The 72,089-nt window shown below is 40.3% G+C and overlaps 2 protein-coding genes, 1 non-coding gene and 1 pseudogene across 3 annotated transcripts; 3 read left to right on the top strand and 1 right to left on the bottom strand.

The window, feature by feature from the left end:
* The first annotated feature begins 22,131 nt into the window (after positions 1 to 22,131).
* On the top strand, positions 22,132 to 28,233 carry LOC134306518 (uncharacterized; annotated as a pseudogene).
* Positions 28,234 to 48,744: 20,511 nt separating this feature from the next.
* LOC134306517 (maternal embryonic leucine zipper kinase-like) lies at positions 48,745 to 53,117 on the top strand. Its single transcript, XM_062990351.1, has 15 exons — positions 48,745 to 48,895; positions 49,761 to 49,808; positions 49,890 to 50,038; positions 50,092 to 50,244; positions 50,352 to 50,469; positions 50,571 to 50,656; positions 50,774 to 50,890; positions 50,980 to 51,123; positions 51,210 to 51,278; positions 51,532 to 51,624; positions 51,831 to 51,929; positions 52,105 to 52,173; positions 52,266 to 52,364; positions 52,485 to 52,694; positions 52,810 to 53,117. The coding sequence occupies exons 1-14, from the start codon at positions 48,745 to 48,747 to the stop codon at positions 52,617 to 52,619; spliced, it is 1,530 nt and encodes a 509-aa protein (XP_062846421.1). The 3' UTR covers positions 52,620 to 52,694; positions 52,810 to 53,117.
* A 4,551-nt stretch (positions 53,118 to 57,668) lies between these two features.
* On the top strand, positions 57,669 to 57,740 carry trnaq-uug (transfer RNA glutamine (anticodon UUG)). Its single transcript has one exon. It is a non-coding gene; the product is annotated as a tRNA-Gln (tRNA).
* Positions 57,741 to 69,942: 12,202 nt separating this feature from the next.
* On the bottom strand, positions 69,943 to 72,028 carry LOC134306516 (maternal embryonic leucine zipper kinase-like; the record flags this gene model as incomplete). Its single annotated transcript, XM_062990350.1, has 8 exons — positions 69,943 to 70,235; positions 70,502 to 70,588; positions 70,709 to 70,807; positions 70,900 to 70,968; positions 71,144 to 71,242; positions 71,436 to 71,528; positions 71,777 to 71,845; positions 71,932 to 72,028. Coding segments are annotated over 8 exons (631 nt in total), but the record flags the coding sequence as incomplete, so codon positions are not given.
* Between the last annotated feature and the right edge of the window lie 61 nt (positions 72,029 to 72,089).

Genomic DNA, 72,089 nt, shown 5'->3' with positions numbered 1-72,089 from the left:
AGAGTAGGAAGTAAAATCTTGGCAGAAAACTCGTATTTGAGCTTTCCCCACGTCCCACCACTGCATTAGATTATCAAAATCTCCTTTTTTTCCTACCCACTCAGCCCAAAACAGCTTAAAATCTTCACAGAACCTTCTGTCTTGTAAAAGTGACTTATTAAAATACCACAGACAGGGTCTAGGTGTATGAAAATTAAAAGAAAAATCCACAGTACATAAGTGGTGATCAGAAAAAGAAGTGGGCTGTATACTAGATCGAGAAATTGTATCACGTGCACAGTCTGAAACATAAAACCTGTCCAGACGTGCTGCAAACACTCCCCTAGCCTCCACTTTAACCCAAGAATACTGCCTAACAGAGGGGTGTTTCTCTCGCCACACATCTATCAGTTCAAAATCAGAAACAATATTAGTAAGAACACGAGCAGACTGGGGGTGTGGCTCCTCTCCATTTCTGTCTTTAACAAAATCAAGGGTACAATTCCAATCACCTCCTAAGACAACAACATCTTCAGACGAGAAAGATTGTAAAAACTGCCTTAGCTTAGTAAACAGCTCACTTCTCTCTGATCCTCTATTAGGGGCATACACATTAATAAAAATAAAAACATGATCATAAACCTTGGCTCTAATCACAAGTAAACGCCCTGCTACAACTTCATTCACCGATAATACAGTTACTAAAGAGAATTGAGAGAAAAGAATGGCAACCCCTGCACTAACATTCGTCCCATGACTAAGATAAGCCTGCCCCTTCCACCATAAACCCCATTCAGAGACTGAATTATCATCACTGTGTGTCTCTTGTAAAAAACAAACATTTAATTTCTTAAAATTAAAAAGTTCAGAAAAAAGGGCCTGTTTACTCCTATCTCTAAAACCATTTACATTTAAAGTACCCACCCTCAAAACCCCCATTAAAACAGAAAAAAGAGAGAGGGAACAATAAAGCAGAAAACAGGTAAAGAGGACAGGATAAAACTTCTCCCCATGTGCTCTGTATTTATACAGCCTCACGATCAGAGACAAACCGTAAACCACTCCTCACATTTTTAGCTTTTCGGATGGCAGTGATGTGTTTTTTCAAACGGAACCGTTTCTGTTTGGAAAGAATTTCATACCCAACATCTCTTTGCGCCTTCAACACTGAAGCCACAAACGTATCTAAATCCGGGAAAAAATCAGTCACATCCACAGTTTTTCCCTTCGTCATATCCAAAAAAGAGTTGATCTGATCTACAGAGTACAGCATCTCACTTCCAAGTTGACTACCTCCAAAATCAGACACCACAGACATTCTGTCCTCCTCCATGTCCTCTTCTTGGGACACAACTGGACCTGACTGAGCGTCACATATACTCGCAGACATCTGCACTGAAGCATTGGCACCAACAGTGCTCAGGCCTTCCTGAGCACCCCCCTCACCACTTATATGAGCACCCTCCTCACCATTCACCTGAGCATCCCCCTCACCACTTACATGAACACCCTCCTCACCACTCACCTGAGCACCCCCCTCACCACTCTCCTGAGCACTCTCTTTATCACTCACCTTAGCACCCCCTTGCACACTCACCGCACCGCTCACCTGAGCACCCTCCTCACCGCTCACCTGGGTCTCCCCCTCACCACTCACCTTGGCACCTACCACACTTTCACCCTGGCTAGCTTGCTGCTGACCAGCCTCACTGTCTGAAACACTAGTTTTTAAACGCTCACTCACCTCAACTCCACAATGCGCCTCCGGAGCTGGAGCTGTGGACGATCCCTCACCTGAATCCTCAGGAGCGGTATCCGCAGCGTCCCTCTCCGGGGCGCCACCATTCTCAGCTGCGGTAGAATCCCGGTTCTCCTGCACAGTCCTCCGTTCATTCAATGGGCACTCAAAGCGCTTATGCCCTACATTGCCACACTGAAAACACCTCAAACTATCCGTACTGGCGAAGACCAGGTACGAGCCTTCACCATCCGAAACACGGAACGAGGCCTCGAGGGTTTTGTCCGCGCTGTTTAGAATCATGAGCACCTGGCGCCTGAAAGACAGGACGTGCTTTAGTCCTGATTTCTTGCATCCTAGTGGTATGTCCCTGATCTCACCCACAAATTTGCCAAAACGACTCAGCTCCTTTATTATTGGTTCATGGGACATGTACGGGGGAACATTAGAGATGGTGACCTTCGTCACGGGTGTAGAAAGGGGGGACACCGGCACAAAAGTCTCCTGCACCCAAATCCCACTCACTATCAGCTCATTGACCAGCTGTTTATCCTTCAAAAAGACAACCACAGCTTTATTCATGCGGGACGCGGAGTGGATCTGCTCACAGCCCACTTTCTCACCCACCGCGATCAGTACGTCTTCCACTGAGGCGGCAACAGGTGGAACACACCTGAAACCGTTTGATCGGGAAGAGAGAGACGGCGTCCCCGCCACGCGACGAGACGCCATTACTCCCCCCCGACTAGGCTCAGCTAGTTACCGATTACAGTGCACAGTAAATGAAATATAAAGAAAAAAGAATATAAACTCCCAAATAAGACTGTGAGAATTTAAAGAAAAAAAAAGAAAAGTAGTGTAGATTACTCACTCACTTCCACACACACCACCGCTCTCGCAAACTCACACTCGCCCCGCCCACTCCCAGCATGCAGAGAGAGAGAGAGAGAGAGAGAGAGAGAGAGAGAGAGAGAGAGAGAGAGAGAACCATCAACTTCTGGAACCATCTAAATGAGAGCGACCCCCAAACTTATCATTATAAAGCCCTGAAACACCAAGAGCTGAGCAAACATACCAGTCCCCTCATCCAACTGGTCCTGAGTCACTGCACCCATACACCACTAACACACACAGATACACCACTAACACACACAGATACACCACTAACACACACCGATACACTAATAACACACACAGACACTCCAACACACACAGATACACCACTAACACACACAGACACTCAAATAACACACACAAACACATTGCTAACACACACTGGCACACTAATAACACACACTAACACAATAAAGACTCAGGAACAAGAGAAATCTGTAAACCCAATTAGAATAAACCAAATTACACAAAAACTCCGAACTAAATATCTGAATTATTGGGAAACTGAAACTAAAACTCAAAGTAAAATGCAGTGTTATTTGGCCCTAAACAGACACTACAGTGCAGCAGATTATCTCAGCACAGTATCCGACCCTAAATTAAGAAACACCCTGACGAGGTACAGACTGAGCGCACACGACCTGGCCGTGGAGACGGGGCGACACACCCGGTCCTGGCTGCCCCGGGAGGAGAGGTTGTGTCAGCACTGCACTCTCAGTACAGTAGAGACGGAGCTGCACTTCCTCACCCGGTGTACCAAGTACCACCACGTCCGCTCCCAATTCTTCCCTAAATTTAACAACATCATCCCCAACTTTACCTCCCTCCCAGACCCCGACAAACTGCCCCACCTACTGGGGGAGCACAGAGAGAGCTGCACACTAGCAGCACTCTATACTTACACCTGCCACCAGGTGAGGGACAGTGGGTGACCATGTCTCATACACACATACACACACACATGCACAAACTGATTGTTTTACTACCTCATTATTGTAAATATTATACTTTTTATTGTTATTATTTTGCACTGTTTTTATTAATATTTTATTCTATTCTATATTTTTTGCACATGTAACTGTTCTGTATATTTTTGTTCTTTCTTATTTTTATTGTTTATATTTCCCTGTAACTTGCTTTGGCAATACGAATGTCCTTATTTGTCATGCCAATAAAGCTTCTTTTGAGTTTGAGTTTGAGTTTGAGTTGAGAGAGAGAGAGAGAGAGAGAGAGAGAGAGAGGTTTTCACACAACTTTATTTAAACATTCAGGACATCATATCCATAATAATTTTACATTACCTAAGTAAGCAAAGTGGAAGAAAATAAATAAATAAATAAAAATAAAACAAATAGATAGATAAATAAATAAACATTAGTACTTAAAAATTGTAATTATGGTTCAAAACCTTAATATTCAACATCACATAAAATCTTTCCTATACACCACATCGTACGGAATTCTGCAAGATTGTTAACCAGTTTGAAATATGTATATTCAATTCTGATCCGGGCGGCTAACATTCCTCTTAAAATCCCCTCAGCACTAACAGCTCCAGCTCCCCTTATTCTGTTTTTACGGCTTTTCCACACCGCTAACTTAGCGAGGCCTAAGACACAGTTAAGGAGACAGATTTTCTTTCAGTATTTGAAATTGTATTTGACACTACTAATAAATGCTTGATGTGAGAAGCGCTCATCAAATTCTCCAAACCACCTGGATAGTATTTGAAACAGACGACTTAGTCTGGGACAGAGAATAAAAAGATGTTCAACTGTTTCAACAGCTCCACAAAAGGGACAGTTTGACCTCACCTCTGAATTGAAATGGGCTACATGTTTGTTAGTGGCTATGGCCTTGTGGATCAGTCTCCACTGGAGATCTCCAACCTGCTTCTCAATGGGGGGCTTATAAAGAGAATGCCAGTGTCCCTTCATCAAAAGGCCATGCCCAAACACTCCTGACCACTTCCATGCCTGCACCTGTTATAGGACACTCTGATGGCGCACTTAACAGGGGTGTATCAAAGGACAAGATACTGTTCACATCTTCATTCTCTCCTACTCTCAGTGCTGAAACACTGATGGGAGGAAAGCACATGTTCCTTGTATGGATCTGCAGGTGCTGTTGTTCTATCACCTCTCTGCAGATTCCTGGGACTATCGCTATCACTTCATCCAGTATCTGTTTTAACAGACGCATGGAACGTATCCCTGTTGCGATTTGAAGCGATTCTGGCGATTTCCAACCAACCTGTTCCCTAAGATGCCCCAATAATGTGCATCCTGCCCTCACAAAAGCCTCTTTCAAACACCTTGAAGCCAGCAGTCTAAGAGGGAGAAATGGGTTATGAAACAATGGTTCTGTCATAATCCATTCTCCTGGTTCTATTGTTTTTCTATTGATTGAGAGGGTTGTTCGCCAAACTTTCAGCACAGATTGATAAAACGGTGACAAGTTTGTAATTTCTAAGTCTGTCAAATTTAAAAGGAATAACTGGTGATCATAGTTCATGTTTGTTGCTTTTCTGAGTAGAGCGCAAGCAATTCCTGCCCATCCTAAATGTTCTGTGAATAGCAACTTCTGAATGGTCTGTAAACGAAAGGAATCAACACGACTTCTCAGATCGATCAGCCCCTGTCCTCCTTCCTGTTTAGGAAGGTATAATACTGGGGCACGCACCCAGTGTTGCCCAGACCAAAAGAAATCTACCAGTTTGCCCTGGATTCTGTGTATTAACTGCTCTGGAGGTTCTAAAACAATAAACTTGTGCCACAGCATGGAGGCAGCCAGATTGTTTGTAACTAAAACTCTCCCTCTATAGGAAAGTTCTGGCATTAACCATTTCCAGCCAGCCAGCTTTGTTGAAACCTTATCCATCACGCCTTCCCAGTTTTTCAATTGATAATCAGTGGTTCCAAGAAACACCCCCAATACTTTTAGACCATCCCTCGCCCACTGTATATTCCCAGGGAGTTGTAAGTGCTCTATTTGATCCCATTGTCCTAAAAGAAGTCCTTCACTTTTACTCCAGTTAACCCTTGCTGATGAAGCCTTTTCAAAAATAGACAGACATTTACATAGATCTAAAATATCTTCTTTTTCTCTAAAAAACACACTGACATCATCCGCATATGCTGATACTGAAAGGTTTACAGAGTGCTCAGCGAAAGAAAAACCTCTGATGTTTTTCCTTATTCTGTTCAGGAGTGGCTCAATAACAAGGGTGTAAAGCTGTCCTGATAGCGGACAGCCTTGTCTTATTCCTCTCCTGACTGGCAAAGGGTAGCTGAGCCCACTCCCCACCTTCAGCATTACAGCAGCATTATTATAAAGGAGTTTGATCATGGATATAAAATTATTACCAAACCTAAAAGCTTTTAAAACGTTAAAAAGGTACCAACTCTATCAAATGCTTTTTCTTGGTCGATAGATAAAATCCCAACATTTAGATTGTCTCTTATTGATATGTCAATGATATCACGAATTAAAAAAAGATTATCAAAAATAGTTCGACTTGGCACACAATAAGTCTGTTCTATACCAATTATCTTACATAAAACGTTCTTTAGTCTATTTGCCAAACATTTTGAAAAAATTTTGTAGTCCACACACATGAGTGAAACCGGCCTCCAGTTTTTCAGTAACCCCAAGTCTCCTTTCTTTGGTAAAAGTGAAAGCACAGCCCTCTGACTGCTGGACGGTAGCAAACCAGTTTTAATGCATTCTAGAAGTACTTCATGCAAGTCTGTCCCAAGTTCCTTCCAAAAATGTTTATAGAACTCCGCTGGCAGTCCATCCACGCCAGGCGACTTGCCCGTTGACAGTTGCTGGACTGCTTCAGTAAGCTCCTCAAATACCAAGTCCATATCCAGTTCACTGCTGTCCTCTAGCCGCAATGCAGGGAGCTCCTGGAACAGCATCTGCATACAGCCATGATCGCAGCTGTCAGTCCCATAGAGTTCTGTGTAGAACGCTGTAGCCATCCGTCTCATCTCCACTGGGTCGGAGATGATGGAGCCATCTTCTCGCCAAAGATATATCATCTGCTTTTGTTTTACAGCTTTTCGTTCAAGATTAAAAAAGTAGGAAGTGGGGGCATCTACGTACATCTTTAATTGATGCTATTCTTGTTCTTATCAATGCCCCCTTAGCTCTTTCATTTAAAAGACTACTTAATTCTAGTTTCTTTTCTTTTAAAATGTTGATAGTATTCAGGGGGTTTAAGGTGTTATCTATTTCAAACGTTTTAATGTCTTCTTCTAATTTTTTAATTTTATTTTTTAAAACAGCTGTCATATTATAAGTAAAATTTTGGCAAAACACCCTTATTTGTGTTTTCCCAACCTCCCACCATTGTGCTAAACTTTCAAAGTCCCTCTTCTTGACCCTCCATGTGTCCCAGAAACTACAGAAAGAAACACAGAATAATTTGTCCTGAAGTAATTTCATATTAAAATGCCAATAATAGTTAAAACGTTGCAGTTTTTTAAGACATAAATCAACAGAAATCATGTGATGATCAGAAAGGCCATTTGGACTAATAAAAACATTGAATACTCTATTATTAAGAAGTTTGCTAATATAAAATCGATCTAATCTAGCACCAATTATCTGTGAGTTTAAGAACTTCACCCATGTGCACTGCTGGACTGATTCATTCCTCACTCTCCATATATAAATTAACTTAGAATCTTTTGTGATGTTTAGCAGTTCTAAGCTAGACTGTATATGGGGTTCTTCTCCATTTCTGTCCAGTGTGAAGTCTACAGTACAGTTCCAATCTCCTTCTATTATTATATTATCATTTGTATACCTGGTTAAAATTTCCTTTAGTTTGTTAAAAAGCTGTATACGTTCTGTGCCTTTATTTGGTGCATAGATGTTAATAAATACAAACTCTAAACCCATTATTTCTGCTCTTACTAAAAGCAATCTACCTTTAGCAATATCACATTTGTATATTTACATTTAATTCTTTAGAAAAAAGAGTAGCCACACCAGCCCTATTGTTTTCACCATGACTCAGAAAGCAGCTTCCTGTCCACCCCTTATGCCACTCTAATTCATTATCTACATTTGTATGGGTTTCCTGCAAGAAGATAATTTTAACTTTTTTTATTTTAAGAAACTCTAAAATGGCTACCCTTTTATTTTGATCTCTTCCTCCATTCATGTTAAGAAAACCCACTCTTAAAGTCTCCATTAAGAAAAAGTAGAGAGTAATATCACCCATGACAGAAAGATTAAGTGCTGAAGTTAACAGTGACCTTATTTAGATTTTGATTTTTGGAGGGGTATTTTTCCCCTCCTTACACCAGAAGCCAATTTTCTCAAGCGGTACCTTTTTTGCATACTTAGTTTATCCACCTTAGTATTTTTTTGCCAATACACCACAGAAGCAATAAATTTTTGTTTGTCTGTAAAGAATTCTCTGACATTCACTTTTTTCCTAAATGTATCATCCAGAAAAGTATTAATATCCTGAAGTGAATACAGATCATCCTCTGTTGAGTGGGCTATATATTCTGCAATGTCAGAAGTTATTGACATTGTGTCATCATCCTTACCAGTTTCCAGACTTTCATTGTTTATCTCGGGTTCTGAAAGTTCAACGTCTTCACTTATAGAACCTTTTTCTGTACAATCTATATTTAGGGTTTGTGACTTGTTAACAGTAGCTTTCACACTGCTTTCAATTACGACCCTTTCCTCACTGATCTCTTCCACCTTTCCCTCATCAACTTGCACAACACTTCTTTCTTTAACTTTTACCTCACTGCTGTCGTTCTCAACTGGCCTCTTCTTAGCCACCTGTACGCCAGCCTCAGCATCCTTAATTTTATCATTTGCTGTTTCAATTGTGTTTATTACACTTCCAGTATTAATCGTTACATCACCAGACTCTGCTTGCTGCACTATAGTGCCCTGACTCTTCACACCAGCATCACTACTGTGAGCAGCAGGTTCAGCTTCGGTCTCTGTCTGCTTCTCAGACCTTACCGGACAAACCTCCTTAATGTGCCCCACTGAGCCACACTCAAAACAACGCATATCCCCGGTGTTAGCATACAACATGTAGGATTTACCGTCATGTGTGCACCGTAAAGAAACGTTCAGCGTCGGCTCATTTAAAAACATGTAAACTTGTCGGCGAAACGAGAGTACATGTTTTAACGCCTGGTTCTTACAGCCGAGAGGAATCATTTTAATCGGACCCGCAAACTTACCGAACAGAGAGAGTTCACGCTCTATATCCGCATTCGGGATGAAGGGTGGACAGTTTGCTATGGTTACCCGTGTAGCTATTGAAAATAGTGGGGAAACAGAAACAAACATTTCGCCTACCTTTAAACCGGATTCCACCAGTTTGTTTACAAGCTGTTCGTGCTGCAGAAACACGACCACGGCTTTGTTCATTCGGGAGGCCGAGACTATATGCTCGTATCCAACCCGTTCACCTACATCTTCCAACACCTGCTCCACCGATACTCCCACCTCTGGTACACACCGAATCCCATGCCGGAGCGAGAGAGAGGAAGCTCGGCTATGCCGGGCAGCCGTCATCGCGCTACCCGAATGGTTTGTTTCACAAAACCACTCGGTGTGTGTACGGAATTATTAACTATATGTTTAATATGTTTGTGAAACTTGAAACACCCGTGTAAAGTATTTGAAAAATAAAAACAATTGAAAAACGCTCCACAACTTCTCCACTGTGACCCTACACTCACCCAACTCCCAGCATACACCACGAGAGAGAGAGAGAGAGAGAGAGAGAGAGAGAGATGGGACGACAGCTTAAGGTTTTTTATTTTTAGCACCTGGTCAGGGTCACGATGGGTCCTTCTTTACTTGTTAACACTGAATGTAAATCAGGAACACATGCTGCACAATTATTTGAAGGTAACCAATTATCATTCAGTTTAGTTTTAAATAATACACAAACATCTACTTTTTATGTCTCATCCTGCAACTGTTTCACATGTCTTTTCATTAAAGAAATATTTTATAGGAGAGATGCTACACTTACCCGTCCCGCTCGTACTACAGGTAATTATAATGTAAATATTACAATAAACAAATAATAATAAATTTGTTTAACTGCTTTGGACATTCCAACGTCTCCTTGAATTGCATTTATTATTTGCTGAACTTAAAAAGACCCAAATTAAAATATTTAACATTGAACTGACCTTTAAAGTGAAGTTCATCATTATGTACAGACATTGTTCCCATCTAGTGGTGCCAGAAATAAATTACATCCTGTTGCCCGGGTACAGATGTGACTTTTATTTTTTACTGTTACTATTATTATTATTATTATTATTAAATATTATTACTACTACTACTATTTTTTTTATTATTAATAGTGTTATTATTTCTATTATTAGATTAATTTATTTATTTTACTGTTGTTGTATTGTTTGTTTATGTTAACAATAAATGCAATACAAGGGGACATTGGAATGTCCAAGGCAGTTAAACAAAGTTACTTGTTAACATTTTCTGTATTTTTACAGTATAATTTCCTGATTTTTGTCTGGTTGTATTACTTTACCTGAAACACCTGTAGCCAACTCACCCGTCTTTAAATACTCTATAAGCGAGTAAGCGTCATATTCACTAATTACCCAATCCTCATTCACACCTTCACATGTAAACAAACGCTTCCGGTTACTATTGCAGTACCTTCAGAGCTAAAGTTTAAATGTTACTGCCCTTAAAACGTATTTAAAACATACTATCATTAAAATCACAACTTTAAACTTTTAAACTGCACAAAGACTTTTTTCCTGCCTTTTTCTCTCAGTTACAGTTAGATGTATTGAACTGTACTTCTGATGCTCACTGAGATGAAAACCTAAATTAACATCTTTGATACTTTTGTGTATGTTTGTATCTAATAAAGTTAAAAAAATAATGTTATTAAAATTATAAAAAAAAGACATTTAAACTGCACTTCCTGAACCTTTACACACAGGCATTTACACAATAAAGGTAAAAATCAGAATCGGAGTCTAAAAAAGATGTAGATATAAGGGGAAACACCAAGAGCAAACAGAGCTACAATCTAGTGTTTTTATTTCTGAAATAAACATGAAAACATGGTGGCACAGCAGTAAATTACACTAGCCCACCACTGCTGAGATCCAGGGTTTGAATCCTCAGAGGTCCTCTGGGGAGAAAGGGGGCTTTGGATGGATTGGCATCCTGCATGGGGTGGACCCATCATGGCCCTGACCAATTAAAGCTGTGGTAAAACATGATAGTGAATGAATTTGCTTGGGGTTGGATCATTTTAGGTAGATAGGAGTTACCATTAGCTAATGGAAACAGCCAGACCAGAGCTTTGGACAGGCAAATTAACTCAACACCACCTGCAGCTTCCAGCTAAATTTCCCTAACAAATATTAACATATGCAGCAAAACTCCAGTAAAAGAATGAAATCTGAATTTTAACATCAACAAATATGCTGTATTCTCCACCTCAGTAGTGCATTTTTATCTGATTTAAAAAGCAACTATTTATAAAAACACATTGATCTAATTTATTAATCTTAGAAGTTTACTAAATACACTTTTACTTCCTTCAATTCTTAGTTACTTTCAAAAACCTGTACAGCAATAATCCATTTTAATAGATCAGTCATCAGGATCAGTTTCTAACACAAAATATCAGTGTTCATTTAGTAAAAGAAAAAAGTAGATCATCTAATCATCAGTCTTTCTGTTGCTTTAAAATGATTAATATAGAATAGAATTACTCCTACTGCTCATTGTGCTGCTATTCTTCATAATCCCAGTCCTCACAAAACTAAACTAACAATAAACAGAAAAAACATCATCCACAAAAAGCATCCAGAGAAACATAGTTCAGAATGAGGCAGATCAAGCTGAAGAGGGACATGCAAATACTGAAAATGCAAACTACTGGACACACAACCTTCTATCAGCTCATTGTTTGAAATGCAGAAACCAAAACTGAAAGCTTTCTTCTCTGTGCAGTGCTTTACATCAATATTCATCCCTTAAACTTTCCACATTTTGTATTGGTACAACCTAAACTGAAATGAACGGCATAAGTCAGCTGCTAGAATTCCTACAATCCCACAATCAAACATTTACACTGACTTCCTGTTCCTGTCTGAATTTAATATAAAATACTTCTTCTGTTTAAGGTTCTACATGTCTTGGCCCCACAGACATTTCCAGTCTCCTCCAACCCTTTTTACCCACTCACACTATTCGATCCTATGACAGTCATTTGCTGTCTGTTCCTTATTCAAGGCTACATACTTTTGGAGATATGGCTTTTAGCGTGGTTGCCCCAAAATAATGTAATACACCTTTCTGTATGCCTGTGTGTACTTTTTCCCCACACTTCAAAAAGATTTGAAAAATGAAGTAAAATCTGATACAATAACAAATTAAAAATAGTTGAAAAACAGTTTTTTTGACTGAATACCCTGGTGAAAAAAAGTATACTTAAGTATACTAATCTTCAATATGCTAAAGTGCACTAAAGTGTATTATTGTCAAACTAATGATCAATACGCTTAAAGAGTGCTAAAATGGAACAACTATTTTTGTACTTAATATACTTTAGTTGTACATAAATAATACAAAAGCTCAACTTTAAGTGTACTAAACTGTACTAAATTGAGACAATTTTAAGTATATTTAATTCAATTTAAGTATACTACTGCATGTGTATTTAATTCCGTTTCACATACACTTAAAATTAAATTGAAGCACATTTAATCAGTATTTCAAGTGCACTTAGAGTACATTAAAATAGCCTTTAAATATATTTATTTTAGAGCCAAAACATTCCTACACTTCTTTGTAGTTCAGAGCAAAGCTTCACAGCCAAGCACTGATCTCTGAACTACGAACAGCAACCAGTAGGGGTCGCTATTTTTTTATATTTTGAGGTGTTGTTCAGACTTTTAGCAGAAGCGGGGTTCAAACCCTTGACTTTCACATGCCAGTTCTTATGTGTTAGTGTGTTTTACCGCTGCGCCACCGGAGCACTATAAACACAGGTACACCTACCTCATGGATTCCTTATGACTAGATATGTAAAGATGTTTGTTGTTAACGCTTTATTGTTCTAGTCACTTTAAAATACACTTGGAATATTTTTGAAAATTTTAATTTTTAAAACAATTTAATTTTAATGTTTTGGAAATGTTAACTTGTTCATTCAAGTACACAATACATTTTTATGTAGTGAATTCTTTGCAAGTATAATCACAGCATCATGTGAAATCCATTAATTACATGCAAAGTAAAAACACATAACATAGTATTAAAAAGTACCTGAATATGTTATTTAATATGATTAATTTATTTTCCATATTAAAATGAAAGAAAAATGAAATATTTTTAAAATAACAAATACACTATTAACGTTTTACCAAAAAGTAACAATGTTAAAAAATACAAATTGTTTAACATTCTTTGCAAACATCTATTATGAAAACAAGTATATGAGATGTATATTAAATTTAATGAAAGTTAATTTTAACTACAAGTATACTTCATGGTAATGTATTTATTAAAAGTATAATTATAAGTATACCTATATATAAGGTTGGTATTGCTACATATGTCATTACAGTGCTCATAAATACATATATTTTAAAGACAAAAAGTGGAAGTATATTTTTACTCTAAAATAAATATATTGTGGCGCCGGCGAGCAGGAAGGAGAGTGTCAGGGCCTCGAGTGAGCTGCCCTTGGCAGTTCACTCAGTGGATTAGGACATACACTCAGTGGATTAGGACATACACTCATTCATACACACATACATTCATACAACAGACAAACATTTAAGTTGCCTATCCAGCTCTCACCGCAGCCACCCAGTCTCCCACACTGGGATACACGCTGACGGTAAGCCTGGATACCACGGCCGCAAGGCTTTCTGGGTATAGCCCTTGCCGGCTCCTCCCACTGACGCTACAATATTTAAAGTTTTTTTTATAATATATATTTTAATGTACTCCAAGTGCACTTGGAATACTGATTGTGCAGTTGTGAAGTGTGCTTTAATTTCACTTTTAGTGTATGTGAAACATGGAGTTAAATACACATGCAATATACTTAAGGTAAATTAACTACTTAAAATAGTTCCAATTTAGTACAGTTTAGTACACTTAATACAATTACAGTTGATCTTTTGTATTATTTTTGTACAATTACAGTATAATTAGCACTCTTTAAGTGTATTGATCATTAGCGTACTGAAGATCGGTATACTTAAGTACAGTATACTTCTTTTCACTATGGAAGTAACTTTATGAAAAAATACACCTAAGTAAACCTTTGTATAATGTATTAAAAGTGTGCTTTAACTGAATTACTACAACAGTTGTTTAACATACTTTGCAAAAATATACTAAACATGTATTTCAAAACAAGTATATGAGAAGTATATTAAATTAAATGAAACTTAAATGTAACTAAAAGTATACTTCATGGTAATGTGTTCATTAAAAGTATACTTTTTGATAACTTTTGAAAAGTATGATAAAAGTTTACTTGCTCAACGTATGACATTAATATATTTTTAACATGTTTGAAATAAGTACAGACATTTGCTAGTTTATTTATTGTGTACTTAGACAAATCTTAGTATATTTTAAGTACATTTAAGTACACTTTTTTTCACTAGGGTAATTAAACAGGAACACTAATAAGCAATTCAAATTCAATTGATTTGGTGGTGTACAAAATTCTGTAATGTCATTTAACTTTGTCATTGCCTTCAAATGACTCTTTATGTGATTATGATTAAAGTAAACATTTAATTAAAACCAATAAAAGGTACTTAGAGAGTCAATGGGCTAGTGAATGTGCCAGTGCCAGTATGATTATGACCCAAATAGGGCTGCACATAAATGTTTTTTTCCAATTAATCAATTCATCTAATAACTACAGTGCTGTGAAAAAGTATTTGCCCCCTTACAGATTTTGTTTTTTTGTTTTTGCACATTTGTCACAGTTAAATGTTTCAGATTATCAAACAAATTTGAATATCAGACAAAGATAACCTGAGTAAATACAAAAAGCAGTTTTTAAATGATGATTTCATTCATTAAGGGAAAAAAGCTATCCCAAACAACCTGGCCCTATGTGAAAACCTATTTAATTAACTGTGATTAACCACAATTTTGGGAAAGCTTGGTTCAATTTCACTAGCCACACCCAGGCCTGATTACGGCCAGAACTGTAGAATCAAGAAATCACTTAAATAGCACCTGTCTGACAACATGAAGTAGCAAAAATATCTTAAAAAGCAACACATTATGCCCCAATCTGAAGAAATTCAAGAACAGATGAGAAACAGTCATTGACATCTATGGAAAAGATTAAAAGCCATTTCTTAGGTTTTGGGACTCCAGCGAACCACAGTGAGAGCTATTATCCACAGATGGAACATTCCCAGGAGTGGCCGGCCTACCAAAATTACTCCAAGAGTGCATCGATGACTCATCCAGGAGGTCACAAAAGAACCCAGAACAACATCTAAAGCACTGCATGCCTCACTCATCTCAGTTAAAGTCAGTGTTCATGATTCAACAATAAGAAAAAGACTGGGCAAAAATGGTATCCATGGGAGAGTTCCAAGGCAAAAACCACTGCTGATCAAAAAAACCCACAAAGGCCCATCTCACATTTGCCAAAAAAACATCTTGATAAACCCCAAAACTTTTGGGAAAATATTCTGTGGGCTGACGAGACAAAAGTGGAACTTTTTGGAAGGTGTGCATCCCTTTACATCTGGCGTAAAACTAACACAGCCTTTCAGACCAACAGTCAAACATGGTGGTGGTAGTGTGATGGTCTGGGGCTGCTTTGCTGCTTCAGGACCTGGACGACTTGCTGTAATTGATGGAACCATGAATTCTGCTCTCTACCAGAAAACCCTAAAGGAGAATGTCCGGCCATCAGTTCATGACCTTAAGCTCAAGCGTACTTGGGTTCTGCAGCAGAACAATGATCAGCACACCAGCAAGTCAACCTCTGAATGGCTGAAAAAAACAAAATGAAGATTTTGGAGTGGCCTAGTCAAAGTCTGGACTTGAATCCGATTGAGATGCTGTGGCATGACCTTAAACAGGCCGTTCATGCTCGAAAACCCTCCAATGTGGCTGAATTAAAACAATTCTGCAAAGAAGAGTGAACCAAAATTCCTCCACAGAGATGTGAAAGACTCGTTGCCCATTATCGCAAATGCTTGATTGTAGTTGTTGCTGCCAAGGGTGGCACAATCAGTTATTAGGTTTTGGGGGTAATTACTTTTTCACATAGGGTCAGGTTGGTTTTGATAGCTTTTTTCCCTTAATAAATGAAATCATTATTATAATTCACTCAGGTTATCTTTGTCTGATGTTGAAATTTGTTTGATAATCTGAAAAATGTAAGTATGACAAAAAAGCAAAAACCAAAGAAATCTGTAAGGGGGCAAATACTTTTTCACATCACTATATGTGATGGTTGTGTGACCTGAAAATGTAAATTAATTCCTGTTAAAATTCAGACTCTCTCTCTCACCTTTAGTTCAGCAGAAATGAAACTGATCTGATCCTGTTCTGTTCGAGTGCGGATCTGTTTTGTGTCTGTGTTTGTAGTTTTGTTGGTAATTTAAGTTGATGAACGCAGGTGAGTTTATACATTTCCACACTTCTGTACATTACTGTGTATTGTTACTTTATGTAGTTCAAATTGTTGATTTGATTTAAACACACTTGTTTTAAACATGACGCTCCCAAACTAAACCACCTGCTGTAAATAACTTGCTGTGTTTACTGATGTTTCTGTTTACCTGTAGAAAAAGGTGTTCAGGCCCTTGAGCAAGGCCCTAAACCCTCAATTGCTTAGACAATATATACTGTCACTGTACTGTAAGTCGCTTTTGGATAAAAGCGTTTGCTAAATGCTGTAAATGTAAACTTTTCTTCTTACTCGCTTTGGTGAATGTTTTACAATACGTGTTTTTATTCTTGGATTTCCGTATTGTCAAAAGAAGAAGAAATGTCATCTGCTTAATTTTATTTTGGGACAGGCAAAACTGGCAATGTATTCTATTCTATTATATTCTATATTTGTTGAAGTGAATTAGTTTTGATGTACGTGATGGTTGTGTAAATGTAAATCAATTTTTGTAACTCAAATCAAACTCAAACTCTCTTTCACCTTTAGTTCAGCAGAAGTGAAACTGATCTGATCCTGTTCTGTTGGAGTGCGGATTTGTTTCGTGTCTGTGTTTGTAGTTTTGTTGATAATTGAAGTTGATGAACACAGGTGAGTTTATACATTTTCACACTTCTGTACATTACTGTGTATTGTTACTTTATGTAGTTCAAATTGTAATTTTTTTTTTAAACACACTTGTTTTGAACATGACGCTTACAAACTGGAGGTTTACTGTCGTACTGATCAGCAGTATATCTGTATGTTGTGTACCATGGATGATCATAAAGAACATGATACCCTCTTGATCTATTGATCATTAGTGTGACAATAATACACTTTAGTGCCCTTTAGCATATTAAAGATTAGCATGCTTAAGTATACTTTTTTTTCACCACTTAAAGAATGCTAAAATGGAACAACTATTTTTGTACTTAACCCTCCTATTACCTTTGGGGTCAATTTGACCCCATTCAATGTTTAACGTCTTTAAAAAATTGATTGACATAATTTTTTTTGCTTCATATTTAATGACTTTTCCTAATTTAATGGGGACAACTGAGTAAATATAAAATTAACATGAAAATATGTTTTTAACGTCCTGTACGCATGTTGTACGCATCAGTGTTCTTTGGGGTCAATTTGACCCCAGACTGTTTTAGCTGTATAAAACATATAAAAAATATCAACATTTTACACACATTTGTTTTGGTTGTTTAGGATTGTTATGTTGGTGCGTGAATCAGAGGATGACACAAGTTTTCAGTTTATTGGCTTTACTGAACTCTTTTCCAACAGCTTCCATTCCATACATACGTACTGTGGGGATTTTGGAACAACTCGACCCTGTATTCTTAATAATCGATAGGCCTTAGAATGAACATGTAAGATCTGCACGTACACAGAAACATTAGCATAAGAAAGCGGAAGCTGCAACTGCACAAACTAGAGAAAAAAGATGAACAGGGTCAAGTAGAGTTTGCGGAGGTCAGCAGCCGGCCTAAGTGTTAGACAACAGACTAAACAAAGCATGTAAAAACAAGAAGTGTATGCTAATTCAGACAAACAACTTGAGTTAACTTTAAAATCTGCCCAGAGATAGAATGATTCTAGAAATCGCCATATAAGGTAACAACTAAAACTTCGACCGAACATCCTGGTGGGGATAGCTTAAAAAGGGTCGGATTCTAACAATCGAGAGAATTAGAGATGGACGGAGAGAGACAGAGAGAAACTTGCAGTGATCGATCACTTCAGAGCTCAGAGACTTCCTTTCTTTTTTCCTAAATAAATAATTATATTTTAATTGCTAATTCTGAGGTTCCTAGTCTTCATTCGACAAAAGATTTCATCGAGATTCCTAACAAAATGGTAGCAGAGGATGGTCGAATGAGGAACTGATTGGCTGATCCCGTGTGGGGCAGAACCAGGAGTCTGACTGATTGTTCTACACTCACTCAGCGCGCAAAAGGTAAGAACGGACCCATTGTGTCTATATTTAGTTGCATTATTATTTAGTGAAGTGAGTGTGGAACATCAGACAGATTCTGTAAGTGTTTTAAATGCAATTTCAAAATTGTTCATAGGCTTGAATAAGGAGTCTCTGAGTTGTTATATGTGTTTGTGAAATATTCAGAAGTACATAGGGGTTATTTTAGAGTCCGTGCTGCTTAGGCTGTTAACGAGGTCAGCTGAGGCTGTTAACGAGGTCAGCCAGGTACTAGTACTGATTGTGTAAGGACTCTTTTGGGGTATAATCAAGACTTTTACGCCGGCGAGACAAGTAACTTGATTTTTGGGTGCGCTGTGAGTAAGGGGCAAAGGCTCACAGAAGGTGAAGAAGGTGGGGCCCCGTGGGTTCCTCACGGCGCTAGGAACTGGACAATTCAATTTGAAATCGGGGTTACATCTGTGGAATTTTCCCAGTTTTCCGTTGCACGCAGGGAAACCCTGTACCTACCGGGTGGTAGGTTTTGGAGTTAGACGGTAAGGGATATAGGCTCACATACGGGGAAATAGGTGAGGTCCCGGGATTCCCAAGGTTGGTTTGTAAGGTCTGAAGTCAAGGGTACAGGCTCACATATGGAGAAAGAGGTGAGGCTCTGTTTCAGACGGTAAAGGTCCTGTTTAGAAACACCTGTGGGTCGTTCTCCTGCGTCCTGAGAAAGGACACCCTAAATTGGTACTAAATTCCCAGGTTGTAAATTCTATATTCATGTACTTCTGAATTAAAGGTACCTTTCGTTTGTTTGTCTATTGCTTGGCTTGTTTGTCCATTTTTGGTTTGTTTGTCTGTTGAGGAAACAGTGCTTTGAGTAAATGTGGGAAGTTTGTGTGTGTGACGCAGTGTATATGTGAAAATTTGAACGAGAGTGTTAAACCAGCTGATGTGTTTTTGTGAAGTAATTTATTGTATTTTATAAGTGTATTTTGGTGAAAAGCGTATTTTTGTGTGGTACCAATTGTGAATTATTGTTCAAAATGTCAAAAATTACCTGCAAAGAACTAAAAGAAAAGGCGTTGGGGCGGCTTGAAGTCACCACCCCTACTAATCTAAATTTTGTCAAAAGCAGTAAAGTTGTTTGAACAATGGGAAATCCAGGACATGTATCCCAAACCTGATTCTCCCGCTCCAGGTCCATCAGCTAGGAAGGAGTTGGTGGAGTTCCAGGTCAAAATGGTTGGCTTAGCCAAAGCAAAAATTAATAAGGGAAAAGTTCAGAATCTGTTGTACAAAGCTGAAGTGGTCAAGGCAGAAGATAAGGTTGCTCTTACTAAATTGTTGGTTCAACATATGGGAATTATTATGCTTAATGCTGGTGAAGGTGTAACGTGTGAATCTGCAGCGCCGTCTGCCCCCACACTTATTGTGCATGATGTTGCTGAAGGTACGTGTGCAGCGCCGTCTGCCGAGAGAAAGCTTGATGCAAAACCGCCACCGTATGTTGTCGCAAAAGGGTGTAGTCTGCCTTGCAGAGAAAACGTCCGTATTTTCACTCAGAGTGCTGACGGCAGTGATGAGGAAGTGCAGAGTGTGTTGTCTGGCTTGGTTACTGATGATGAAGGAACAATAACGTTGCAGCTAAGAGGTGGTACTGTTTTTGGTGTGGTGCCGGAGATAGAGGACCTAAAAGAGACTTTGAGTGAAATGAGCCGTTTGCTGCATGCCCGTGAAAACGCGAAGAGCGTTGCCAATGCAATTAGTGAGCCTACCCTGGTAGAGGTTAGAGAAAACACCAGAAGGGAGACATTAAGTATGGAACTGAGTCCAAACGCTACCAGCACTCCAGCTGCTGCTGCATCTAATAGAAAAGAGGAACTGGTGGTCAAGGGCCATAATCTAGAGTGGGAATCTCCTGCGGACAGGAAGAAAACCACAGCGAACCTAGAGGGGACTGCTAAAGCCCCTGACAGTGAATCGAGCCTGAGAGGTACCATGGCGTCAATGACGGAGACACTTAAACAGATGTCAGATAATTTGGAGGGTTTCAGAAGTAGTATTATCTGTGGTGACAGATCGCATAAGGAGGAAGAGCCAGGTGTCAGGTATCATCTCAGGGAAAGAGTCCGTGGAATTAACATCCCTGCTTTTGGTTATAGTGCGTCAGGGTTGACAGATAGGGAAGTTAGACAGTACCCTCTGCTCCCAACAGGGGGAGGCAGAGAAGACTATGTTCCATGGTCCCACCGCGACATGCAGGCATTGGCTGATCAGTTGCCAGTCCTGATGAAGGGGGCAGGACCATGGATAGCTGAGTTTGAGAAATTGACTGCGGGAGATAAACTGTGTCTTGGTGATTTGAGGGCAATCATGAATAGAACCGACAATGGCGAACAGTGGAGGTTGCTGGAGGTTGGCATAGGTATCACTGCAGTAGGTGACCGCACTGAGTTTGATCGTTACAGAAACGTATTCTGGGGGTCTTTAAAGAGAACGTATCCAACCCAGCCTAATTACAAAGCCTTGGCAGGCGTGGCTCAGAAAGAAGGGGAGGATGCCAGAGAATATTTGCATAGGCTGAGACAAACCTGGAAAACTGAGACAGGGTCTAGGTGGGATACCTCAGCCACAGTGTCTTACCTTTTCAGGCATCAGGTTGCAGCTGCCATGCCCGAGGCTGTTCAGACTAAGCTAGAGAATGTCGTAGGTCTTGTGGGAAAGCCGGAAACTGAGTGGGAAGCAGTGATAATCCATTATTTATCCAAGTACAATCAAAAGCAGAAGCTGATTGACACAGAGGCTGCCGCCTGTCAGTTGAAACTGAGTAAGCTTGCGTTGAACAAGGAAGTGAAACCAAAGACACAGATGTTGCTCACTGACGAGTCCCCTGCTGTGACCATGGTCGCGGTGCTTCAAAACCAATCTACAGGTAAAACAGAGCAGGCTCCAACCTCGGCACCTGCTGTCCAACCTGCACCTGTGGCTGGTCCGGCTGTGGTGTATGTGCAGGCACCTGATCAATACCAAGGGAACAGACATAATAACCAGGGCAGAAGGCCTTATAGAAGTAACCAGGGCAACAGACAAAATTATCAAAGTTTCCAAGAACAACAGGGGGGTCCAAGTTATTATCAAGGCCCATTTCCTCGCAATTTCAGATGTTGGACTTGTGGTCAGGAAGGACATATTGCCAGAAACTGTCAAAATCGGGGACAGCAGCAAGGGGGGCCGTATCCTGTGCCAAATCAGTCCTTGGCCCCATACCAAAGCCCTGGGGGTCCACAAGGATGACATTATTGATGGTGCCCAGTTGCCACACCCTCCTCCAACCTGTCTCCAGAGCCAATATTAATTGCCAGAGTAGGAGGGGAAAGCGTTGAATTCCTAGTGGACACTGGAGCCACCACATCAGTCCTAAAGGACAGTGTGTGGGCTTCCAGGTTGTCTGATAGGTCAATCAGCGCCACTGGCTTCTCGGGAACACCTAAACAACAGTACTTCACTGTGCCATTGGTTCTGGAGATGGGCGGAGTGCTGATTACACATAGTTTCTTATTTTCACCAAATTGCCCTGTCAACCTTTTAGGAAGAGATCTGCTTTGCTACTTTTCTGCTACAGTGCAGTGTCTGTCTAACGGCACTGTGTCCGTTTCCTTTGGGGAAATTCAACGGAGTGTAACCAATTGCAGGCTTTTAATGATGACTATCGACCCTGACATTACACCTAGGTCTTGTGACATTTACTGGGGACGTCTTCTAAACCCAGATGACGTGGGGGGACCTGGTAACATTTCCTATGTTTTGCATGTTTGGAAACCTTGGCTGATGTCCATGTCATGTTTGGCCCCACCTGAGGATCCGTTGCATTGCACGATGTATTACGCTAGGGAGCAGGACGATGTTTACCAGGATGACTGGGATCTGGATTGGACTAATCATTTGGGTCTTTTCCACAGCAATGCAGTTTTTCTGGGTCCTGAGGGAGTGGCCACCAGTGTACAACTCACACGAGATCAAAAAGAGGTCTTCAGGACTGAACCTGACCAACCCAGTTTTCCTCACATTTCTTTACTTTTATCCACAGGACATGAGGCCAGATCATTGGGCCCTATGGTCACCAAAGCCAGGTCCCTGAGGTTTCATCCCACTGAAATAGAGCACTTGAAACGCTCTGAGTGTGGCAAGTATTGGAAAATCACATGTGCTTGCACTGACATTGCTTTGTATGAGCATCTTCAGGTCTCCAGGTCCCATGGCAGAGAACATTCTAATCACCCAGATTCTGATTCCGTCTTGTCCAAGGTCCCAGCTCACCTTTGGACTACCTGCAAAGTAGACGTGGGATGCGTTCCACATCACATCGCACCTATCTCACTGAGGCCAAATGCGACTGTTGTTCGCAAACCACAGTACCAGTTAAAGCAGGAATCGATTGACGGCATTCAATCTACAATTTCCAACCTACTGCAGGTGGGTGTTCTTGAACTGACCTGCTCTGATTGGAACACGCCCATTTTGCCTGTTCAAAAACCTGGCAGAGAAGAATCCATGACCTTAGAGCCATCAACGATGTCACTGTCACGGCGGACATTCCTGTTCCGGATCCTTACAGAGCCCTACAGAACATTACTCCAGACCATTGTCATTTCACAGTGATTGACTTGGCTAACGCTTTTTTCAGTATTCTTTTACCATCTCACATCAAACCAATCTTTGCCTTCACTTTCAAAGGCCTACAGTACACCTACACCCGACTACCGCAGGGCTATAAAGACAGTCCTGGCATTTTCAATCAATGCTTGTTGAAGGACTTGACTGTTCTTATAGACAGGGGGCAACTTTCTATTGGCACTATTCTCATCCAGTACGTCGATGATCTCCTCATTGCTTGTCACACCGAATCTTCTTGTCTTTCAGACACTCTCACAGTGTTGACACATCTTTCTGAACTTGGCTACAAAGTCAACAAGTCCAAGATACAGGTTTGCAGGCAAGTGGTCACTTTCTTAGGAAGAGTCATTTCCAGCAGAGGGCATGCCCCAACTGCTTCCACTCGACAATCCATCCTGCACTTCCCAAAACCCATCAAGGTCCAACATATGCTTTCCTTTCTTGGCTTGACTGGTTACAGCAGGAATTACATTCCTGATTACACAGGTCTCACCAGCCCTTTGCGTGCTGAAGTCACCAGACTAGGACACAGAAACACTTCCGCTTTTCTAAAATGGTCTGTTGACCTGGAGCAGGCCTTCATTGCCACAAAACAGGCTCTTGCTAATGCCATCAACCTGCAGTCCCCGGACTACGCCAGACCTTTCCACCTTGATGTTTCTGAAAGAGCTGGCATTGTCAATGCTGTACTCTTTCAGAAAGGGGGGAGTACAGACAGAAAAGTTTTGCAATTTCACAGTTCAAAACTTGATCAAGTGGTGTTGGGACAGCCTGGATGTACAAGGCACATGGCTGCTCTAACCATAGCAATTGAAAAAACAGCGCACATTGTAATGTGTCACCCCCTGCACATTAACACCAACCATGGAGTGGTGGCGTTTCTGACTTCTTCAGCATTCACACTGTCACCATCCCGAAAAAATAAGATCCAAAATGTCCTGACCCAACCACACATTTCTTATGTGACAAATAACAATCTAGTTAACATTGCAGAGGCTGTCCAAACAGACCCTGAATCAGGACCACATGAGCTGTTGAAACTAAGACCTGACTTACAGACTGAACCCTTGGAGAATCCAGATGTGGTGTTTTTCTGTGATGGGTGTTGTTATAAAGGGGACCAGGGACTAGTGGCTTCCTATGCAGTGGTAGAAATGACTAACGAAGGGTTCATCACTAGAGAGGCAGAGATCATTCCACAGCCTGCATCAGCACAGCTGGCTGAAATCAAGGCACTGACAAGGGCACTGAAGTGGGCATGGAGAAGGGATGCCAACATATACACTGACTCAGCGTATGCTTTTTCAGCCGTACACATAGACGGCCCTCAATGGTTGAGGAGAGGGCTAGTAACAGCACAAGGTACACCCATTAAACACCACAGGGAAATCAAGGAACTCACTGATGCAGCTCATTGCCCAAGGAGGGTAGCAGTGATCAAATGTAAGGGACATGCAAAAGGCGATGACTTTGTGGTAGCTGGAAATTATGCAGCAGATGCAGCAGCCAAAGAGGCTGGAGGTTATTGCATTACTAAAATAATGGTGTTGGGGGAAGTAGGACTTCCAGAATTGACCACTGAGCATGTGCAACAGATTCAATCTAAGGCCATGGCATATGAGAAAAATGTGTGGCTCAGTAGGGGGGCAAAGGAAATTGATGGTATCTGGAGGGGTCCGGAGGGGAAGGTGGTGGCTCCAAACGCTCTGTTGCAATTGCTAATGAAAGAAACACATGGACCAACTCATGTAGGGGTCCCTGTAATGCTGCTAACCATCAGTGAGAACTGGTGGCACCCGTGTTTAAAAGACATGATCAAACAACATGTCCGTGAGTGTGAGATTTGTCAGAAATCTAACCCAAAGCCAACTCTCAATCCAGGGCCTGGACAGTTTCCTGCTCCTGAAGGCCCGTTCAAAGAGATATGTATTGATTACACAGACATGGGCCCAGAAAGGACAGTGAGAGGGTACAGGTACCTATTGGTCATGGTGGACAGATTCACCAGGTGGGTTGAAGCCATACCTACCAAAAGAGAGGACGCCAAAACAGTAGTAAAATGGCTAAAAACTGAACTGGTTCCAAGGTATGGAGTACCGAAAGTCATCAGGTCCGACAATGGGACTCATTTCAACAACCAGAAGCTCCAAGAAGTGGAGAAATATCTGGGGATCACTCACAGGTTCGGCTCCGTGTACCACCCTAGCTCCTAGGGGTTGGTGGAAAGAGCAAATCAGACAATCAAGGCTAAATTGAACAAAGTGTGTGGTGAATCTAAATTGAACTGGGTGGATGCCTTGCCACTTGTCCTGATGTCCATGAGATCATCCCCTAGGGGGGATACTCACTACTCACCACACCAGCTACTCACTGGCAGACAAATGTCAGGACCGCCCAGAGAGAGAGTGATAGGGAAAACTTTGGAACTCTGGGATAACGAGCTAGACGACTACATGAGGGCCTTAACCGAGCTTATTTCTAGCCTACCTTCACAGGAAAAACCTGGAAGACCAAGAGAAGACCCAAGAAAGACGACTGAGGTCTCAATAGGGGATTGGGTAAGAGTAAAGGTCCACAAGAGGAAGTGGGACGAGCCAAGGTGGACAGGACCTTGGGAAGTGACGGAGGCCACCTCACATGCTGTGAAAGTGCGAGGAAAGAAAGGTAACAACTGGTACCACCTCACACATTGTGCTCCTGCAGATCCACCCAGCAGAACCAGAAGAGAGATCCGGGAAGACCTGGGCAACCTTGCCAATGATCCTGGAGAAGGTTGGTGGATTGAAAAGGAGGGAGATCTAGTGAAAGAAGGTGGTAAGTATATAGCACATTGTGTCAGTGCAGATCTCGTCCTAGGTGCTGGAGTGGCATTGCAGATCCGAAAGGAACTTGGTGTGGAAGGATTGGAGTCAGGCCCTGTAGGTGAATGTGTGGTGCACCAGGGTAAGGGTGTGACCATCTTCAATCTGATCACTAAAGAAAGATCATTCCACTTGCCCAGAATCGAAGACTTCGAAAAGGCTGTAGAAAGCCTGTTAAAACAACTGCAACTACACAAGGTGACAAATCTATCCATTCCCAAACTTGGTTGTGGGTTGGACAAATTAAATTGGGAAGGGGTAAAAAGCATCCTCGTAAAACATCTGGAACCATTGAAAATTACTGTCACCGTCTACACTTTGCCAACGCCTGGCAACCAATAGTAGTAAGATGCCTTTCAACCCTCCTTCTGACATTACTATCCAAGCCTTCAGAAGGCTAGGCTGTGTTTCTATGAGAGCCACAGTGTGTGCGCTGTCTATAGTAATAACGGTAGTTCTGTCCATTGTTCTCCTACTGACAGCTGAGACACACAGAAACCAGACCATCCATAGACTTCTTCAAAGTGTGAGAAAGACCGTGCCGACCATAGTGTGTACAGAAGGAGTGGACTGCGTAGCACAGTTTGACCTGTGCTCCATATCACATTGTTCAGGTTACATTGAAAGCAACATAGGGTGGTATGACAAATATTTGTGCAACACAGCCCAACATTGCAGGGCCCAAATAGACTACACCTTAGCCAGCGGACAGATTAAAGTATATAAGAACGACAATGCTTGTTCGTGTTCCACATGGGAAGCAGTACTTACTAGCACGAGTCACCGGGATTGGGGTTACAAGGGATTTGTCGGCAAAGGGTCCAAACATTACACATCAGGGGGGGATCTGAAATCGCGAATGTCAATTAGAAAGTCTAATGCTAAGCATCCCTGTGCTAAGGGGGACTGCAATCCATTAGTTTTTACTCTCACTGCTCCGAAGGCAGAGGATAGTAGATACCTAATATTAGGAACCTATCAGTCTGGGTCAGACAATTTGGGGGTATTTCGATTGAATGTGGTACCAAAGCCCAGACCTGTCACCGTAACTGTTAGGCCAAATGCCACCAACTACAATCCCCCCGCCACAGACAACCTAGAATTAATTAAAACAATAAATATCACTGACCTAAAAGACACATTTGCAATTGAAACAGGTTTCGAGGACGAAAATCAGTGGTTGAATTGGATAATGTACACTGCCCGTACTTCAGGCAAAACAAATTGTTATGCCTGTTCTTCAGCCAGGCCTCACCTGGGTACAGTCCCATTCCCGTTAAATCGCCACAATGACCTAGCAGGCCTGAAGTGTGTTGCGTCTCTATTCAGTAACAAAACTGCTCACAAAAACTGCACCTCCGTACATTACCTATTCCCAACAGTGTCAAATAGAGTGGTACCTCCTGCATACATGCCCTACGCAGGTAACTACACTTGCTTCTCCAGAAACACAGGGACCCTGCAAATAGGGAACCTGCCGTGGTGTGGGGACACCATAAATGTGGACAATGCCGCGAACGGCTTCCAGCCCATTTGGTTTAGTAATCAGGACGTCGCGAGGGCTGATTTGTGGTGGCTCTGCACCCCAAAAACTTTAAGATCAAAACTTCCTAAAAATTGGAAAGGCAAATGTGCACTTATACAACTTGTGCTCCCTCTCTACATTCTCCCGCTGTGGAACCTGAATGACAGTCAGCCTTCGGTCCGAACCAAGCGTTCGGTTGTTGGCCCATCCGGCTCGTTTGACCCTCACGTCCATATCGATAGTATTGGGGTACCTCGTGGGGTACCAGATGAATTTAAGGCAAGAGACCAAGTTGCAGCAGGATTTGAGAGCCTGCTGTTCTGGTGGGCCACCATTAACAAAAATGTGGACTGGATCAATTACATTTACTACAATCAACAGCGTTTTGTAAATTACACCAGAGACGCTGTGAAAGGCATACATGAACAACTTGACAAAACCAGCCTGATGGCCTGGCAAAACCGAATTGCTCTGGATTTCCTATTGGCGGAAAAGGGTGGGGTTTGCAAAATGTTTGGGGAACAATGCTGCACATTCATTCCTAACAACACAGCCCCTGACGGCACCATATCCAGGGCGCTTGAGGGTTTGACTTCCTTAAGTAACGAATTGGCCGAGAACAGTGGGATTGAGAATCCATTCAACAAATGGCTGACCAAATTGTTCGGCCAATACAAAGCCATAATCTTGAGTTTGTTAACGTCCGTCTGTTGCGCCGCTGCACTGCTTGTTGTATGTGGATGTTGCTGCGTTCCTTGTTTCAGATCCCTAACTGTGAGGCTGATTGCCGGAGTTATCCAAAAATCTTCTGCTGACGCTGAGCCAACCTACATGTTTATGCAAGATGGCACCCATCTGGAGCTCCAAGACGTCAGCCCATTGTCTGACTTGCTTATTGCCGACGAATCTTTGATCTAAAAAAAAAAAAATATAATAATGATAATAATTCCTTTGATTGCCTACTTGTGATCTCTTTTGCTTTTTGGCTTCGTTTTCAGATGACACTGATTTACCTTTCGTTGTGTTTTGATATTACGTTAGATTAGGCTACTGATATACACATTACATGCACATTACATTTGATAGAATCTCAAGTAACTTAAGGCCTACTTACAATACACATAGAACCACGCATTCACACACCTATAATCCCACACAATTGCTTGCTGGAATTACGATATTGCTGTTTTTATGCATTCAACATTTATTATCACATTAGCATATAACTACTTACCTGTGAAGAGTTCAGGACATCGTAATAATCCGTCAATGGGGTCAATTTTGGGTTTTGGTCTACGGGAATAGGTTCTTATGACAGTGATGGCAGTGGGCAGTGATGCCGTGAGTCCTTTCACCAGCTGCACACCACTGCACCTTCTTGTTTGAAGGAGTTGTTCTGGCAAGGGGGGAGGAGAGCTGTTAGCCAACGACGGGTAAGATCTCCTGATAAGAGACAACCTATGGCAGGCGACCTTACTGTTGGCAGTGCACGGACGACGTACGGGCCTGACACTGTTCGATTTTCTGTCATTACCTATCCTTGAGTGGGACAATATTTTGTATATCAATGATTTTAACAATTTAACCACCACACTACCTTTGCTGTCCTGACCTCTTCCAGGTAACCAATGTCTGCATGACACCTGTCTTTATTATTTACTCGATTATTACTATAATCACACTAACATATCACTATCTTCGCAACGCTGATTTTCTTTATTTACTTCGTTATTTTATTTTTTAGCATAATCACACTCACATATCATTAGGGTTGATTTTTTGTTTTAACAGTCCTTCGTGACCATGTACTCTCAGGAACTCCGAGATGTACTGCGTGATTCTGTTCCGCTGAAGTTTCTCTCTGCTGTTTCTGTTTTTCGGGAACTTTTCAGTTCCCGAGGGGGGAATTTGTGGGGATTTTGGAACAACTCGACCCTGTATTCTTAATAATCGATAGGCCTTAGAATGAACATGTAAGATCTGCACGTACACAGAAACATTAGCATAAGCTGCAACTGCACAAGCAGTAGCTGCAACTGCACAAATAAGCTGCAACTGCACAAACTAGAGAAAAAAGATGAACAGGGTCAAGTAGAGTTTGCGGAGGTCAGCAGCCGGCCTAAGTGTTAGACAACAGACTAAACAAAGCATGTAAAAACAAGAAGTGTATGCTAATTCAGACAAACAACTTGAGTTAACTTTAAAATCTGCCCAGAGATAGAATGATTCTAGAAATCGCCATATAAGGTAACAACTAAAACTTCGACCGAACATCCTGGTGGGGATAGCTTAAAAAGGGTCGGATTCTAACAATCGAGAGAATTAGAGATGGACGGAGAGAGACAGAGAGAAACTTGCAGTGATCGATCACTTCAGAGCTCAGAGACTTCCTTTCTTTTTTCCTAAATAAATAATTATATTTTAATTGCTAATTCTGAGGTTCCTAGTCTTCATTCGACAAAAGATTTCATCGAGATTCCTAACAGTACATACATCTCTTATTCCTCTCTTCTCCCCTTCTCTCTCTCACATCATCTCACTGAGCCCTCTAAAGGGGAGGAGCAGTAATACCTGACAGTGCACAGTGTTAGAGTCCATCTCAAATGCATGCAATCTACAACCCCTGGCAAAAATTATGGAATCACCACTCTTGGAAGATGTTCTTTCAATTGTTTAATTTTGTAGAAAAAAAATAAATCACAGACATGCCACAAAACTATCATTTCTCAAACTGTCAACCCTCTGGCATTAAGAAACAATAAAAAAAGAAACAAATATAATAGTTGTGGTCAGACACAATTGCTTTTTTTTTTATCAAGTAGAGGAAAAAAATATGGAATCACTCAAATCTGAGGAAAAAATTATGGAATCATTAGAAAACACTGCACCATTATTACTTTGTTGCACCACCTCTGGCTTTTATAATGGTTTAAACTCTCTGAGGCATGGAGTTAACTAATGACAAACAGTATTCTTCATCAATCTGCCTTCAACTGTCTGTTATTGCTGTTGCCAGATCAGCTTTGCAGGTTGGAACCTTGTCATTGACCATTTTCTTCAATTTCCACCAGAGATTTTCAAATGGATTGAGATCCGGACTATTTGCAGGCCATGCCATTGACATTATATGTTTTCTTGAAGGAAAGTTTTCACGTCCTTTGCCCTATGGCAAGATGCATTATCATCTTGAAAAATTAAGTCATCATCACCAAACATCCTTTCAACTGATGGAATAAGAAAAGCGTCCAAAATTTCAATGTGGACTTTGGCATTTATTGAAGACCATCTCCCCTGTGCCTTTACCCGACATGCAGGCCCATATCATCAACAACTGTGGAAATTAACATGTTTTCTTTAGGCAGTTATCTTCATAAATTTCATTGGACAGACACCAAACAAAAGTTCCAGCATCATCACCTTGCCCAATGCAGATTCGCGATTCATCACTGAAGATCACTTTTATCCAGTCACCCACAGTCCACAATTGCTTTTCTTTAGCCTACTTTAACCTTGTTCTTTTCTTTTTAGGTGTTAATGATGGCTTTTGTTTGGCTTTTCTGTATGTAAATCCCATTTCTTTTAGGTGATTTCTTACAGTTCAGTCACAGACATTGACTCCACTTTCTGGCCACTTGTTTCTCATTTGTTTTGTTGTGCATTTTCTGTTTTCAAGACATATTGCTTTAAGTTTTCTATCTTGATGCTTTGATGTCTTACTTGGTCTACCAGTATGCTTCCCTTTTACAACCTTCCCATTTTGTTTGTACTTGGTCCAGATTTTAAACACAGCTTACTGGGAACAACCAACATCTTTTGCGACATTCCACAATGATTTATCTTCTTGAAGGAGTTTTATAATCCTCTCATTTGTTTCAACTGACATATCTTGTGTTGGAAACATGATTCATGACAATCTGCTTTGTGCAACAGCTCTCCGAGGTGTACGCACTCTTTTTAAACTGAAGAATAATTAGCAAATCTAATCTGCTGCAGATGTTTTGTTTTTAAACTGCAAATTACAGAGTGATTCCATAATTTTTTCCTCAGATTTGAGTGATTCCATATTTTTTTCCTCTACTTGATCTAAAAAAAGCAATTGTGACTGACCACAACTTTTATATTTGTTTCTTTTTTTTATTGTTTCTTAATGCCAGAAGGTTGACATTTTGAAAAATGATAGTTTTGTGGCATGTCTGTGATTTATTTTTTTTCTACAAAATTAAACAATTGACAGAACATCTTCCAAGAGTGGTGATTCCATAATTTTTGCCAGGGGTTGTATAAACACAACATCTCCCCCGTCACTCATGAAAGCATTACTCCATCATATGAACGTATTATTTCTTTTCTGTAACAAAACATTACATAGGAACAATGTTGACACAGAAACATGGGAAATAACATTTTCTCAAAAATAGTAACAACTGTAACTGTAAGGTTGATATAAGCTAAACAACCTCTTGCAGGTTCTACTCTTAAGAGAACGTTTGTACAACAGTAGCATATTTCAAAATCAGCATTTACAGTGCTTGTACCAAGTTATACATTAACCAATGTAATAAGAATATTTGTCAACCAAAATAAGGCTTCTGTAGCCAACGTAAGTTTCAACTTAAAGCCTTAAACAAAAATGAATCACACTTAAACCTCACAGTGTAATACCTGAAAATTCTAGTAGTTAGCTTAACTCAATTCTCTTTTGTATTATTTGCATTACAAATAATTTCTTTCCATTTTACATTCTCTTTATTTATTTATTTTTTTTCTTTAGGGCAGCGATCCGCCTACACCCTTTACATATTTTCTTTCTGATGCTCCTTTCATGTCATCACATAATCTTTAGTCCAAGCTGGTGGTTGTCTGTCTCTCTGACGAGGGATGTGTCTTTCCAAAGTCTCTGTTGGACTGACATATTCCTCTGCTGTACCAGCTTGTGACGACCCCTCTCGTCTCTCTGGGCAAAGGGAAAGGCATGATGCATTCCAACGTTTTCCATCGCTCAGAATGAACGTACTTAGCCCAGTTTGCTGTTGCACAGACAAGGGATCCGTGAACTGCCTCTCTCCTTTTCCCACATGGAAAGGCTTTCGTACTCGCACCTTATCACCAACTTTGAGCTTCGAAGGCCTTGCACCTCTTCTAATGTCCGTGTAGAGCTTACTCTTGTTCTGCTGAAAGGCCACTCTCGTGGTGACTTGAGCGTTCTTCTCTCTGTCCATCGCAGGTGGTAGGACATGTAACTTTGTTCGCATTGGTCTGCCTTTAAGAAGTTGAAAAGGGGATTGTCCCGTGGTTGCATGAGCTGTGGCACAGTAATTGTGAAGCATGTCAGTCACTGCAGACTTCCATGGTTGTTGTGCTGCTTGTGCTGCTTGAATACTTTGAGAACTCTGTTGAAGCGTTCCACACAGCCATTAGCTTGAGGGTGGTAGATACTCATTCTAATGTGTTTGATGCCCCTTTCTGTCAAAAACTCAGCAAAAACAGATGATGTGAACTGTGGACCATTATCTGTTGTAATGACACAGGGGTTTCCTTCACGTGCAAAAATTGAAGTCAGAAATTTAATGACTGTGTCTGTAGTTGCATTTGCAGCAAAGCCTACTTCTGGCCACTTACTGAAGTAATCTACAAGAGTGACGGCAAATCTACAGTCATAGGCCCCACGTTCAAACGGACCTACTATGTCAAGAGCCACATGCTGAAATGGACCTCCTGGAAATTCAACAGGTTGCATTGGGGTAGGAGGAGCGTGGGCTGTCTTGTCACATGACTGACAAACTGTGCAGGATGATAGAACTTCGTGGACTAGTTCATCCATGCGTGGCCACCAATAAAGCTCTCTAAGGCGTTGTTTCGTACGAACTACACCCTGATGCCCTTCATGTGCTAGGTGTACTATCCTCTCTCTGATAGCTTTGGGAACAACCAGGCGTGTACCACGAAAAATCACACGGTGCATCCACAGCCAGTTCATGTCGCACTAAGAAATATGGTTGCAATTCACTTGAAAGAGACTTTTTCACCTTTGGCCATCCTGAACCAATGACCTGCCGGACTTGTTCTAATTCAGGACAGTCCTCACATTCTGCTTTAAAGTCAGACAGCGGTAGTGCAGTTAGGAGTGGAGAGATCTCTGCTATCTCTGTGAATAAATCATACTCTGAATCCATTGCAGTGCTGGAGTCATTGAGGGGAACACGTGAGAGACTATCTGCCATTACATTCAGGCTACCAGGGCGGTACTGCACATCGTACTGAAAACACATGAGCCTAGCCGACCATCTTGCTATCCTCATACCAGCTCTATTCATGCCTTTGGTATTGAGGAGAGTTGTGAGAGCTTGGTGGTCGTAGTGTGAATCTGTGGCCCCACACATAAGTTCTCCATCGTTCCACTGCCCATACACAGGCTAGGGCCTCTTTTTCTGTCGTGGAGTACTTCCTTTCAGCAGCTGACAGTGTGCGGGAAGCAAAAGCAACAATGCATTCAACTTTGTCGCTATGCAGCTGCGTTAGGACAGCTCCTAAGCCATAATCTGAGGCGTCTGTGGTGATGAAAGTAGGTAATTTGGGGTCATAGATGGCAAGTGCAGGACTTTTTAGGAGCATTGTTTTCAGGTTCGTGAAGCTTTTGTCTGCTGCATCATTCCACTGTAATTAGGCTTGTGTGTTTGCCCTGAGCAGTTGTCTTAGTGGTTCTACCATTGTAGCGTAATTTGATATAAATTTACTGAACCAGGATGTTAAGCCCAGGAAAGAGCATAGCGCTGCCATGTCTTTTGGTACAGAAGCTTCAGCAATGGCAGTTAGATGATCTGGGCTGGGGCGCAGACCCTCATTTGAAATTACATGCCCTAGGAATGTGATGTCTGTTTGACCAAAAGAGCTTTTGTCAAAGTTAATTCGAAGGCCAGTGTCTTTAAGACGCTGTAGAACGGTTTGCAGATGCCCATCATGAATTTCCTTTGAAGCGCCATAGACTATAATATCGTCTAAATAGTTCTGTACCCCTGGCAGATCCTTCAAGATTGTTTCCATCATTTTCTGGAAAGCTGATGGAGCTGATGCCAGGCCAAAAGGAACACGTGTTAATTGGAAAAGCCCATCATGGGTTATGAAAGCAGTTAACTTGCGGCTTTCCGGGTGCATAGGTAGTTGGTGGTAAGCTGAACTTAAGTCAATCTGGCTGTAGTGTGTAGCACCTGCCAGTTCTGCGAATAAGTCCTCTATATGAGGAAGAGGGTAACAGTCCATAATTACACTTTTATTGGGTTCACGAAGGTCAACACAGAGTTGCAGTCCCCCTTTTCTTTTCCACGCCACCACGAGGGGACTCACCCATTCAGATGCATCTATATGTTCAATGATGCCTGCTTGGAGTAAACGGTTGAGCTCTACTGACACCCCTTTATGTACACTCAATGGTAAGCGTCTTAACTTTTGCCGTACTGGTTGCACTGATTTGTTCACCTGTACCTTGTGAATGAACCCTTTCACACATTCAAATGGATGTGGCGAAGCCGAATCAAGATTGTACACTACAGAGTTTTGTCTGGCAGCAGGTGGTGCATGTGCATTGTGGTCTGTGATGTAGTTCACTTTGCCTCCAACAATGTTGACATTGAGTGCTTTAATTAGGTCTAGGCTCTTTTCTAGCATAAGTGAGTAGTTTGACTTCAGGTTCCCTGAGTGAGCAATTAGCAAAATACTGCTTGTACAATGCTTCTGGAAGAATAGATACAGAAACTCCAGTATCTACAATTAATTCTAAAGCATGGGAATTTCCTGATGGTGCTTCAATATTAACAGTGCAGGTGATCTTATCATATGCTGCTGCCACATGTCTAACATCATCTACGTAGAGCACGGCCAACTCTGGAACAACAACTTCCCTCACTTCACTTACAGCTGATTTACATACCTTGGCGAAATGTACTTTTTTTCCACAAATGTTGCATTTTACTGAAGCAGCTGTTCAGTTTTTATCATTCGCCAGGTGTTTGCAAGATCCACATCTAAAGCATTTACGTTGCTGCTGGTTAGTATTTGTATGTTTGTGGTGGTCTTGTGCCTGGTGTTTATGTGCTGGAAATTTACCTGAACGTGGTCCTCTTTTTCCTCTGAAATGAGCATTTGTTGCACCAACAACCTGTACTGATGCAGTGTGAGCTGGTTTAACTGATGAGAGCAATGTGGCGTTTTTAGCTGCTGCCTCTACCTGGCATGCAAGTGTCTGAGCGTTGTCCAGTGTGAGATTTTCTTCCAGTAATAACTTGTCTCGTACAGCACTGAGATAAGTGTTAGAAATTAACTGGTCACGTATCATCTCACTTTCCATTTGCCCAAAAGCACACGGTGCTGCTAAAGCTCTGAGAGCTGCCACATACTGAGACGCAGTTTCATCAGCTCGCTGAACACGCTGTCTGAAAGTGTGTCTGCACGCCACTATGTTTACTTTCGGCACAAAGTGCTTCTCGAGAGCAGTCATTGCCTCTGCAAATGTCGTACCTTGCTCCGGCAGAGTGTAGAACAAACGCTGTCCCTCCGTACCCAGACAATGAAGTAAAACCGCACGTTGTCTCGCATCTGGCCATGCATCTCCGGTAGCGTTTATAACTAACATGTAGTTATCGAAAATTCTTTGCCATGTAACAAACGGTATTGGCGGCTCACCTACGTGATGTAGAAAAGGCTGTGGGCTCGGTACTGAAGCGCTCATCTCGTCGCCAAATTGTTATGTTGGTGCGTGAATCAGAGGATGACACAAGTTTTCAGTTTATTGGCTTTACTGAACTCCAACAGCTTCCATTCCATACATACGTACATACATCTCTTATTCCTCTCTTCTCCCCTTCTCTCTCTCACATCATCTCACTGAGCCCTCTAAAGGGGAGGAGCAGTAATACCTGACAGTGCACAGTATTAGAGTCCATCTCAAATGCATGCAATCTATAAACACAACAAGGATGATATTGAGGTCACTATGATATGCAATTTTATAATTTCCAAAAAACTTTAAGGCCCTAACCTCACATAACCATAACTGTAGTAGTGCGAGAACCATTGATAGTTCACACAACATGGGGAGGGGAAAACATCATCCTCGCGAGATATTTGATATTTCCCATGCTGTGGGGACAGGAAAATATGGTTTCTGCAAATAGAGACAGAGGATGATGTTGAGGAAGACCCTGATTATTAGGCATCCTCCTCTGATAAGAATGAGACCCTCAGTGTTGACCCTTCTTTTGTCTCTCAACCACCAGCAAACACACTACCTTCCAAAACTGAAAAGTTATTATGGTCTGTCTCCCCACTGGAATAACAAGGCAGACTTGGTTCCAGGCCCCACCAGATACGCCATCAGCCATGTCCAACACATAAAATCAGCATTTGGGCTTTTCATAACACCATCAATTGAAAAGGATATACTTGAGATAACAAATTTAGAGGGGAGTTGTGTGTATGGGGACAGTTGAAAAGACTTGGATGTGACCCACTTGCAAGCCTACATTGGGTTGCTTATTTTGGCGGGAGTGTACAAGTCAAAAGGTGAAGCAACAGCAAGTCTTTGGGCTGCTGACACTGGAAGGGCAATATTTCCAGCCACCATGTCTCTAAACACATTCCATGTTTTCTCCCGTGTCATACACTTTGATGACAGAGAAACAAGGCAGGGCCGACGAGAGTCTGACAAACTTGCAGCAATATGGGATGTATGGGACAAGTGGGTTCAGCGATTACCCTTTCTTTACAATCCAGGCCCCAACGTGACTGTGGATGAATGTCTGGTTGCATTTTGTGGGCTCTGTCCTTTCAGACAATACATGCCCATAATGATGATCTGAACAAACAAAAAGTATGTGACATAAACTTGGGTAAAAAATTTAATTATAATCATTTTCTGGAGATTTAAATTGCTGGGGTCAAATTGACCCCGAGCATAAAAGGTGTTAGTAAATTTGAAGGTAATAGGAGGGTTAATATACTTTAGTTGTACAAAAATAATGCAAAAGCTCAACTTTAATTGTATTAAGTGTACTAAACTGTACTACATTTAGACTACTACAGCATGTGTATTTAACTCCATGTTTCACATACACTTAAAGTACAATTGAAACACACTTAATCAGTATTCCAAGTGCACTTGGAGTACATGAAAAGGATATTAAAAATAGACTTTAAATATATGTATTTTACATTTACAGCATTTAGCAGACGCTTTTATCCAAAGCGACTTACACAATGAGCAATTGAGGGTTAAGGGCCTTGCTCAGGGACCCAACAGTGGCAACTTGGTGGTGGCGGGGCTTGAACCGGCAATCTTCTGTTTACTAGTCCAGTACCTTAACCACTGAGCTATCACTGGCCCGTCATTTTATGCTGAGATCTGTAACCATCAACCAGTAGGGGTCGCTATTTTTATGTTCTGAGGTGGTTTTGAGACTTTTAGCAGACGCAAGGTTCGAACGTGCGACTTTGACATGTCAGTTCTGTATATGTTAGTGAGTTTCACCGCTGTGCCACTCAGGCAGTAACAACAGTTTAATCTGTATACTGAAGGTATGTTAAATAAACTGTTTAGCTTTATTGTGAGTTGTAGTCAAAATACTTGAAATGTATATTTTAACTCATTCATCCAAACACACTGAATAAATATTCATGTAGTGAATTCCTGGCAAATATAATCACTGCATCATGTGAAATCCATTAATTACATGCAAAGTAACAGAGTATTAAAAATATTTAAAGAGTGCTAAAATATATTTAAAATGATTACATTTTAAAATAACAAAAACAGTAAAAATGTTTTACTACTGTACCAATAAGTAACTTTATGTTAAAAAATACAAATTGTTTAACATTTATGCAAAAATATACCAAATGTATATTATGAAAACAAGTATTTGAGAAGTATATTAAATGTAATGAAACTTAATTTGAACTAAAAGTATACTTCATGGTAATGTATTTACAGGTCCGGAGTGGGCCCCTTTTTCAGCCCGGGAGTTTCATGCCCAAACCCGGCCCACTTTTTCCATGGAGGAGCAATCTGAATAAATGAAACAGCAGCTAGCTCTTACAATGCCTTTTTATTGGGTATAAGTTCAGGTATATGTTGGTAAGTTAACAGAAAACACTTCACTTAAACATGTTTAATTCAAATTTAAATCAGATAAAGATTTAAAAGGTAAAAAAATGTGATAAAGATGAAAACATATTTACATTTGTACAGGAGCAATAAGTTGAAATAAAAATTATTTGAAATTAAAATTGCATTTGTCTTCCCAACAGAGAGGTTCTCTGTTGTTAGGTGTACACTAAACTCTTAAGTAGCTTCACTACACGCTTATTTAGTAGGCTACCTTTAGCATCAAAAGCCTCCTAAGCAGTGCACTGGTTTCTATAACTTTATTAATAACGGTGTCATTGCCTATAGACATGAGACATGGCTTATCTGCTGCTCTGAGGCTAAAAAAACATTTCTTTAAGGGTCAGCCTATTTTGCTGAATAACATAACATGCTTGAAGTTTTTTTTAATTTTTACACAATTTAGCCTATATTATGATGGTGTAAAATTGATAGTGATTTAGGCTATTTGTCTCCATTTGTTAAAATAAATTAGGCTATCGTTAGACATCTTTCTGAATGTCTGAACAATTTAACATATATAATGTATATTCTCATGTATAGTCATATTTTACATTACAAATAGCTATGTTATTTTAAATAATATTTTAAATAACTCATGGCCTCCTCGGGATCATCAGTACAGTAGCGTCGGAACAAAAACATTCCAATAATGAGTTAGGCTATTTAATATATTACACTTCAAATTATGGTTATTATTTTCAGCTTGAAACTGGATATTTGTGATTAATGGTTTATTATTGGATTATTGGGTTCTACAAAATAAACTACGCTAAGTTGACATTGCAAATGTTGCGCAATAGCCTTCACCTGGCCGTTTCGGCTCCACCTGGCCTCTTCCTCTTCACGACAGCCTGATGGTTGGTTTGCGCTATTCCGTTGCTATATTCACTTTTACCGGCGCTCCATAAAAGACGCCTCGTGGGCCAAACCAACTTAAACATTAGGGAGGGGAGAATTCCCTCAGATGGTAGAACCCATCTAATCTACTGAGATGTAGGGGCTGCACTGTCAGATGAATGGAGAATGAATGTAAGAATAAGATTAGATAAGTGACAGATAAATGTCAAAATTATTTTTCCCATCCAACCGGCCCAAACTCGAGATTGACATGAGCCGGCCCATCGGGAATCCTCCCGAATCTCCCGATTAGCCACTCCGGGCTTGTGTATTTATTAAAAGTATTATTATAAGTATACATATAAAAGGTTGGTATTGTAACACTTGAAGCCTCTGTTACCCCTTTTCCACCAAAAAAAACATGGTTCTTGAACCGGTTCTGTTCAGGTTTCTCTGAACCCTGGTGTTCTGTAGAGAACTGACGCGCGTTTCCACCAGTTATTGAAAACCAAGCAGCGTCATAATCGGTGGGCTTACTTACTAAGAGTTAAGAGCAGTAATAACATGGCGGAGTGTGTGGATTATGTGCGAGCATTTGTGGTGCTGTTACAGATGTTTGTTTTTATGTAAAAAGCAGCGATCTAACTATTTGTGATAAGAAGATGTGACGTTGTGAGAAGCGTTTTGCGCTCAGCTTGAGCAATAAAACATCAGTAAAGTTCCACAACACAAACATTAATCTGTGTGAAATAAACATCAAATACCACATGTATCTGTGTTTAGCTGGATTTACATCATGTGTGGTGTTTATGCAGCTCGGGGAGTTTTCATGTTAAGCATTTTCCATTCTGTCCAGGTCACTTTTATCTCGTAATATCACACAATTTACCTTTTTAAATGCGCTTTGAAAATATAAGCGGCAAACTGGCTCAAAATGTAATCAGGTGAAGTAAGATAAAAATGCTGCGTTAAGCTCCATACGAGACCCAGCGGACGCCATTGTTGCTAACGTGCTATGCTGTACAACATGACACGCCCACTGACTGACGTCACGGTTTGGGCTGAAAAACCAAGTATTCTGTGGTGCCAGATTGGCCCGCTAGTTCACTGTCTGGAACCTCTTTTTTCCGGTGGAAACACGTGAAACCGGTTTAAAATCAAGTTCGGGAACCGAAACGGGCTCCATGCTACGTCGGTGCTCTGGAGCTTGTCTGCCACACCCCCTCTCCGTGAGCGCACACTGTCTCCTGCCACACCCTTCACTGATTGGTTCTCTGGGACTAATTAGCTCCAGCTGCCCTCTATTTAAGAGGTGCGCTGGAGCACACAGTGGGAACTATTAGACTTCTATGTTGGCTTGGATTGGGCCTGTCTAGCTCTTGTTTCAAGGTCATGTTGAGTCATGTTACTAGCTCCTGTTCATAGTCATGTTTCTAGCTCCTGTTCATAGTCACGTTCTTAGCTCATGTTCATAGTCATGTTCCTAGCTCTTGTTCATAGTCATGTTTATAGTTCTTGTTCATAGTCATGTTCCTTGCTCTTGTTCATAGTCATGTTCATAGTTCTTGTTCATAGTCATGTTCCTTGCTCTTGTTCATAGTCATGTTCATAGTTCTTGTTCATAGTCATGTTCCTTGCTCTTGTTCATAGTCATGTTCCTTGCTCTTGTTCATAGTCATGTTCCTTGCTCTTGTTCATAGTCATGTTCATAGTTCTTGTTCATAGTCATGTTCATAGTTCTTGTTCATAGTCATGTTCCTTGCTCTTGTTCATAGTCATGTTCCTTGCTCTTGTTCATAGTCATGTTCCTTGCTCTTGTTCATAGTCATGTTCCTTGCTCTTTTTGTTAATAAACCTATTAGTTATACATCGCTGCGTGTGTCCGCCCCATTTGTCTAGTCTTTGACCCCGTGTGACAGGTATTACTACATATGTCATTACAGTGCTCATAAATAAACATATTGATAAATATATTGCTAGAATCAGGTCTAAAAAGACAAAGTGGAAGTATAGTTTTACTCTAAAATAAATATATTTAAGGTTTTTTTATAATATATATTTTAATGTACTTCAAGTGCACTTGGAATACTGATTGTGCAGTTGTGAAGTATGCTTTAATTTCACTTTTAGTGTATGTAAAACATGTAGTTAAATACACATGCAATAGTATACTTAAGGTAAATTAACTACTTAAGAGTTCCAATTTAGTACAGTTTAGTACACTTAATACAATTAAAGTCGAGCTTTTGTATTATTTTTGTACAATTACAGTATAATTAGCACTCTTTAAGTATATTGATCATTAGTGTGACAATAATACACTTTAGTGCACTCTAGCCTATTGAAGATTAGTATACTTAAGTATACTTCTTTTTACTATGGAAGTAACTTTATGAAAAAAAATTCATTTAAGTAAACCTTTGTATAATGTATTAAAAGTGAGCTTTAAGTGAATTACTACAGCAGTTGTTTAACATACTTTGCAAAAATATATTAAACATGTATTTGAAGACAAGTATATGAGAACTATATTCAATTAAATAAAACTTGATTGTAACTAAACGTATACTTCAGGTTAATGTATTTATTAAAATTATACTTTTTGATACTTTTATACTTAGATGAATCTTAGTAAATTTTAAGTACATTTAATTTTTTTCACTAGGGACAATATCAGCTGCAGCAGAAAGAACTGAGAAACAGGTAAAATATTATACAGCTCTCTTTAACAAGTAACAACTCATTAGTTCTGTTTATATTTTATACATACCTTTATATTTTATACATATATTTTGTTATACAGCTCTCAACAAGTAACAGATCATTTATGTTAGTTATGCTATGTATAAATGACAAACATTTCACTGGAGCAGAATTAGATTATTATAATGCTTTTCTATTCTCTAATTGTACAGTTTATTAGGTACGTTAACCTTTTATCATTATATTATTGCTGCACCAGTCCAAGTAATAAATTACAGCAGTTTGTAACCTTGTAACTTGACGTCCCCTAAACTCAAAATCTTTGAATTCTGACACCTTTCGTTGAGAAATGTGTTCCCTTAAACTCGATTATTGTTAGCTTTCATTCAAACATGTTGGGGAAAGCCGGAACCATGAAACCATGTCACAAGCAAAGCATCCTCTCCTGTCTTCCCAGAGGTTTCCTTTTTATAGGCGTCTCTCCCTGGTGGTAGCTTTGTGCATCTTCAGACATCTTCCACAAATCTGTAACATAGAGAAAACACCCCTACACAAAATACATTATGACCCATAAAGTCGTAACACTCGGGGTTCTGAGAAATTGTAAGAATCAGATTCAGCTTTTTCGAGAGTTTGTTTTAGTACAACAAGTCATGTTAAGTTTTGTGCACCGGCACCCCAATCCATAGGAAATAATGACACAGCAGCACAAAAGCGGTTTCGTCACTTCTCATGTGAATGCGCCAGTACTGAACAGAATACGGCATTTCACGATCAAGCATCTCCACGATTAAAAGCTATAAGAAAACAATAAAAAAGAAAAGGTGAAATGCAGCCTTTATTGTTTTTAATTGTATTTCACTGTTTCTATATTATATTTGTGGTATTTTTTGTGTATAAGTGGCAAAAACAACCCCATTAATTTACATTACACTAAAATACAGTATATGCAGTTCCACAGGATCATGGGACACATTAACAGGTTTCCTAAACATGAGAAAAAATACCTTAAAACTCAACATCCCAGAACCAACTGACGTTGAGTTTCAAGGTACCGCTGTCAGAATGTGAAAAAGTTGATGTAAGAACTTGCCAGAGATCAGATGATTAGAGACTGAATATTGTCTAAATATTGATGTGGTCTTTAGTGGACATAATGTACTGGACTTCACCTGAACGCTTCTTTTATACCCAGACATAAACGCTTTATCCATTTAAGATGTTTTTGGAACATTTTACAATGTTTACAGTGTAAATTTGCTCTTGTACCAACTGTTTTCAAATCCCTTGTAGTCATGAGTTTCAGAATGAGTGAATATTTACATAAATTAATAAAGTTAATAAGTTAACCTGATAAATATTTGAGTATTTTGTTGAATTCAGGTCAAAGAGAATTTTACAAATCACTGCTCTGTTTTTCTCTCACATTTTACTTACTGTCCCAACTTTTCTGGATGTTTGATTCGTATTAGAGATCATGAAATACTGTTAATGTTATTTGGTGAAACATCACTGTGCTTCATCATCTTGTTGTTTCTCTGTGAACATTATCTGTCTGGATGTAGAATTTTCAGTCTCTCTCGGCTCCTGCTGGATCTGCAGAATCAGTCGCCATCACAATCAGTCCTGAGAAGTGTAAGAAGATACCAGATGGAGGTGAGTTCAAGCCCTCAGTGTTCCATTGTCTCCAAAATGCTTCGGTACTCAAACATCAAACAAAACAATCAAATCCACCAACATGAACATTTTACATCTAACAACATCATTCATTTACTCATTAATCTAGTACTGGTCATGGTCACAGTGAGTCCAGGGTTGAATGAAATACACTCACACTTAATCCGTTACTCAGAATTAAGGTATTTTTACACAAACACTGGGAGAACATGTCAAATATTTATTTACTTTTAATTTTAACTGTTGATTGTACTGTTACTCTTTCTTCAATGAAGAATGTCCAGATACCTCCTGAACCTAAAATCAGAGAAGATTTTCTACAATGTAAGTTTCTCACAAGGACACAAACGTACTCAGTGCAGTAAAAAAGTATTTGCACCCCCAGTACACACATGTCTATGTGTAGTGTATGTGTAATGTATGTGTGAATATCTAGTGTCTGTGTAGTGTGTGTGCAGGGTTTGTGTGTGTTTGGTGTTGAATAGCATTACACTGTATCTTTGGTTGTGCGGTGTTTCTGTGTATTTGTGTGTGTGCAATGTTTGTGTGTGTTTGGTGTTGAATAGCGTTACACTGTATCTTTGGTTGTGCAGTGTTTCTGTGTATTTGTGTGTTTTTGTCTATTGTCACACTCTTACATGTGCACACGCACACACACACACACTACACACACACACTGTTCACACACACACAGTCACACACTACACACACACACTGCATACAAGCACTGCACACACTGTACACACACACTTTACACATACACACACACTGTACTCACACAGACACACACACTGTACACACACTGTACACACTCTCTCTTCTATGTTAATTGGTTTATTTTGTGTTTCCTCTCCAGATGTTTGTCGGTTCACACTGGATCCAAACACAGTAAATAAAAACCTCCGTCTGTCTGAGGAGAACAAAGTGGTGACCTGCAGTGGAACATTACAGTCGTATCCTGATCATCCAGATAGATTTGATGTTCGCTACCAGGTTCTGTGTAGAGAGAGTGTGAGTGGACGCTGTTACTGGGAGGTTGAGTGGAGTGGGAATTATGGGGTTTTTATAGCAGTGTCATATAAAAGCATCAGCAGGAAGGGATTCGGTGTTGAGTGTTGGTTTGGATGTAACAATCAGTCCTGGAGTTTGTGCTGTTCTCCATCCAGATTTTCATTCTGGCACAAATTCAACGAGACTGAAATTCCCATAATGCCGAGTTCCTCTAGAATAGGAGTGTATGTGGATTACAGAGCAGGAACTCTGTCCTTCTACAGCGTCTCTGATACAATGAAGCTCCTCCACAGAGTTCAGACCAGGTTCACTCAGCTCCTCTACCCGGGGTTTGATGTTTGTTATGGATCAGAAGTGAAACTGTCAAATTTAACAAATTAAATGTAAAATTTACATGAAAGTGTAACATTAAACTGTTTGGGTGATTTTAGAATTTGTGAGGCAGTGATACATTTATGGAGATTTTCTTTTTCTAGGCTGTTTAGTACATTAAGCTACATGAGGTGTTTAGACTCTCCTGGAGAAGTTGATTCTCACCTGATTTCTCCTGAGCTGTAAAACACAAGTTTAAAAGTGAAACCAGCACATGATGAGGAATAATACAGCAGAACTTAGATACGTGTGGATGGTTTCAGAGGGGATTTGATTCTTTCACAAAAATAGTTATTTGTATTGTGGTACGTTCGTTCAGCCTTCATCAGTTTATCTCTGCTCATTCAGCCTACAGCAGTTTAGACCCGCCCACTTATCCGCCAATTTGCAATTTTATTACAACGTGCAATTATACAAATTATTTTTGTACAGGAAATAAATATAACAGTAACATTAAAAAGTAAAGTGCAAATCATTCTCGATTAAAGTACATAATGCTTTTCTACAACACCATGTTTTTACATTATTTAATGTCATGCATCAGTTTATAAAGATGATAATGTATCAATATTTTATACTTAACCAGAGCATAAAATAAAACTACTAGCATCATGTCCAGGTGTTTTTTCTATCTTGTTTTTCCTGCTGCTATAAATGCTCATGTTGGTTTGATCTAAAATTCAGTAGAATCAGTAAAATCTGTATGATGTGGTAATATGAGATCTTCTGACCATGTTTAAAAAAATCCTTGTGATGTCACTTTTGGAGGGCGACATCACATGGATTTTTTAAACATGGTCACATCTCCTCATATTACCATATCATATTACTTTTTCTTTTAACAATTCTCTAAGTTGTTTATTATAATTTTTTTGTTGTTGTAATATTTACAGTGTAATTTCCTGTAGTACGATCGGGACGGTGAGTGTTTTACTGTAGTAAGAATGAAAGTATGAGCTGATCTTTGTGTCATTGTGTTGCTTTGATGAAGAAAAAGACGCTGGGTCAGTGTGTAACATGAGGTTTGGAGTGAAGGTGGGTGTGTGTCTGTGTTTGATCTAAAATTTTATTTATTGTTGCATGGTCTTAAGAGATAGTTTCCAGGGCTTCAAGACAAGATTTTGAATCTGTGTAGATTATTGACTTTTTTTATTTGATTTTCCCTGTAAGTTTAAGTGCCACTGATATTGCTTGAGCTTCTGCTGAGAAAATCGAGCTCTCTTTATGTAGCCCCATACTTTGTGAAATTCTATTTGTTGTTACTGCAGCTGAAACCTGGTTTGGGGATTTGGAGTCGTCCGTGTATATTTCTGCATGTGATGGGTGTTTTCCTCTTATATTTGGGTAGTTGCTTAAGTATATGTTTGGATGGGTGTTTTGTTTTTTATTTATTGTTAAGTCCATAATTATTTGAGGTTTGATGATGTCCCACAGGGGAAGAGAAGTTTTATAGCCACTGGTAATATCATTTATATCCAGATTTGTTTCCTCTAGGAGCTTTTTAATTCGCATTCTTGTTAAGTTCTCAATAAGTTTTGATCTGTATACAATACTGGAACTCTTTGGTGTGAAAACATCTCTGTAAGCCAGGTTTTGGGGATTGCCTTTGAGCATAACAGAGCTAGTAACAAGGAGCTAGCAACACAGACCTAGAAACATGGAACTAAATAACATAGAGCTAGTAACACAGAGCTACAAACAAAGAACTAGCATAACAGAGCTAGAAAGAAGGAGCTAGCTAGTAACAAGGCAAGAATAGTTCCCAACTACTGTTCTCCAGCTCCCCTCTTATATAGGGGCAGCTGGAGCTAATTACACAAGAAACGGCAACAATATAATAGTGTTGACCCCAATGATATGTTGCGTGGCATTTAAAAACCCGATACACACTTTTTCCACTTTTGACCACAGGGGGCGCACTTCCACACACACTTTATACGCACACACACTTTTCTCCGGTTGACCTACCCCGTAGGGACCAGTGTTGGGGGTAACACGGTATAAAGTAATGCCTTACAGTAATGTGATTACTGAATAATAAATACTAAATAAATAAAATAAATAAATGGAATTTGTTTGTAGATGTGATTCCAGTATACAGTATTTGTTTGGGTTTTAGAATGTAAAGTGAAAGTAAAGTAATGAGGAACGAGATTACATTTTCCAGGATGTAATGAGTAATAAGAGTAATGGATTTTTTTTTGAGTAACTACCCCAACACTGGTGGGGACCTGGGGCTATTTCAATGAAACTTTGTCAGATAACTTAAATTAAGGCTTTCTATTGGTTGAAATGCTTGTGCCTGTGGGAACTTTGATTCAGGTCCCCACCGTGCAACAGGTCCCCACTGGTTTGGTGTGCAATCAGGTGGCAGTCCCCACCAGGATATATAAACAAGTACACATTATACACACACGTAATACACACACCTTATACACACAGGGTTTGTCATGGTATGGGGTGTGTCAGTACCAAGGTGTGTCATGGTATGGGGGTGTGTCAGTACCAGTACCAGTACCAAGGTGTGTCATGGTATGGGGGTGTGTCAGTACCAGTACCAAGATGTGTCATGGTCTGGGGTGTGTCAGTACCAGGGTGTGTCATGGTATGGGGGTGTGTCAGTACCAGTACCAGTACCAAGATGTGTCATGGTATGAGGTGTGTCAGTACCAGGATGAGTCATGGTATGGGGTGTGTCAGTACCAAGGTGTGTCATGGTATGGGGGTGTGTCAATACCAGTACCAGTACCAAGATGTGTCATGGTATGAGGTGTGTCAGTACCAGGATGAGTCATGGTATGGGGGTGTGTCAGTACCAAGGTGTGTCATGGTATGGGGGTGTGTCAATACCAGTACCAAGATGTGTCATGGTCTGGGGTGTGTCAGTACCAGGGTGTGTCATGGTATGGGGTGTGTCAGTACCAGGGTGTGTCATGGTATGGGGGTGTGTCAGTACCAGGGTGTGTCTTGGTATGGGGTGTGTCAGTACCAGGGTGTGTCATGGTATGGGGTGTGTCAGTACCAGGGTGTGTCATGGTATGGGGTGTGTCAGTACCATTACCAGGGTGTGTCATGGTATGGGGGGGTGTCACTACCAGTACCAGGGTGTGTCATGGTATGGGGGTGTGTCAGTACCAGGGTGTGTCATGGTATGGGGGTGTGTCAGTACCAGGGTGTGTCATGGTATGGGGTGTGTCAGTACCAGAGTGTGTCATGGTATGGGGTGTGTCAGTACCAGGGTGTGTCATGGTATGGGGTGTGTCAGTACCAGAGTGTGTCATGGTATGGGGTGTGTCAGTACCAGGGTGTGTCATGGTATGGGGTGTGTCAGTACCAGAGTGTGTCATGGTATGGGGTGTGTCAGTACCAGGGTGTGTCATGGTATGGGGTGTGTCAGTACCAGGGTGTGTCACACACACACTTATACCTAGGGTAACCCGTTACCCCCAGGACATGGGGAGAACATGCAAACTCCACCCAGGAATCAAACCCAGGACCCTCCAGAAGCCGTCCCACAGTGGAAATCAAGTCAGTATATGTGCAGTCACATGAATCCAGTCATGCCCATATATGGTAAAGGTAAATTCACTCTGCTCCCTCGGAACGCTGTGACATCACAATGTGGACCTGTGCTCTTCAGGAGCAGCATTTAGATTTTCTCCTCATTTACGATGGCTGCTTCTCTGAGACAGAGGTTTCTGCGTGTGCTGTGTTGCGGGGCGCCTCCCTGGGCATCCTCCGGGGGTGACCCAGGTCACGGGGGAGGCACGGGGGCCCAGGAAGCGCTCCTGATGGAGGGGTTTCTGTTTAAGAGGACCAGGAGTGTGTTTAAAACCTGGAACAGGTCTGTACACTGATGCTTAGTGTATATATTAGGATTTCTATATACATACACTTAATTTTATATATATATATATATATATATATATACTGTATATATATATATATATATATATATGTATATATATACAGTATATATACAATTAATATTATACAGTATATTTACACTCTATTATATTTATACACTCAATTTTATATATATGTATATATGATGTGTTTGATCTCTGCAGGCGGTGGTTCATCATACAGAACAATCAGCTTCTCTACAAGAAGAGGTTTAAGGTAGGTCACATGACTTTACATGATCTAAATCAGCTCTCTCCTGGACTCTGTGAAATACCCATAATGCACCCATAATGCGGCCGTATGCCCCTCATCATTTGGGTGCATCACAGCGGACTTCTGTGCCGGGCTGCATCCCAAACCGCCCCCCGTTGTGTTTAAGTCTGGGACGATTTCACCGGTGTTTATATCATCGACTGTATAAATAAGAAGGTTTTATGTTCTATTCCCCCAGCGTGGGACTGTGAGGCAAGTAGACGGGCGTGGATCAGCGCCATTCAGAACCTGACTGAGAGAGAAGAAGAAACAGTCGAGAGCGAGGTGAATTATCATTACCACTATACTCCGGGAGGGGAGGGGTTCAGTTCTCGTCTCTGTAACACCAGTTTAATCCGTCTAAATCAGCAGGAATCAGACGGGTACGAGAATGATTTAGAATCAGATTCCTCGAGCGAGCAGACAGACTCCCAGGGACCACAAGTGTCTTCTGAAGCTCCAGGTAACCTTAACACCACCACGTTCGAGCCCGACACTATTAAACTCTAGTGACTCTTGGGGTTTGTAGGTGGGATCAGTTCTGGAGAAGTCATCTGTGATGCTCCCAAGAACAAGGGTGAGTACGCCGGTCTTTATATGGACCCTTATTTTTGGTCCACATAACACATAAGCATCATTGGTGATACTTGTGTTGAAGATGTTGAAGGAGAAACCACCAACGGAGAAGGTCAAGAGGAAAAGACGACCGACACGAACCCGGACAGCCAATACACCCTTGGAGAGCTGCTGGGAAAGGAAGACTGCGGTTCAGTCTATGAAGGAGACCATAAGGCAGATGGGAACCAGGTGAGTATCAGTTTGCTGTGTTGATCCTCCCCTGGATCCTCCTATGGCTCCAGATACCTGTGACGACCTACCAGGACCATTTTGGGTCAGGAGGACCGCTGAGTACCACCCTGGCCCCTGGATTCCTCTTAGCCCCAGACATGAACCCAATTGAGCATCTGTGGGACCTCCTCAATGGCCGTGTTGGCTCTACGGATCCTCCCCTGGTTCCTCCCTTGACTCCAGATACCTGTGACGACCTTCTGAAGAGGCCAAACAAGAGGCCAAGAAGAGCAATCAGTAATAATAATAACATGTCTCTTGTGGGCAGCAGGTTGAGGTGCCATGCACTGTACCCGAGACCATCGACATCTCAGAACGAACATCACGTGTGGTTGAGGACGTCTCTGAGCTGCACAAGTGCTATGAGGTTTACAAAACCATTGGATCAGGTAACTGGTACCACTTTCAGTGATCTCTCTGCCTTTGTGTAACACAGATGTGCATCTTTTGAAACCTGACTTAATATTTTTTTAATTCAATCGTTCTTCAGGTGGTTATGCGACGGTCAAGCTCGGCAGGCACATTCAGACTCAAGAGCCAGTGGCCATCAAGATCCTGGAGAAGAAAGAGCTCGGGGTTAGTTTCAGCAAAACTGTCTGTTAAAGACGGACGTGTCTCAGTTTCCAAACGTTTGTTTCTCCTAATTCTGATCTGAAAAGTCATAAAACTGTTCCTGTTTCCTCCCCATTGCAGGATGAGTTGTCTGATTTGAGGATCGAGATTGAAGCCCTGAAGAACCTCAAGCATCAGCACGTGTGCCGCTTGTACCAAGTCATGGAGACTGCTGACCAGATCTACATGGTGCTTGAGGTACCATCAGTGGTTGGAAACTATCAGATTTGATTTAATCTCTGGATTTATAATGATTTGCTGCTCACATGACTCGCTCTCTCCTCCAGTTTTGTCCGGGTGGAGATCTGTTCGACCACATCGATAATAACAACAGGTTGTCGGAGGAGGAGACGCGCAGGATCTTCCGTCAGATCGTCTTGGCGCTGGCGTACATCCACAGCCAGGGATACGCCCACCGTGACCTTAAGCCAGTGCGTCAGCCAAACGATTTCCACTTATACTTTGTGCTCTTTCTTTGTTAGTGCTTGAACATGACGTGTTTTATTTTGACTCTCAGGAAAACATGATGCTGGATGAGAAGAACAACATCAAGCTCATCGACTTTGGGCTCTGTGCCAAACCAGAGGTTCGTGTCTCTACTAAGACTGTAGTGTATACTTAAATCAAGCGTGCCATTCAGAGAGTCTAGTAAGGTGGTGTGTTTACCCCCATCCATCATGCTTTAATGAAGCCTTGCACACATGGTGTCCACAATTAGTTTCAGTGATCAGTTAGATGAACAGGACGTCACAGAGCCATGCTGGTTCAGTTTGTGTGCTGTGTTGCAGATGCGAGTCAACAGTTGGACCTTCGGTTGATAGAATTCTGTTTTGTTGTAGGGTGGATTGGGTACTGCTCTGATTGAGGGCTGTGGAACCCCTCCCTACTTGGCACCAGAAATCATTGATGCGCAACCCTATCATGGTGCAGAGGTAGGTTTGATTGGGGTGTGTCCCCAGGTTATTCCTGATAAACTTCAATTGAAAAGTCTCCAAATCCAAGGTGTTCAGTCCCCTATGTAGCCCCATTCATGAGTTATTCTATGAGGTCTGGATGAGGGGACTGACCAGGGTAAAGCATGTTTAAAAAAGACAATGAATATGTGTGTGTGTGTGTGTGTGTGTGTGTGTGTGTTTAGGCAGATGTTTGGAGCTTGGGTGTTGTCCTATATGACATGCTGTGTGGCTACCTCCCGTTCGATGGTGACAACTTTGTGGAACTCCATGAACAAATCACTGTAAGTCTTGGAACTACAATGAAACACCATTGGCATACACGTCTTGTTACGATTATGAAACAGAATCCATTATTTAATGCTCAGCAGCATGTTAAACACACAGTAAAAGTAACAGTAACGGCTTGTGGTGATGTTCTTTGATCAGATGTGATTGTTTTGCTCTGTGTTTCCTCAGAAAGGACATTTTGACACTCCTGACTGGCTGTCTCCTGGTTCTGTACTGCTGATTAAGGAAATGCTGCAGGTGTGTGTTTATGGTGTGTTTAATGTGAGCAAAGTGGGTGTGTGTTTCTCTGTGGGCTTCATCACCTGAAGTTCTTGTATCTTGTCCTGTAGGTGGTTCCAGAGCGGCGCATAAAGGTGGAGCATCTGCTGGATCATGAGTGGGTAATGAAGCAGTACAGCAGCCCTGTGGAATGGCACAGCACATGCCAGGTACAACATCCACCCTCGACGTAGTACAGTGACATGATGGAGATCCACTGTACATAAGATTGTATCTTTATTATCTTACATACTCATATATTTGTGTCTGTGTGTGTGTTTGTGTCTCAGCTGGATCATCTACATGAGGAGAGCATCACCGAGATGGCTGTGATGTTCAGACAGTCCAACCAAAGCACCAAGCAGCTGGTGTCTGAGATACATTTCAGTACTTGTATCTGCATCAACACAGATGCCAAAATGTAGATACATATTTATTAATATTGAGGTTCTTGTGCTTCGTCTAAAAGAGATAGCTGAGCGGATGTGTAAGAAATCCAGGTAACATTTCCACAATCAGTGTATTTTACCTGATAAACGCTGCTCTACATGCTCATCTGTCCAAACACTACAGCTTCTGGAATGTTCTTACACCTCTTCTTGTTTTATTTAACAGGAGACGTTGTTGTCGCATCAAGGAGGGACGATGGTGGCGCCATCCAATCAGGACACGTTACATCTCAATTTCACATTTCAATGATTATTGCAGCTGTTTCTCTCTAACCCATCCTCTCTCTCTCTCTTCTTTTACCAGAACGATGCATTTTGGGTATCTGTGTGTGACTGGTTAGAGGAACTCCACTGAGGTGCCGCCCTTGTTGATCCACACAGCTGTATGAGAAGTGTAGAACATGGATGACCAGGATCAACAAGACTTAAAATCTTATACAATTAAATGTAAAATAAATAAACTCACTGAATATATGAAGGTGCATGAATGTTCATGTTCACAATAGCTGATTATTTCTTCATTGTTTTGTGTATAATGTCAGTAATATGACGTCAAAGGCGGCACAACGTTTCCCGACATGTTCCAGAACATTGAACTCAGCAGTGAAGATACAGACCTTCTGTCAGTTACTCATAGCAGCCTGAGATCGTTACCCTAAAACTTAATGAACTCATGTCTCCTAAAAGAGAGAGTACACTATTAATAACCTTTTTAAAATACAGTGTATCACAAAAGTGAGTACACCCCTCACATTTCTGCAGATATTTAAGTATATCTTTTCATGGGACAACACTGACAAAATGACACTTTGACACAATGAAAAGTAGTCTGTGTGCAGCTTATATAACAGTGTAAATTTATTCTTCCCTCAAAATAACTCAATATACAGCCATTAATGTCTAAACCACCGGCAACAAAAGTGAGTACACCCCTTAGTGAAAGTTCCTGAAATGTCAATATTTTGTGTGGCCACCATTATTTCCCAGAACTGCCTTAACTCTCCTGGGCATGGAGTTTACCAGAGCTTCACAGGTTGCCACTGGAATGCTTTTCCACTCCTCCATGACGACATCACAGAGCTGGCGGATATTCGAGACTTTGCGCTCCTCCACCTTCCGCTTGAGGATGCCCCAAAGATGTTCTATTGGGTTTAGGTCTGGAGACATGCTTGGCCAGTCCATCACCTTTACCCTCAGCCTCTTCAATAAAGCAGTGGTCGTCTTAGAGGTGTGTTTGGGGTCATTATCATGCTGGAACACTGCCCTGCGACCCAGTTTCCGGAGGGAGGGGATCATGCTCTGCTCAGTATTTCACAGTACATATTGGAGTTCATGTGTCCCTCAATGAAATGTAACTCCCCAACACCTGCTGCACTCATGCAGCCCCAGACCATGGCATTCCCACCACCATGCTTGACTGTAGGCATGACACACTTATCTTTGTACTCCTCACCTGATTGCCGCCACACATGCTTGAGACCATCTGAACCAAACAAATTAATCTTGGTCTCATCAGACCATAGGACATGGTTCCAGTAATCCATGTCCTTTGTTGACATGTCTTCAGCAAACTGTTTGCGGGCTTTCTTGTGTAGAGACTTCAGAAGAGGCTTCCTTCTGGGGTGATGGCCATGCAGACCAATTTGATGTAGTGTGCGGCGTATGGTCTGAGCACTGACAGGCTGACCCCCCACCTTTTCAATCTCTGCAGCAATGCTGACAGCACTCCTGCGCCTATCTTTCAAAGACAGCAGTTGGATGTGACGCTGAGCACGTGCACTCAGCTTCTTTGGACGACCAACGCGAGGTCTGTTCTGAGTGGACCCTGCTCTTTTAAAACGCTGGATGATCTTGGCCACTGTGCTGCAGCTCAGTTTCAGGGTGTTGGCAATCTTCTTGTAGCCTTGGCCATCTTCATGTAGCGCAACAATTCGTCTTTTAAGATCCTCAGAGAGTTCTTTGCCATGAGGTGCCATGTTGGAACTTTCAGTGACCAGTATGAGAGAGTGTGAGAGCTGTACTACTAAATTGAACACACCTGCTCCCTATGCACACCTGAGACCTAGTAACACTAACAAATCACATGACATTTTGGAGGGAAAATGACAAGCAGTGCTCAATTTGGACATTTAGGGGTGTAGTCTCTTAGGGGTGTACTCACTTTTGTTGCCGGTGGTTTAGACATTAATGGCTGTATATTGAGTTATTTTGAGGGAAGAATAAATTTACACTGTTATATAAGCTGCACACAGACTACTTTTCATTGTGTCAAAGTGTCATTTTGTCAGTGTTGTCCCATGAAAAGATATACTTAAATATCTGCAGAAATGTGAGGGGTGTACTCACTTTTGTGATACACTGTACATGAGGTCCAGGAACAAAATGCAAAATACACTATATTACCAAAAGTATTCACTCACCCATCCAAATCATTGAATTCAGGTGTTCTAATTACTTCCATGGCCACATGTGTATAAAACCAAGCACCTCGGCATGTAGACTGCTTCTACAAACATATGTGAAAGAATGGGTCGCTCTCAGGAGCTCAGTGAATTCCAGCGTGGTACCATGATGCCACCTGTGCAACAAGTCCAGTCGTGAAATTTCCTCACTACTAAATATTCCACAGTCGACTGTCATTGGTATTATAACAAAGTGGAAGCGATTGGAAACAAGTGGTACCATGTAAAATGACAGAGCGGGGTCAGCGGATGCTGAGGCACATAGTGCACAGAGGTTGCCAACTTTCTTTAGAGTCGATCGGTACAGACCTCCAAACTTCATGTGGCCTTCAGATTACCTCAAGAACAGAGTGTAGAGCTTCATGTAATGGGTTTCCATGGCCGAGCAGCTGCATCCAAGCCTTACATCACCAAGTGCATGGTCTAAACCATGGGGTGCCGTCTGGCTTTGTCAGGGGTGCTGTCAAAAATATTCTGATAGTGATGGGTCGTTCTCGAACGATCCGATTCTATTGAACGGCTCTTTAAAATGAACAAAAGGAACTGAGTCGCGCCTCTGGGAGCCGCTATATATATTTTTATTTCTGCGCAGTTCTTAGCGGCTGTAATCCACCCAGTCTGCTTCGCATCAGTACAGGGAATTAATCAGTCATAATAAGAGCTGTTTATTGTCCAAATTCAAATTCGAAAACAGAGAGCAGCGAGCGAGCGAGACACACACAGAGAGAGAGAGAGACACACACACACAAACTGATCGTTATTACTACCTCATTACTGTAAATATTATAATTTGTATTGTTATTATTTTGCACTGTTTTTTAAATATTTTATTCTATTTTATATTTTTTTGCACAAGTAACTGTTTTGTATATATTTGTTCTTTTTTTATTGTTATTTTTATTATTTTTCTGTAACTTGCTTTGGCAATACGAATGTCCTTATTTGTCATGCCAATAAAGCTTTTTTTGAGTTGAGAGAGCCATAACCGAGCTACAGAGAGAACATGCAGAAAAGAAGCAGTGCTCTTAGTATAATGACAAATAATTGAGAAATAAACTATAAACTTGTTTAATTATGTTAAATCTGATTCGTTCATGGCGTGAACTGAGCTTTTCAAGCCTAACTTACATCAAGAACAAGTACAGGGAGCGACTGAGGGCTCTGGACCAGGAGCTCCATTTCTGCCTCTCATCCATCCCTGCCAGAATAGGGCGATTGTGTGCATCATCCCAGGCTCAGGTTTCCCATTAAAAGTAAGTCACGTTTCAGGAGTCTGGCTCGGCCCCTTAGTTCCAGTGAAAGAAACTCTTAATGCTCCAGCATACCAAGAGATTTTGGACAATTTCATGCTCTCAACTTTGTGGGAACAGTTTGGGGATGGCCCCTTCCTGTTCCAACATGACTGCGCACCAGTGCACAAAGCGAGATCCATAAAGATGAATAAAAGACCTTTTGGATGAATTAGAGTGGAGACTGCGAGCCATGCCTTCTCGTCCAACATCAGTGTCTGACCTCACAAATGCGCTTCTGGAAGAATGGTCAAAAATTCCCATAAACACTCCTAAACCTTCCCAGAAGTGTTGAAGCTGTTATAGCTGCAAAGGATGGGCCGACATTATATTAAATTAAATGGGACCTCACTCAAGTTCATATGCGTGTGAAGGCAGACGAGCGAATATTTTTGGCAATATAGTGTAGTTTTCATAGGACAAACATTTAAGAACCTACAAAACCTCTTAGATGTGTATTAAGAAAGTCTGAACATAAGAAATGAGTAGACAGTGATGTCTGAAGTAGGACTGAGATCTCAGATCATTAAAATAACATGAAACTAATTACGGGTTACAAAAGGTTTTTGTTTCTGCCATGCAGCTGGTTGAATGGAGTTAGTGTAGAATTATGTACAAAGATCTAAAGAGAACAGATGAACTGGCTGGTTAGCTCAGTTGGTTAGAGCATGGTGCTAATAACACCAAGGTTGCGGTTAACTATTAAAGGTAGCATGGCTGAGAGTCAGGTAAGCATGTGCTGTGTATCAGGACTTTCTAACCTGAGTAATTTAATCACTGAAAGTAAGAATACCACCCTGTTCTTCTACCATCTTTAATTCTGGCTTCATTTCACCTAATGAACATGGCATGACCTTTATAAATGATTACAATCAATTTTGTCAATGGCAAAAATAAATAAATAAATAAAAAGAGAACTGCTGTGTAATTTAGTGAATTCTTGCACTGCACATGGCAGAAGACTAAAATAAATTTAGACCGTGTAGAATAAAAGTATTAGGAAAGTATGAGGTTACAGCATCAGCTTTTATTTATTCTTAAAAGAAAAATACATGAACCTCAGTCATCTCACACGAAGATCTGTTCTGCTCAACAACAGTAAAGCTCTCCATCGTTTCTGTGTGGCAGCTCCATAACTGAAGGGCTGTCAGTGTCAAGTGCCGCTCCATCCCAAAATATAATCGCAAATCATTGTTTACAGCGCCATCAAACAGCCAACTTGCTCTTAAATGACTAATTATTAACTTTTGGGCTTAAGTAAAACCTCACTGCGTGGTTCCATGGTGTAATGGTTAGCACTCTGGACTTTGAATCCAGTGATCCCAGTTCAAATCTCGGTGGAACCTGGCTTTATTTAGGTAAAAACACTCTTATCAATGATGAGTAGAGAATAGTGTTCCACATGTGACTGTTCTATGCCAAATTGTAACACCAAAAGGCAAATCATTGTCATTGATTCACCATTTGCTGAGTAAATAAAGCCAAAAAGGAAAATACACACACACAAAACTTCAGACTTTACTTTTACATCTCAGATTTTTTAAACTTACGTGATTTATATAATTCTGAGCTAATTTAGAAGTTTTCAGTCAGTAAATAAAAGTAATTTTAGTTAAACATTGCCACCCAGGTATCAAAATAACTATTCCACTGTTAAACTGCACCGAGTTAAGTTTACCCAGCTAACACAGAACGTTCCCGTAACGTTAGATTTTGGTTCCCCTATGGTTATTTTTAGGGAACCATCCCATAACGTTATGGGAACGTTCTATTTTCGTTTAAAAAATTAGCGCTGTTCCCGGAACGTTCCGGGAACTATGAAACCTAACGTTCTCTCATGTTTTTATGAAAACTAACAGAGAACGTTATCTAAAAGTTGCCTTAAGGTTTTCTTTCTTATGTGTTTAAAGTAACGTTCCAGTAACGTTCCCGGAAGGTTTTCTTATGATCTTTAAAGTTTTTTGGTAGGAACTTACCAAAAAAACAGCCTTTTGCTTGGGACGGTCCATGTAGATCAACCTTTACTTACAAGTACCAACTATAAAACTATGAAACCTAACGTTCTCTCATGGTTTTATGAGAACTAACAGAGAACGTTAGGTAAAGCTTGTATAAGGTTTTATTTCTTATGTGTATAAAGTATCGTTCCAGTAACGTTCACGGAAGGTTTCTAAGTTAACCCAGCTAGCACAATCATCTGGCCCAGTTCCCACTTTTCTATCGGCACAGTCGGCCGAGTGTCAGAATCGGCCAGAATCAATGTAGCCAGATCCGGCCCAGTTGTTACCACAGCTGGGTTTGGCTGGTGCTCGTAGAAACGCGTGCGCGCCGACGCTGGTTGTCCGGCTGTGGCCCAGCGTCCAGTCTCTGATTCAGCGGCGGCAGAACGAGCGTCACCATAGCAACAGTGCGACGCGAGCCGTTGAAGAAGAGGAATCGTTCGTTCGTGTGAGGTAAATAAACATTTAATCTTAACAACTTTTTACTTAGTAAAATGTAAGCAGAAAGTATATTAATGAGTTTTGGATTAAGATAGAGAACAATTTGGAAATGGAAACTGTTAGGTAATGTTATCTAGTTAGTTTCAGGTTAACTGGTAGTCTGAACTGAAACACTTCAGGTAACGTTAGCTAAAAGGCTAACAGTTTCTAGCATTAGACAACAGCTGCTAAATAATTAAAGTTCATTGAATACTGTGGATAACGTAAACTTAAAAGCTACAATAAGCAACAAGAACAACAACAACAATAATAGTAATACAATAATAAGCAACAGACGACCTACCATCTCTGACTACATCCACAAGGTGGACCAACAAAGCAGGTGTGTATAATTTAAGAGTGGACAGTGAGTGGACACGGTATTTGAAAACTCCAGCAGCGATGCTGTGTCTGATCCAGTCATATAAGCACAACACACAGTAACACACCACCAACCACATCAGTGTCACTGCAGTGCTGAGAATGATCCACCACCTAAATAGTACCTGCTCTGAGGTGGTCATGTGGAGGTCCTGACTATTGAAGAATAAAGTAAAAGGGGGCTAACAAAGTATGCAGAGTAACTGATGGACGACAGTGGAACTGTAGAGCTACAAAGTGCACCTATAGATAGATAACTTTATTAATCCCATAGAGAAAGTCAGTAAATGGTTAGTAAACTATATGGTTAGTGGAGCTGATAGAAAAAGAGTATACATACAAGGAGGTGGTTTTAATGTTATGGCTGATCGTATATAATTTTATAACCCAAAGATTGTCCCTTGTATTTTTTGTAGATATTCAAGTGTCCACTACCATCACTGAGCCACATTTGCTTATTCACCTCTCATACATGAGTAAAAACTATGAACACTACTCTGCAGCATCTAACATCCAGTGTAGATCATCAGCCAAGGTCACAAGATCCAGCAAGAAGGTTCTGGGTTCGATCCCCAGGTGGGGCGGTCTGGGTCATTTCTGTGTTGTTTGCATGTTCTCCCCATGTCCGCATAGGTTTCATCCGGGTGCTCCGGCTCCATCCCACAGTCCAAAGATATGCAAGTGAGGTGAATTGGAGACACTAAATTGTTCATGACTGTGTTTGATATAACCTTGAGAACTGATGAATCTTGTGTTATGAGTAACTACCGTTCCTGTCATGAATGTAATCAAAGTGTAAAACATGAGGTTAAAATCCTAATAAACAAACAAACAGTACTTCTTTATATTGTATATATATATACAGTGTATCACAAAAGTGAGTACACCCCTCACATTTCTGCAAATATTTCATTATAGCTTTTCATGGGACAACACTATAGACATGAAACTTGGATATAACTTCGAGTAGTCAGTGTACAGCTTGTATAGCAGTGTAGATTTACTGTCTTCTGAAAATAACTCAACACACAGCCATTAATGTCTAAATAGCTGGCAACATAAGTGAGTACACCCTACAGTGAACATGTCCAAATTGTGCCCAAATGTGTCGTTGTCCCTCCCTGGTGTCATGTGTCAAGGTCCCAGGTGTAAATGGGGAGCAGGGCTGTTAAATTTGGTGTTTTGGGTACAATTCTCTCATACTGGCCACTGGATATTCAACATGGCACCTCATGGCAAAGAACTCTCTGAGGATGTGAGAAATAGAATTGTTGCTCTCCACAAAGATGGCCTGGGCTATAAGAAGATTGCTAACACCCTGAAACTGAGCTACAGCATGGTGGCCAAAATCATACAGCGGTTTTCCAGGACATGTTCCACTCTGAACAGGTTTTGCCAGGGTCGACCAAAGAAGTTGAGTCCACGTGTTCGGCGTCATATCCAGAGGTTGGCTTTAAAAAATAGACACATGAGTGCTGCCAGCATTGCTGCAGAGGTTGAAGACGTGGGAGGTCAGCCTGTCAGTGCTCAGACCATACGCCGCACACTGCATCAACTCGGTCTGCATGGTCGTCATCCCAGAAGGAAGCTGACGCACAAGAAAGCCCGCAAACAGTTTGCTGAAGACAAGCAGTCCAAGAACATGGATTACTGGAATGCCCTGTGGTCTGACGAGACCAAGATAAACTTGTTTGGCTCAGATGGTGTCCAGCATGTGTGGCGGCGCCCTGGTGAGAAGTACCAAGACAACTGTATCTTGCCTACAGTCAAGCATGGTGGTGGTAGCATCATGGTCTTGGGCTGCATGAGTGTTGCTGGCACTGGGGAGCTGCAGTTCATTGAGGGAAACATGAATTCCAACATGTACTGTGACATTCAGAAACAGAGCATGATCCCCTCCCTTCGAAAACTGGGCCTTATGGCAGTTTTCCAACAGGATAACGACCCCAAACACAACCTCCAAGATGACAACTGCCTTGCTGAGGAAGCTGAAGGTAAAGGTGATGGACTAAACCCAATTGAGCACCTGTGGCGCATCCTCAAGTGGAAGGTGGAGGAGTTCAAGGTGTCTAACATCCACCAGCTCCGTGATGTCATCATGGAGGAGTGGAAGAGGATTCCAGTAGCAACCTGTGCAGCTCTGGTGAATTCCATGCCCAGGAGGGTTAAGGCAGTGCTGGATAATAATGGTGGTCACACAAAATATTGACACTTTGGGCACAATTTGGACATGTTCACTGAGGGGTGTACTCACTTATGTTGCAGCTATTTAGACATTAATGGCTGTGTGTTGAGTTATTTTCAGAAGACAGTAAATCTACACTGCTATACAAGTTGTACACTGACTACTCTAAGTTATATCCAAGTTTCATGTCTATAGTGTTGTCCCATGAAAAGATATAATAAAATATTTGCAGAAATGTGAGGGGTGTACTCACTTTCGTGATACACTGTTTATATGGGAATATGAGTTTTTTAGCCATATCGCCCAGCCCTACTGGAAGTGATGCTTAATGTAATGGACATTTAATAACATTTGTACCTTAAATTTCCTGAGTGTCTGCAAAACAAAAGTGTTCTTTTGTATCGCGAGTGATATTTTTTAAAGGCCATATTGCCCACCCCTAGTGTTGTGTGCATACTGCACACTTCTGTACTGAAAGCGCTGCGTACTTCCTCCAATCTAGTACAGACTCTGTTAGTATGCAACTCTGGATGCAGCTAATGTTTCTCTCCAGTGTGAATGCCCTGGTGTCTTTTAAGAGCACTCTTTGTATTAAAGCTCTTCCCACATTGTGAGCACTGATACGGTTTCTCTCCACTGTGAATGCGCTGGTGGATTTTGAGCTCACTCTGTCTAGTAAAACTCTTTTCACATTGTGAGCACTGATACGGTTTCTCTCCAGTGTGAATGCGCTGGTGGATTTTGATATGACTCTTTTGATTAAAACTCTTCCCACACTGTGAGCACTGATATGGTTTCTCTCCAGTGTGAATGCGCTGGTGTATTTTAACCACACTCTTTGTATTAAAACTCTTTCCACACTGTGAACACTGATACGGTTTCTCTCCAGTGTGAATGCGCTGGTGGGTTATGAGATCACTCTTTGTAATAAAACCCTTACCACACTGTGAGCACTGAAACGTTTTCTCTCCAGTGTGAATGTGCTGGTGTCTTTTGAGATTACTCTGTTGATTAAAACTCTTTCCACACTGTGAACACTGATATGGTTTCTCTCCAGAGTGAATGTGCTGGTGTTTTTTCAAATCACTCTTTGTATTAAAACCCCTTCCACACTGTGAGCACTGATATGGTTTCTCTCCACTGTGAATGTGCTGGTGTGTTTTGAAATGAGTCTGTTGATTAAAACTTTTCCCACAGAGTGAGCACTGATACGGTTTCTCTCCAGTGTGAATGCGCTGGTGTATTTTGAGCTCACACTTTGTATTAAAACTCTTTCCACATTGTGAGCACTGATATGGTTTCTCTCCAGTGTGAATGCGCTGGTGTGTTTTGAGCTTACTCTGTGTATTAAAACGCTTCCCACACTGTGAGCACTGATATGGTTTTTCGCCAGTGTGAATGCGCTGGTGTTTTTTTAGATCACTCTGTCTATTAAAACGTTTCCCACACTGTGAGCACTGATATGGTTTCTCTCCAGTGTGAATGCGCTGGTGTATTTTGAGCTCACTCTGTCTAAGAAAACTCTTCCCACATTGTGAGCACTGATACGGTTGCTCTGCAGTGTGAATGCGCTGGTGTTTTTTAAGATCACCCTGTGTAATAAAACTCTTTTCACACTGTGAGCACTGATATGGTTTCTCTCCTGTGTGAATGCGCTGGTGTATTTTGAGATGACACTGGAACCTGAACCTCTTTCCACACTGTGAGCACTGATACAGTTTCTCTCCAGTGTGAATGCGCTGGTGTATTTTGAGATGACACTGGAACTTGAAGCTCTTCCCACACTGTGAGCAGACGTTTCCTTCTTCCTGTGTGGGACTGAGAGAGGTGTTAATGCTGACAGTACCAGCGGACGTTTGCTGATTACTGGAGCTTCTGGTGGGCGTCAGATCCTCATGTTCAGTCTTAATCTTCACCAGAGTCTCATATTTAACATGGTTGCAGCTCTTGATGTGATTGTGGAGCTGATTTTGGGTTGTAGAGGAACGTGGACACGAGGAGCAGCAGAAATCCTTGTTCAGTTCTGAAGCACAAAATAATTAAATACATTTATAACATTATAAATAATTAGGGCTGTCAAACGATTAAAATTTTTAATCGCGATTAATCTCAGAATTTCATATAGTTAATCGCGATTAATCGCATTAAAAAAAATCTGTGTAAATGTTATAGAAAACAAGGATTTTTAAGTGAAATGTTACAATTAAAATGGTGAACACATTTTATGCTAAATGTACTAATGTTAAAAACTGCTGGGACAAGAGAAAACTGTAAGGGAGTTTTATTCACTCACATACTAGGTAGTAATACTATCCAATGGTTTGATGGACGTTTCTACACGAAGTGAGTGTGTTTTGACCCTTTGGGGCTTCCATAGTTCATGGACAACGTGCTTGACTCAGCTGTCCGGTATTCTTTACCGTAACAGAATAAGTTAATAAAGTGTTCTGCTCCCGACAACTTGTGAATATAGCGTGTATTTATTTCTTTATTATGCAAGTGCAGATGCTACGACGCTCTTTTACATTTTGTTAACAAACCGCAAATGAAAAACGGTGACATGTCCGACATTAAAACGTTTGTTCTACCAGTCAAGTCTCAACATGAACTAGAATTTGCGTTAATGGCACTATTTATCTTAATCGCGTTAAATTGAGATTGCGTTAATGCGTTATTATCGCGTTAACTTCGACAGCCCTATAAATAATCAATACATTTATAACATTATAAATAATCAAATACATTTATAACATTATAAATAATCAAATACATTTATAATATTATAAATAATCAAGTATATTTATAATATTATAAATAATCAAATACGTTTATAACATTATAAATAATCAAATACATTTATAATATTATAAATAATCAAATACATTTATAACATTATAAATATTCAAATACATTTATAACATTATAAATAATCAAATACATTTAAAACATTATAAATAATCAAATACATTTATAATATTATAAATAATCAAATACATTTATAACATTATAAATAATCAAATACATTTAAAACATTATAAATAATCAAATATATTTATAACATTATAAATAATAATATACATTTATAACATTATAAATAATCAAATACATTTATAACATTATAAATAATTAAATACATTTATAACATTATAAATAATAAAATACATTTATAACATTATAAATAATCAAATACATTTATAACATTATAAATAATAAAATACATTTATAACATTATAAATAATCAAATACATTTATAATATTATAAATAATCAAATACATTTATAACATTATAAATAATCAAACACATTTATAACATTATAAATAATCAAATACATTTATAACATTATAATCAAATACATTTATAACATTATAAATAATCAAATACATTTATAACATTATAAATAATCAAATACATTTATAACATTATAAATAATCAAATACATTTATAACATTATAAATAATCAAATACATTTATAACATTGTAAATAATCAAGTACATTTATAACATTATAAATAATAAATACATTTATAACATTATAAATAATCAATTACATTTATAACATTATAAATAATCAAATACATTTATAACATTATAAATAATCAAATACATTTATAACATTATAATCAAATACATTTATAACATTATAAATAATCAAATACATTTATAACATTATAAATAATCATATACATTTATAACATTATAAATAATAAATACTGTTAGTAATTGTTAAACTGAGATCTGATGCTAAAGTCCTGTAACGTGATTCATCCTGCATTCATCATTTCCTGCTCACACTGATCTGCATGAGCACAATACAAGCTTTCACTGTATGATGCTTCATCCCAGGTTCCTCTGATTCTATTCAATCCAAATCTTATTTTACTCAAGATAAAAAATATCTTACTGAGTTCATCTTTATCTTCAGGTTCTTCCTTCTTCACAGGCTTCATCTGGAAACCTCCACACTGTTGGTCCTCTGGGGTGAGGTGTTCCTCAGAGGTGACGTGTTCCACAGGGATTAAAGATCCTTCACCTGAAATTCATCAATATGTGAAGAAGAAACTCAACAACTGGAGGAAACTGAAGGTTGTGGGTTTAGTTACCACAAATAAATACTACTTAGATTTAATCCAGACTGGAAGTATCAGCACTTCTACACAGGACAGTACGGTACAGTACAGGTTCTAATCCCACTATCCACATTCTCTTATTATTTCTACTATACTAACCACACTGTACTGCACTAACATGGCAAATTGCTCCACATTTACTTACAGAAGTAACTTCCATCTTCTTCCTCCTCCTTTTTTATTAGTTTCTCTTGGAATCCTTCATTTTGTAGATCTATGGGGGTGACGTGTCCCTCTTCTGCTGACTGCATTATTAAAAGAGCTGACAGGCAGACAGACAGATAGACAAATGTACTTTATTCCCTATTAAAGAGAAATCCAGGAAAATTCTTTCAGACTGTTTTAACTGTTTATTTTTAATGCTGTGAGGCTGTAAACAGGGTGAAAATGTTGAAACTATTGTGGGACTGAGCAGCATCAGACAAAAAAGACTTCTAATAGAACTTTTTGGGTTGGTTTCACAGACGGGGATTAAGCCTAGTCCTAGACTACACAGCATTTTGAATGGAGATTCTCTATTTAAAGCTAAATGTAGTCCTGGACTATAAGCCTTAATCCCTGTCTGGGAAACAAGCCTTTGAGTTTGGTGGAAGTGGTTTTGTGGCCCAAAGTGAAATGATTAAGTCTGATGTTCTTTACATCTAGTTTCTCATCCACTCCCAATAACAGTGCTGTACTAATACTTTTAACTTTTACTATAAACCTGTAAAACAACCTGTAAACAAAGCTACAAGAACTCGCTGTTTGTATCAAACATTAAACACTGTAAACAAAGCTGAAAATGTGACGCGTTTATATCAAAATGTTAGATTTAATAATGAATAAACTCTGAATCCGTTACAATCCACTGATTCATCGGTTCAATGAATCGGTTCATCAGTACTGAATCATGTGTGATGCTAACAGTTAGCGGAGCAGCTAATAGTTTGTGTGTTTAAATAAAACTGAAGTTAAAGCTCCTCAAATCCTCACAGTGATGTTTTATTATAAACTCTAGTTTTATTATTAATTAGAATGTGGTTATAATTAAATATAAGGGTTATAATTAAATACATATTTTACTTACAGATGAGGCTCTACAGTACAAACACAGCAGCTTCTTGTTCTTCTTATGATGTTTAATGGCGGTTGGCAGAACAACTTAAGACGCACCAGCGCCACCAACTGGACTGGAGTTGAACAGCAGCTTAGCAGTAAAACATCTCCATTAGCCCTGTATCTCTCAGCTACAGTGTTGGGGGGAACGCGGTACAGTCACGTGATTACTTTTTATCTGTAACGAAGTCATGTAACGCGTTACAGTTACATATTTGTAATGACATTACAGTTACTGTGATGAGGGATGAGTCGTTCGCGAACGAACCGATTCTATTGAACGACTCTTTTGAAATGAACTAAAAGAACCGAGTCGCTCCTCTAGTATAAGGACAAATAATTAAGGAATAAACTCGTTTAATGATGTTAAATCTGATTGGTTCATGGCGTGTATGTTTTAAAGCAGAAACAAACACAGGTACATCTCTGCACAAGAGAGGATTTTTCTGAAACTAAATAAATAAAGTAAATAAATGGAATTTGTTTGTAGATGTGATTCCAGTATACAGTATTTGTTTGGGTTTTAGAATGTAACGTGAAAGTAAAGTAATGAGGAACGAGATTACATTTTCCAGGATGTAATGAGTAAAGTAATCCCATTACAATTTTAGTTAAGTAATGAGTAATGAGTAATGGATTACTTTTTTGAGTAACTACCCCAACACTGCTCAGGTAGCTTTAGAGAAGACTACAGTCAGTCCTAGACGTTCTTCCAAGCAGTTTCTCTAATGTCATGTTTTCTTTTCCAACTCACACCTTCACACCAGTAGAAGCTTAAAAATAACAATACAAACCAACTAGTCTATAAGCACAAGAGGATTCATCTTTACAGACGGTGCTGTTTATGGTTTTACATTTTAAAACATGCTTTTCTTCACTAGGATTCATATGAACTGGGTTTTATGCACTAGAAGATGGTGGGATAATTAAACGTAAATATGAGTATTTCTTTTAACAAAGGAGTTTAGCTACCACTAATTTGATCTACGTATAGATAAACACAAAGAACAAAGACTCATGATGATAGAACAATGCAACACTGTTCAGTCCACAGCCCTCCATTCACACCTTCTCATGTACATTCTGGTGGAGGACGGTTCATTATTTGCTAAGTGGAAATCATCTAAAGACTAGAATTTTGGAGTGTAGACCTAGAAGTGTTAAAGTAAGAGGCTATTCATTTATGAAAACTTTGCAAACACCATAAAGACCAGGGTAGAATTCTTCCACTTGAAAGTAAAAGTTGTTCTGTGTTTATTAAAGTAGATTAAAACTAAACTCCTTTGTTAAAAGAAATACTCATATTTACATTTAATTATCCCACCATCTTCTAGTGCATAAAACCCAGTTCATATAAATCCTAATACAGACTGCACTGAAATTACATTCAAAAATAAATAAATACTATTGTGGTAGTTCAGGTGTTTTCTTATCATGGAGGTGATCAATTGACCAAGACCAGTTGAGAGGTCGGGAGACAAGTGTTTCTTTATTGATGAATAAATGTATTTGTTAAACTGTAAATTCCATCTGAGTCCTCTGTGTGATGAGAGTTTGGTTTTGAATCCGATGTCAGCAAATGTGTCCATGGTTGTTAAATGTGACTAAACTGACGGTCCATGTATTTGTATGTATGCTTGAGCTGGAGTGACAATAGAAAGTGGATGTAAAGGACTGGGTGGGTAATAATTCAAAATAGTTCTTCACGTAACCTGAAATTCTATTCATAAATCATAAGAGAATAAAAAGACTAAATTGTTAATAAAGAAGATTGGAGAGGAGAAGAAAACAGGAGAGGAAAGAACAGAAAAGAGCAGAAGTGAAATTTAGAGCTTTTAGTATTTAAAGTGTTACTATTAAATGTTCTTTAATGAGATCTAAAAGGATTATAAAAAATTAATAAAACGACTAATGGTTTAATGATAAAATATTACTAGCTGTAATACCAATGTAAACAAAATACATCACAAAAAAGTATCAATCGGAATGTAAAATGAAAGTATATTATTATTAATAATAAAAGATTCACTAGTAGTACTGATCAATCATTTGCCATTTCAACAATATCTGTGACACCCTGGATTCTGGGCTAGTTTCAGCTTCAGGGTTGATTTTAGACCAGACATTAGGCTGGATAATTCTGCTGAACCTGGCAACTCTCACGATTTTCCCGCCAAATTGGGCTTGTTTAAAAAATTCAGTCATGGTTGAAAATTGGGCTACTTTCAAAATGTGTCATGGCTGTCTAAAAGCTTTCATTGCAAACCGTACAAAATGTTTTTAATGAGGATTTGGGCTCACATACCTATGAACAAGGTCTGCTAGTTTTAGCATGTGAAGGGTGGGTTTAGACAGACTTATGCCTTGTTCACACTACACGACTTTTGTCCTGATTTGCCGGCTCGGTAGCAACTCAGTGTTTGCTCGGAGATCGAAACTCTCACAATCGCTATGTGTGAACACTAAGCGGCTCCAAATCGGCTCCGGACCGAATCGAGATTTCTAGCATGTCAGATATCTGCATCTGAGTTGGCCGACTGGCAATGACTGCTATATCGAACAGTGAGGGGAGGAGTGTGAGGGGAAATGCAGGGGAGGAGTGTAAAAAGATGGGACAGGGGCGTAATATAGTTTATATCAGAATACATCAGCACACACACAAGTTTTAAAGTATTTCTGACCTGATCGTTTTCTACAAAACACCCACGCTGCACTGCAAAAAATATTTATTAACCTCCAACTTACTATAGAACAATCCAAGCCAAATCCACTCAGATTCATTTATTTTTCCTCTTTTATTTTACGCTGCACATCAGCGCACAAACTTTGATCGCTCACTACTTGTTTACGTGCATTTTTGGACATTTTCGTAACAAAACGTAGTTTGGGATACCACAGAAGCTCGCCCGCGATTCCAGTTGGTGATAGATTGTGTAGTGTGTGACCCCCTATGGCCGATCAGTCGTGTAGTGTGAACTTGGCATTAGTCTCCAGATTGGAAGCACGTTTGAAAAAAGCGGACGAGATCTTTTGACCTTGTTGAAATAAACAATCCTTGTGATGTCCCCCTCTTGTGGCCCTTTTGTAGAATTGTAATGAAATAATATGAGTTGAGAGACATGAGTTTATAAAGTTTTAGGGTAACGATCTCAGGCTGCTCTGAGTGAGCTGACAGTAGGTCTGTATCTTCACTGCTGAGTTTAATGTTCTGTAACATGTCAGGAAACGTTGTGTTGCTATTGTAAAAATGAACATCCATGCACCTTCATATATTCAGTGAGTTTATTTATTTATTATTTAATGTAATAAGATTTTGATGCTTGTTGATCCTGGTCATCCATGTTCTACACTTCTCATACAGCTGTGTGAATCAACAAGGGCGGCACCTCAGTGGAGTTCATCTAACCAGTCACACACAGATACCCAAAATGCATCGTTCTGGTAAAAAAAGAGAGAGAGGATGGGTTAGAGAGAAACATCTGCAACAATCATTGAAATGTGGAATTGAGATGTAACGTTTCCTGATTGGATGGTGCCACCATCGTCCCTCCTTGTCACACCGACGGTGTCTCCTGCTAAATAAAACAAGAAGAGGTGTAAGAACATTCCAGAAGCTGTAGTGTTTGGACAGATGAGCATGTAGAGCAGCGTTTATCAGGTAAAATACACTGATTGTGGAAATGTTACTATTTCTTACACGTCCGCTCAGCTACACACTGGACTACTGCGCTGCTTCCTTCTCAAGAGCAAAAGATACGTAGCTGTGGTCTGATCACTAATAAATATGTGTCTACATTTTAGCATCTGTGTTGATGCAGATACAAGTACTGAAATGTACCTCAGACACCAGCTGCTTCATGCTTTGGTTGGACTGTCTGAACATCACAGCCATCTCAGTGATGCTTTCTTCATCTAGATGATCCAGCTGAGACACAAAAACACACACAGACACAAATATATGAGTATGTAGGATAATAAAGATACAATCTTCTGTACGGTGGATCTCCATCATGTCACTGTACTACGTCTAGGGTGGATGTTGTACCGGACATGTGCTGTGCCATTCCACAGGGCTGCTGTACCCCTTCATTACCCACTCATGATCCAGCAGATGCTCCACCTTTATGCGCCGCTCTGGAACCACCTACAGGACAAGATACAAGAACTTCAGGTGATGAAGCCCACAGAGAAACACACACCCACTTTGCTCACATTAAACACACCATAAACACACACCTGCAGCATTTCCTTAATCAGCAGTACAGAACCAGGAGATAGCCAGTCAGGAGTGTCAAAATGTCCTTTCTGAGGAAACACAGAGCAAAACAATCACATCTGATCAAAGGACATCGCCACAAGCCGTTACTGTTACTTTTACTGTATGTTTAACATGCTGCTGATCATTAAATAATGGATTCAATTTCATAATCGTAACAAGACGTGTATGCCAATGGTGTTTCATTGTAGTTCCAAGACTTACAGTGATTTGTTCATGGAGCTCCACAAAGTTGTCACCATCGAACGGGAGGTAGCCACACAGCATGTCATATAGGACAACACCCAAGCTCCAAACATCTGCCTAAAACACACACACACACACACATATTCATTGTCTTTTTTAACCATGCTTTACCCTGGTCAGTCCCCTCATCCAGACCTCATAGAATAACTCATGAATGGGGCTACAGAGGGGACTGAACACCTTGGATTTGGAGACTTTTCAATTGAAGTTTATCAGGAATAACCTGGGGACACACCCCACACAAACCTACCTCTGCACCAAGATAGGGTTGCGCATCAATGATTTCTGGTGCCAAGTAGGGAGGGGTTCCACAGCCCTCAATCAGAGCAGTACCCAATCCACCCTACAACAAAACAGATTTCTATCAACCAAAGGTCCAACTGTTGACTCGCATCTGCAACACAGCACACAAACTGAACCAGCATGGCTCTGTGACGTCCTGTTCATCTAACTGATCACTGAAACTAATTGTGGACACCATGTGTGCAAGGCTTTAGCATGATGGATGGGGGTAAGCACACCACCTTACTAGACTCTCTGAATGGCACGCTTGATTTAAGTATACACTACAGTCTTAGGAGAGACACGAACCTCTGGTTTGGCACAGAGACCAAAGTCGATGAGCTTGATGTTGTTCTTCTCATCCAGCATCATGTTTTCCTGAGAGTCAAAATAAAACACGTCATGTCCAAGCACTAACAAAGAAAGAGCACAAAGTATAAGTGGAAATCGTTTGGCTGACGCACTGGCTTAAGGTCACGGTGGGCGTATCCCTGGCTGTGGACGTAGGCCAGCGCCGAGACGATCTGACGGAAGATCCTGCGCGTCTCCTCCTCCGACAACCTGTCGTTATTATCGATGTGGTCGAACAGATCTCCACCCGGACAAAACTGGAGGAGAGAGC

Source organism: Trichomycterus rosablanca, unplaced genomic scaffold (genome assembly GCF_030014385.1).
Source record: "Trichomycterus rosablanca isolate fTriRos1 unplaced genomic scaffold, fTriRos1.hap1 scaffold_202, whole genome shotgun sequence".
Taxonomy (NCBI): domain Eukaryota; kingdom Metazoa; phylum Chordata; class Actinopteri; order Siluriformes; family Trichomycteridae; genus Trichomycterus; species Trichomycterus rosablanca.
Note: the sequence above shows the minus strand (reverse complement) of the source record. Positions and strands in the feature narration are given on the sequence as shown.

Bases quoted from the DNA above. Each gene is read 5' to 3' on its own strand.
- LOC134306517 (XM_062990351.1), top strand. From the start codon at position 48,745: ATGGCTGCTTCTCTGAGACAGAGGTTTCTGCGTGTGCTGTGTTGCGGG. The intron at 50,891-50,979 runs GTACCATCAGTG...TCTCTCCTCCAG, and splicing joins AGATCTACATGGTGCTTGAG to TTTTGTCCGGGTGGAGATCT. The intron at 52,365-52,484 runs GTACAACATCCA...TTTGTGTCTCAG, and splicing joins AATGGCACAGCACATGCCAG to CTGGATCATCTACATGAGGA.